At 36.2% G+C, this 72,089-nt stretch overlaps 2 protein-coding genes across 4 annotated transcripts in view; one reads left to right on the top strand and one right to left on the bottom strand.

The window, feature by feature from the left end:
• Positions 1-27,597: 27,597 nt before the first annotated feature.
• On the bottom strand, positions 27,598-51,660 carry LOC117329039 (ubiquitin carboxyl-terminal hydrolase 16-like). Of its 3 annotated transcripts, XM_033886727.1 has the most exons (15): positions 51,228-51,660; positions 50,159-50,200; positions 48,380-48,424; positions 46,777-46,824; positions 46,397-46,522; positions 40,700-40,809; positions 39,574-39,658; positions 38,940-38,973; positions 34,675-34,764; positions 33,620-33,717; positions 33,260-33,337; positions 32,832-33,027; positions 30,314-30,396; positions 29,683-29,778; positions 27,598-28,819 (listed from the first exon to the last, which is right to left on the bottom strand). In XM_033886727.1, the coding sequence occupies exons 1-15, from the start codon at positions 51,576-51,578 to the stop codon at positions 28,418-28,420; spliced, it is 1,884 nt and encodes a 627-aa protein (XP_033742618.1). In that variant the 5' UTR covers positions 51,579-51,660; the 3' UTR covers positions 27,598-28,417. The 3 variants fall into 3 exon arrangements, 2 of the variants coding, with proteins under 2 accessions (XP_033742618.1, XP_033742620.1); XM_033886729.1 differs by lacking the exon at positions 34,675-34,764; XR_004533094.1 differs by lacking the exon at positions 27,598-28,819 and having other exon boundaries at positions 30,314-30,443.
• A 5,691-nt stretch (positions 51,661-57,351) lies between these two features.
• Positions 57,352-72,089, top strand: part of LOC117329040 (low-density lipoprotein receptor-related protein 5-like) — an 18,558-nt gene continuing 3,820 nt past the window's right edge. The window contains exons 1-8 of the mRNA XM_033886730.1: positions 57,352-57,514; positions 57,645-57,786; positions 68,284-68,450; positions 68,957-69,187; positions 69,365-69,533; positions 69,788-69,909; positions 70,715-70,871; positions 71,377-71,471. Of these exons, the coding sequence (XP_033742621.1) occupies positions 57,460-57,514; positions 57,645-57,786; positions 68,284-68,450; positions 68,957-69,187; positions 69,365-69,533; positions 69,788-69,909; positions 70,715-70,871; positions 71,377-71,471 (1,138 nt within the window). The 5' untranslated portion in view covers positions 57,352-57,459. The remainder of the gene's footprint in view (positions 57,515-57,644; positions 57,787-68,283; positions 68,451-68,956; positions 69,188-69,364; positions 69,534-69,787; positions 69,910-70,714; positions 70,872-71,376; positions 71,472-72,089) is intronic.

The raw sequence follows: 72,089 nt of genomic DNA on the forward strand, positions 1-72,089 counted from the left end.
AGCAGATTGCAGAATTGTTTATTAGGGCCCCGCATCAAAGATGAGGTGCCCTATAGTAATCAGGTTGTCCGTCTGTCTGTCCGTCTGTCCGTTTTTTTCTTTTGCGCCAAATTATTGACAAGAGTTGGAGGATTTCGGTGAAAATTGGTACATAGTGGTATTTAGGGAAGCCAAACACAATGGTACCACTTACAAAATCGTCTGTTGCCATGGTAACAAATGGAGGTTTCTGATTGGTTGAAATTTCGATATTGTTCGATTTCGGTGAAAATTTGTACATAGTGGTATTTAGGGAAGGCAAACACAATGGTACCACTTATGAAACCGTCTGTTACCATGGTAACAAATGGAGGTTTCTGATTGGTTGAAATTTCGATATTGTTCGATTTCGGTGAAAATTGGTACATAGTGGTATTTAGGGAAGCCAAACACAATGGTACCACTTACAAAACCGTCTGTTGCCATGGTAACAAATGGAGGTTTCTGATTGGTCAAAATTTAGTTATTGTTCGATTTTGGTGAGAGAATTGGTATATAGGGGTTTTGAGGAAACAATGGTTCACCTTTCCAAAACCTGTGTTGTCATGGGAATGAAACAGAGGCTTCTGATTGGTAGAAATTTTGATATTATTTGATTGCGGCGAAAATTGGTACATACAGGTATTGAGGGAAGCCGATTTTCGATGATGTAACATTTTACATATTGACATAAAACCACAATACACACATACATATACAATACTATTACACAGTCTTCCATTAGCATAATTTATGACTTATGCAAAGTTGGTCACAATCAAACAAGATATCAACTGACCAAAGTTCAAAGTCAATGGGTCATATGTTAAGGTCGGATTGACATTTTTTAAATGGTAAATCTTAAGTTGGTCACAATCAAACAAGGTATCAACTGACCAAAGTTCAAAGTCAATGGGTCATATGTTAAGGTCGGATTGACATATTTTAAATGGTATTAAAGATTTTGTTATGACATTATGAAGGTAAGTTGGTGTCAAGCGGCCAAATTTTGAAGTTGATTGGGTCTAAATATAAAAAGTTTTAAAACAAAAAAAGGTGAAAAAAGTACTGGTTTGGATTTCTTATACCTCAAATGACAAAAAAAGGACATTATTAAAATATTTTAAAAAATCCTTTTTTTCTCCCCTTTTCTTCACATTTGGTATGTTTTGTTTTTCAGAAAACCCTCTCAAGTTTACCTTATTAGAATAACTGCATTGAGTTTATATCAGTTTGTGTGCTCCTTGATATTAGATTTGAAACAAATTTGAAAAGTGTAATGCTTGTAGAATTCTTTTAGCTAGCTTTTCCATACAATAATAATAAGCGGGCTGAAGTTAGCAGCGGATTCGTTATTCGTTATTGGGGATTCGAATAACGAATCCGCTGCCAGCAGCGGATTGGGGATTCAGTTTTTTATGTTGAAATGATCTTTCTTTATGTTGACATTTTAATGTTTGGATTCAAATAACGAATCCGCTGCAGCAGTGGATTGGGGATTCAGTTACATATACGTATTTTTCTTATTATAGGTGATTGGGGATTCGAATAATGAATCCGCTGCCAGCAGTGGATTGGGTATTCAGTTTTTTAGGTTTAAATTATGTTTCTTTTTATTGACATTTTGACGATTGGATTAAAATAACAAATCCGTTTCAGCCGTGGATTAGAGATTCACTTACATATAAGTATTTTTCTTATTATATGTGATTGGGGATATCGAATAACGAATCCGCTGCAGCGGATTGGGGATTCAGTTTTTTATGTTGAAATGATCTTTCTTTATGTTGACATTTTAATGTTTGGATTCAAATAACGAATCCGCTGCAGCAGTGGATTGGGGATTCAGTTACATATACGTATTTTTCTTATTATAGGTGATTGGGGATTCGAATAATGAATCCGCTGCCAGCAGCGGATTTGGGATTCAGTTTCTTAAGCCTAATTGCTATTTTTATACCCCCGCCATGAAATGGTGGGGGATGGTGGTATAGAGGAGTGTCTTCAGTAATACCAACTATATTTTATGAATGTGGCTAATTATTTGATATTTTTAAAAAAAATATTAGCAACACGAATGAAATATATTTGGTATTACTGAAGATACTGTTAAATATTCTGTTCATTACATTCCATAGTAAAATATACCGAGGCAGCTCAATCTCTCCCAGAATCCATTGTAGTCCCTTGTCAGTGGCTTACAAATGTACGCAAAATTGTGACGTTATATATATATATATATGGCCTATATTCTATCTTACATTATACATCCTATAATTTCAAATCTTTACTTTCCGCATTGTCGTTTTTAAGCAGTGTTCTGATTGGTCAAATCAGAAAAAGTGATATTTTTCAAAATATCATTTTGATAGAATGAATAATTCTCAATATTTCACAGGTAAAAATCTAATCCCGTCCCGCTTCAATATTAAACTTTATTAAAACATATCCTGTAATAGCGTTTGTTCTATCTGATTATGGATATTGATGGGAGAAATGATACCATGACAGCACTCATTATAAACAATTAAAAAAAAACCAAAAAAACAGAATAACGATTCAAGATGGCCACCAAATAGAGATTTCTGATTGGTCGTTACTTAAATATCGTTCGACTTTTATGAAATTTGGTATAATATGCAGTCTGGCTATACAAAGACAATGGCATTATTTATTTTTGTAAAAAAAAAAAAAAAAAAAAAAGAAGAAAAAAAATTCTGGCCCCTTATTGGTTAAAATACAAACATTATCCAAGTATCGATAACTAATTTCATGTGAAGACGGGACCATTTATGTCTTAAAGACATTTCTAGTTCTTATAAAATATGATTTGGGGTTTCAGTTACATACATGTTCAATTGATATTTTTCCTTTTAATATGTGATTGGAGATTCGAACAACAGCAGAATAGTTTAACAATATTATCCTATTTGTAGCATAAATATAATAACCAAGATTATTTTACTGATATAATTTTAGATTCCGTATACATGTTTGCATTCCAATCAAACCTTCAGCTATATCGAAATGATACTCTGGTCTTTATATATTACAATATATAACATAGAGTGCTGGCGAAGAAACATTGAACTTAATTTGTCTACTTGTAAAGAGACGATAAACCTCCCACAAGAAAGAAACTCTTGGCAGCAGATTTGAACTAGAATTCCATTATTGTTGATTGAATTACCAAGTAATTATATCATTGTAATACCCGCAAATTACCATTTTCGTAATTTATGATAAATTACGTCAATTAAACATCATCAACTGAATCCACAATACGCTATTGGCAACAAATTTGCTATTCGAATCACAAAATAAAAATGTAAAATCGAATCTCCAATCATAGTTTATCAAGCGGGTTCATTATTCGATATCCCCAATCACATATAATAAGAAAAATACTTATATGTAACTGAATCTCTAATCCACTGCTGAACCGGATTTGTTATTTGAATCCAATCGTCAAAACGTCAATAAAAAGAAACATCATTTAAACATAAAAAACTGAATCCCCAATCCGCTGCTGGCAGCGGGTTCGTTATTCGATATCCCCAATCACATATAATAAGAAAAATACTTATATGTAACTGAATCTCTAATCCACGGCTGAAACAGATTTGTTATTTGAATCCAATCGTCAAAACGTCAATAAAAAGAAACATCGTTTAAACATAAAAAACCGAATCCCCAATCCGCTGCTGGCAGCGGGTTCATTATTCGATATCCCCAATCACATATAATAAGAAAAATACTTATATGTAACTGAATCTCTAATCGACGGCTGAAACGGATTTGTTATTTGAATCCAATCGTCAAAACGTCAATAAAAAGAAACATCATTTAAACATAAAAAACCGAATCCCCAATCCGCTGCTGGCAGCGGATTCGTTATTCGAATCCCCAATCCGCTGCTGGCAGCGGGTTCGTTATTCGATATCCCCAATCACATATAATAAGAAAAATACTTATATGTAACTGAATCTCTAATCCACTGCTGAACCGGATTTGTTATTTGAATCCAATCGTCAAAACGTCAATAAAAAGAAACATCATTTAAACATAAAAAACCGAATCCCCAATCCGCTGCTGGCAGCGGATTCGTTATTCGAATCCCCAATCCGCTGCTGGCAGCGGGTTCGTTATTCGATATCCCCAATCACATATAATAAGAAAAATACTTATATGTAACTGAATCTCTTATCCACCGCTGAACCGGATTTGTTATTTGAATCCAATCGTCTTTATTTGAATCCAATCGTCAAAACGTCAATAAAAAGAAACATCATTTAAACATAAAAAACCGAATCCCCAATCCGCTGCTGGCAGCGGATTCGTTATTCGAATCCCCAATCCGCTGCTGGCAGCGGGTTCGTTATTCGATATCCCCAATCACATATAATAAGAAAAATACTTATATGTAACTGAATCTCTTATCCACGGCTGAACCGGATTTGTTATTTGAATCCAATCGTCTTTATTTGAATCCAATCGTCAAAACGTCAATAAAAAGAAACATCATTTAAACATAAAAAACTGAATCCCCAATCCGCTGCTGGCAGCGGATTCGTTATTCGAATCCCCAATAACGAATAACGAATCCGCTGCTAACTTCAGCCGGCTATAATAATAAGCAGTATTGTCAGTGGCCCTATTAATGCTAACATTAATGAAACAATAGCAAAGGTTAATCAAAAACATATATCTAATAGTTTCATGTCAATATATTACAATCAGTGTTTTTCCTGGGTATTTTGGGAAAACTTCAATATGCCAAATTGGGAAAATTTGAGCGCAAACTGTAAATTACACCCGAACACACACATTGAATTTTCTATGCTAACCAATTTTACAGTGCACAGTGTATTCCTAAAAACGAAACTGGGAATTTTTTCATTGATTGTGAAAAGTCGTCATACAAATGTTATTTGGAATTTTCCCAGTTATATAGGCAGGAAAAACACTGACAATAATTATTACATTTACCTTGAAGGGTCAGACACATAGCGGGGCCCTTTCTGACGTGTCAGTGTTCTAGTTTTTAGTGAGAAAAATGTAACATGAAATGTGTGTATACAACCATGTACGAAGTGTACATATGCTGTGCGAGCATACATGGTGTGGCACATTGGAAATACGACCCCACATATATATAATACGAAACCTGTATAGTACGAAAACATTTGAGGGGTCCCCAGAAATTCGTCATAACCGGGTTGGACTGTATATTGATATTAACGACTTCTCTGATTTGCCTGGTAACATCACTATATGGTGGGGATTCAAAATTGTACAAATGATGGGGCTGACCCCCCTAGGGGCCTGAAGGTGGGGCCAAATGTGGTTAATTGGGCTATATTGGTAAGCGACTTCTTCTCTGAAACCGAGCAATGAATATCGCTCATATTTGTCTGGTATCATCACTATTAGGTGGTGATTCAAAATTGTACAAATGATGGGGCTGACCGCCCAGGGGCCTGGGGGGGGGGGCCAAATGTGGTCAATTTGGCTTAATTGATATGAACAACTTCTCCTCTGAAACCAAGCAATATATATTGCTCATATTTGACTGTGAGCATCCCTTTGGGGTCGGAATTCAAAATTGTACAAACGATTGAGCAAACCTCCCTGGGGGCTGAGGGGCGGGGCCAAAAGGGGTCAATTTGGCTAATTTGATTTTTGGATATCGCTCATATTTGCCTGGTAGCAGCCTCCTGGGGTAGGGATTCAAAATTGTAAAAATGACATGGCTGACCCTCGGGGAGCTAAGAGGCGGGGCCAAAAGGGGCAATTTTGGCAGAATTGAAATAAACTACTTTTTCTCTTAAACTAAGCAATGGATATCACTAATATTTGACTGGTAGCATTCCCTTGGGTAAGGATTCAAAATTGTGCAAATGACGGGGACCACACCCTGGGGACTGAGGGGTGGGGCCAAAAGGGGTCAATTTGGTTAGATTGATATAAACACTTTCTTCTCTGAAAGTAAGCAATGGATATCACTCACATTTGTATGGTAGCATGGTCATGGGGTGGGGATTCAAAATAGTACAAATTTTTGGGTTGATCCCCAAGGGGGTTGAGGGGTGGGGCCAAAAGGGGTCAATTTGGCTAAATTAATATGAACAACTTTTTCTCTGAAACAGCTCATATTTGAATGGTAGCATCGTTTTTGGTAGGGATTTAAAATTTTATAAAGGAAGGAACTGACCCCCGAGGTGCAGAGGGTGGGGTCAAAAGGGGTTAATTGGTTTAAACAACTTCCTTTCTGAAACTAAGCACTGGATATCACTCACATTTGTGTGGTAGCATCCCTATGGGGTTGCACCAAGTCAATTTCATTTCATGGATTAATGCATTATAATGCATATAAAATTCCTATGATATATTGACATAGCAATACCAGTGACAAATATACTTAATCATAATTCTTCTTTCATATCTCATGAAATCCAGGTGAGCGATACAGGCCCTGTGGACCTCTTGTTTTTCAATATAATCCCGGGATTCAGTATAATCTATATACTTTTGCCAGTGGTGTTTAAGGGCCTCAATGCCACTTATATAGAAACCCTTTCCTTGGCTGTTCAGAAAGTCATCCACTGCATGTCAGGATTAGGGTCAGGGTGCCTGAAATAATTTTTTAGCTCACCGGTTACGAGTAACCGAGAGCTAATGCTGTCATCCCAGCGTCGGTGTCGGCGTCCCACCCCAAAACTTTAAAGTTTTTGGGGTCAGTTTTTGGAAAGTTTGTAAGTCCAAAAGTATACACCTCATGCCCTTCTAAATTGGTTTATTCATGGAGAAAAAAATTGTGATTTTTTCGCATTTATCATTTTGTGGACTTTACTTTTTTTGCACCAAAACTCACTTTAAAGTTTTTGGGGTAAGTCCAAAAGTATACACCTATCACCCTTCTAATTTGGTTTATACATTCATTAGAGATCCAGGACAGTGATGCTGTGGCAAATTATGCAGAAAAAAAATGGCATTTTGGCATTTTACTATTTAGTGGACTTACTTTTTTTGACACAAAAACCCACTTTAAAGATTTTGGGGGTTAGTTTTGAAAAGCTTGTAAGTCCACACCCTTTCTTATTTGGTTTATACCATCCATTAGAGGTCTAGGAGGGATATTATGTGACATACAATTTCAAAATGACATGCTTGTACATACATAAAAATGAATGCATAGTGTGATTGCTGCCGCCGGTGAGCTTTCGCAATCATTGATTGCACTTGTTTCAGTTTTGGAAATAGATGAAAGTCTGATTGAGCGAGATCAGGTGAATAAGGTGGATGCTCAATCAAGTTAAAGCCACAATTATGAATGGCAGCCATTCACCCTAAATCCTGACCCTAACCAATTCAAATTTGACCATTTTGCAAAAGCTGCTTGAATTGTTTTGTTAGCTCACCTGGTCCAAAGGACCAAGCTTAAGGGTGAGCTTATGCCATACCGTGGCGTCCGTTGTCTGTTGTCCGTCCGTCCGTCCCTCCGTCCGTCAACAATTGACTTCTTCTTCATAACCACTGATCGGAGTTTGACCAAATTTGGTCAAAAGCATCCCTATAGGGTGGAGACTCAAAATTGTACAAATGACAGGACAGACTCACTGGGGAGCTGAGGGGCGGGGAGAAACAGGGTCAATTTGGCTGAATTGATATAAACAACATCTCCTCTGAAACTAAGCAATGGATATCACTCTTATGTGAGCATCCCTTTTGGGTCGGGATTCAAAATTGTACAAATGATGGGGCTGACCCCCGGGGGTCTGAGGGGTAGGGTCAAAAGAGGTAAATTTGGCTAAATTGATATAAACAACTTTTTCTTTTTCATATTTGACTGGTAGCATCCCCTTTGGGTAGGGATTCAAAATTGTTCAAATGGTGGGGTTGACCCTGGGGTCCTGAGGGGCGGGGCCAAAAGTGGTCAATTTGTTTTAACAACTTCTTCTCTGAAACTAAGCAATGGATTATAGCTCATATTTGACTGGTAGCATACATTTGTGGTAGGGATTCAAAATTATATATAGGGAGGAGCTGACCCCCGGGGGGGCAGAGGGCAGGGTCAAAAGGGGTCAATTGGTTTCTCTGAAACTAAGCAATGGATATCACTCACATTTGTGTGGTAGCAATCTCTATGGGGTTGGGCTAATTATAAAAGTCAATTTCATTTCATGGATTACTTGTACATTTTTACATAAAAAACACATTTGTATGGTAGCGTGGTTATGGGGTGGGTATTCAACATTTTACAAATGTTTGGGTTATAACCCCCCGGGGGACTGAGGGGTGGGGTCAAAAGGGGTCAATTTGGCTAAATTGACATTTTTAGAATTACAATAAAACCAATGTACATGTACCCATATAAAATGTTGATGATATATTGACATAGCTATACCAGCGACAAATATACTTAAGCATCATTCTTGTTTCATATCTCATGAAACCAGGTGAGCGATACAGGCCCTCTGGGCCTCTTGTTTACTTTAGAGTGCTACCTCATAAATATAAACTAACCAAATGAGACCAGTCCTTCAGTACACAGACTCATATAGTCAAGAAAATAGTATGTAGGACTTTAAAAATAGCAATCCTTAAGTACGGGCCTCCTTAAATAAGGGGGGATGTGTACTATATATATCCCCAGTTAAGAACCTACTCGTACGTATTTCTATATTTTTCACTTGTGCTTTGCACCCGTGAAAATATCATTTTTCTGTCATACATGTGAAATATATGTTATATTATATTCTGTCATCCATGTGAAATATGTGTTATATTATATTCTGTCATATATGTGTGTTAACATATCCTCTAATTATCAACGATCATTCTAAAAAGATTGTTTTCATCAATAAAGAAAATTATTTTTCATATATTACTGTAGGGTCTATAGGTAAAAAGATCGTGGTTTTTTTTTTAACAGATATTAATCATTTTGACAACATATTTTTAGATTTATTTTATTTTTTTTCGATTATGGATAAGACATTCAAAAATTGGGATATGGACTTAATTATTCCCAAACATGGGCCTTTGCAGAGAAAATGTGAAAAATAGGGGGATGGGCTAATCCCAAAGCATGTACTAATTATACACTGTAAAATATGGTATTGAATGTTGTCCGGTCAGATCTCCTTCTACAGTTTTTAGCTCACCTGCCCGAAGGGCAAGTGAGCTTATGCCGTGGTGCGGCGTCCGTCGTCCGGCCGTCCGGCGTCAACTTTTTCATTTAAACAACTTCTTCTCAATAACCAAGAGGCCCAGGGACTTGATATTGGGCCTGTCGCATGCTGGGGTGAAGGGCTACAAAGTTTGTTCAAATAAATGACCTTGACCTTCATTCAAGGTCACAGGGGTCAAATAGGCTAAAATCTTCAAACGACTTCTTCTCAATAACCAAGAGGCCCAGGGACTTGATATTGGGCCTGTAGCATGCTGGGGTGAAAGGCTACAAAGTTTGTTCAAATAAATGACCTTGACCTTCATTCAAGGTCACATGGATCAAATAGGCTATAATCTTCAAACGACTTCTTCTCAATAACCAAGAGGCCCAGCGACTTGATATTGGGCCTATAGCATTCTGGGATGAAGGGCTACAAAGTTTGTTCAAATAAATGACCTTGACCGTCATTCAAGGTCACAGGGGTCAAATAGGCTATAATCTTCAAACGACTTCTTCTCAATAACCAAGAGGCCCAGGTACTTGATATTGGGCATGTAGCATGCTGGAGTGAAGGGCTACAAAGTTTGTTCAAATAAATGACCTTGACCTTCATTCAAGGTCACATGGGTCAAATAGGCTATAATCTTCAAACGACTTCTTCTCAATAACCAAGAGGCCCAGCAACTTGATATTGGGCCTATAGCTTGCTGGGGTGAAAGGCTACAAAGTTTGTTCAAATAAATGACCTTGACCTTCATTCAAGGTCACATGGATCAAATAGGCTATAATCTTCAAATGACTTCTTCTCAATAACCAAGAGGCCCAGCGACTTGATATTGGGCCTATAGCATGCTGGGATGAAGGGCTACAAAATTTGTTCAAATAAATGACCTTGACCTTCATTCAAGGTCACAGGGGTCAAATAGGCTATAATCTTCACACAACTTCTTCTCAATAACCAAGAGGCCGAGGGACTTGGTATTGGGTCTGTAGCTTGCTGGGGTGAAGGGCTACAAAGTTTGTTCAAATAAATGACCCTGACCTTCATTCAAGGTCACATGGGTCAAATAGGCTATAATCTTCAAACGACTTCTTCTCAATAACCAAGAGGCCCAGGGACTTGATATTGTGCCTGTAGCATGCTGATGTGAAGGGCTACCAATTTTGTTCAAATAAATGACCTTGACCTACATTCAAGGTCACAGGGGTGAAATTTGCAATAGCCAAGAGCCTCCAAGACCTGATATTAGGCCAATAGAATGCTGGAATGAAGGACTAGAAAATTTTTAATATGAATAAAACTAGCTTACAATGATATTTGAATAAAGAGGTAATCAACATAGTATCTTTAGAAATGACCTCATCAACTTCAAAGTTGCTGAAGAGCCAGGTGAGCGATACAGGCCCATTGGGCCTCTTGTCTATCATTTTCTTTGAAACTTGGTAGGCTTTAATACAATAGAATATCAAGTTGTATTTAATGATTTGGAGACTTAAATTTGGATTACATGTTTTCCTTACACTGTTACATTGACGTGGTTGTAAAAAGTTTGATTTATTAGCATGCGCCAGCTATATATATATATAGCCACTCTTTAGGTGATGCAAATCTAATTTTCATGTAAGGCAATATCATAACACTATATGGTATTTGACAGGCATATATTTTTCCCTCTCGCAGTACTTTTGTTTGTCTTGCATCTTGCAAAATTGAGGATGTGGTTTTATTTTTCTGGCAGCGACAGCATCAACATTTCACTTGAATGTTTTGCATTTAGAATCTGTTGGTTAAATAGGTAAGTCCAAATTTAACCAAATTTTAACATGTTGTTAGTTGACATAGTGGAAATCCCACACCCATCACTTATATAGAAGCCTATAGAATTAATGTTACAGAGATGGGAGGAATTTCATCCTCAATACGTACTCCAGGGGTTATGAACACATACTTTTCTCTAAAGTATTGAGGATGGAGAAAGTTAGGGATGCTGGGAAAACTGAGACTTTGAAATTTGGAATGTTACAGCTCAGTAGAATTTCACGGAAAGTGCCATAATATAATTGAAACCAACCCTTGAATATTGTTATATTGTGATATGCATATACTTCTATTGATAATGTGAATTTTTTTAATTTTATTTGATAATTAAATTTCATTATTTGTTATTCTATTTTATTTATAATAATTTAAGCATATATTCATTTGATGTGTTTGACCATCTTTTACAACATTGCAATGTTACTTACTTGAAATAAAAATCCACTAGTGCCCATCAGCCCTATTCTCACCCATGAAAGAATGTAGACTGCAGTATTTTGCTATAATTTGAACCCAATTGAACCGGAAGCTATTACTTGAATGTAAATATAATCACTTGTAGGAAGCTACACAGCCCCAGTACTAGTACCATCAGCTTAATCATTAAGTCCTCAAAACATTTTAAAGCATTTTACGGCTGTTTCTTAAGTCATGCTTGGTATATACAGTATCATATCATTTAACAATTTTCTAGGAGTGTCAAGATCAACACAATTGATACAAATCTGTTATAAGTCCGAACAATTAGTGTTCTTCGCTGTCCTGACATTGTATACACAAACTAAATGTGAGTTCTAAATATAGGCATTATCAAATGACAGCCTAAAAGTTTTCTGGGAAAGATATTTACCTCCCCTGTAAGATTTCATGTAACACTTAAATTTGCTAAAAATAATTGTGTCCCAGCTGCAGGCACTTTTTAGATGACATTGAATATTACTAATAATCTGCCTTGTCTGGGCATTCTCACAAACACAATAATTTCAAAGGATTTAGTCATGGTCATCAACAGGTGGTTACTTAATTAGGGTAATTAAAATTATACTATTCATCATTGGTCCGGCATCCCTTTGGTCCCAAGTTGTGTTTCAATATTCAGTTTACTAATAGTCTTCTCAGAAACCCCTGAACCTTAATTCATTTAAATTTTGCTGAAACCTGCCATGATCAAAGATCAAATAAATTTGTGAATTATGTATGGTCCCTGCCCCCACTTGGTTGGGCCAAAAAGGATCAGATTGACTGAAGTTTCAAATATTTTCTCAGTTAAGGTGAGTGATATACTGGCCCCATGTGCCTCTTGTTACTTATAAGTGTAAAAATGATGTTCTCAATTCATGAAGTTTGAGTAGATATTGTAATAACTTTTTTAAATACATTTTTGTTTTAAAATCAATTTTTCAGCTATATGTTACAAATAATAGGTTAGAAAATGTAGTTGAAAAGAATATAAATGAAATCCTGATGATGATTCTTGACTGACCCCTATCAAGGGGCTGACAGGTTGGGACCGATACCTAGGGGCTGATGGATGGAGCCTGCACCAGGCTCTCTTGACTGATGACCAGGCTCTCTGCATGAGTGACCCATATGGGCTGATGGGCGCACCCACCAGACTGTCCACATGAGCGACCCATAAGACTGAAGGGTGTGGCCTGCACCACATTGTCCACATGAGTGACCAATATGGGCTGATGGGCGGGGCCTCCACCAGACTGTACACATGAGTGACCAATATGGGCTGATGGGCGGGCCCTGCACAGACTGTACCAGGCTCACTGAGTGACTCTAGGGACTGATGGGCAGTGCAAGGCTTTCTGAATTATCCTAGGGTCTAATAGGCAGGGCCAGGCTCTCTGACTGACCCCTGGGGCTTATATATGGGGCCAGACTACCTGACTTGATCCCTAAGGGCTGATGGATGGGGCCAGACAGTTTATTGAGTCTCTGACTGAACCTAGGGAGCTGATGGGCAGGCCTATGACTGCCTGACTGAACCTTATGTTGGGGCTGATATGCAGGGCCAGAGTGAGATTTTGTCTCTCAGCAGACCCGCAGGGCCAGACTCTGACTGAGCCCAAAGGCTGCTTGATGGGCCCAGGCTATCTGATTGACCCCTAGGGGCTGATAAATGGGGCTACTACTAGGTCTCTGACTTAAACCCAGTGTGATCACAGATAAACTCTTTTCACAGGCATGTTTTCATAACATGTCAAATTTAATCTGTGTCAGGTAGAAATACATCAGCTATTTAAAGGGGCATTCTTTCGTCGGAAAATAGAAACGTACAAAATTTGTATGGACAAAATCTATACTCAAATGAGGATTGTATGAGTTTTTGTGCCTACCAGTAATGAAAGTATAACTCTGAAATGTACAGAAAAATGATGTTTCGTACACAAATGCCGTTGTGGTAATTAGTGATACCTATAGGGCCGAATTGAGAATTTTTATGATATGATGCTTGAAGCACTTTTGTTTCCCATGAGAGTTAAATCTGCCGTATTAATTTAATGATGATGACTTTTACGACTTGGGAAGAATACACATTTCCTATTAAGTTCCATATGGCAACATAAGTACACTTTATTCAAATGAATTGTATTGATTGTGTCATTTCAAACGAAAGAATGGCCGTTTAATTACAAACGGGTATGTATACAGAGTGGGCACACAACAACTGGAGAACGTTGCAGTTACGTCAGCTATATGATGCAACGTTGCGATAAGGTTGTAGTAATGTTGCAAATGAAAGTTTGGGGAACGTTTTCATACAACATTCCCGCACAACGTTACTGTGTTACGCTGTGGCAACGTTTTATTTACGTTGTTTAGACGTTGTCACAATGTCGTATTATTTTGTTTTCTACTGTAATTGTCTATTATATATATACAACAAAAACTTATGTTTCAGTATTTTAATGTGAATTATTTCCATGTGTCCGTGTGCTTTCAATGCACTCCTCCCATCACTCCTATCTGATGTCTCTTGATTACCTTGATGCATCCAGTTATCACCATTTAATCTGTAAATAGAAAAACAATCAAATCAATAATTATTGATATACCGTATAACTTTCCGGCAATATATCATAACGTGTTCGGTTAACGAATATGCGTAAAACTAAACTTATGCTGGTGATACCAGAAACGTACATCTGCTGTATATTATGTATATGTACATGTAGATAAATCATAACATGCCCGATCTATTTGTAAATAAACACAAGTCAAAAGCAAACGCAGTGTAATAAAGAAAATACGAATCATATAGAACTTACCTTGAATTAGTGATCTGTATTCGGGAAGAATGCTGATTCCATATGTTATTTGAAAGCAAATACATAATCCAGTACAGCAAGCCAACAGTCCGATTGAAATGTGTGTGTTGGGCCCGCGTGTTTGCAGAACAAAGAACCGGAAGTTGAAATTACCTTGCAAATATTAATGTTTTTTTTAATTCTCTTGTCTTTTTCTTTTCCCGAAAAAAAGTCGTAACAGTTTCAACCAAAACATGATATTTTCATGCATTTAGAAGAAAAATTAAGTCATTTAAAAAGATGTTTTTGAAATGAATGTGAATGTTTTAATGTATTGCCCCCTGGCGGATATATATTGCAACATAAAGGGAGGTAACACTGATTTGTTATCATAGCCTCGTAAGTTTGAATTTTATCACATTTATTGGTATAAATGGAGGTCTAACTGCAAAATTGGATCAGGAAAGGATCAATGATTGATATTATTAGCTCACCTGGTCCGAAGGACCAAGGTGAGCTTATGCCATACCCTGGAGTCTGTCGTCTGTCCGTCCGTCAACAATTAACTTCTTCTTCATAACCACTGATTGGAATTTGACCAAATTTGGTCAAAAGCATCCCTATAGGGTGGGGACTCAAAATTGTACAAATGGTGGGGCTGACCCCCCAGGGGTCTTATAGGGGCGGGGCCAAAAGGGGTCAATTTGGCTAAATTGATATAAAGGACTTCTCCTCTGAAACTAAGCAAAGGATATTGCTCATATTTGCCTTGTAGAATCACTATGGGATGAGGATTCAAAATTGTACAAATTATAGGGCTGACCCCCCAGGGGCCTGACGGGCGAGGCCAAATGTGGTCAATTGGGCTCTATTGATATAAGCGACTTCTTCTCCGAAACCGGCAATGGATAATTTGCTCATATTTGCCTAGTTGCATCACTATGGGGTGGGGATTCAAAATTGTACAAATGGTGAGGCTGACCCCTCAGGGGCCTGAGGGGCGGGGCCAAGAGGGGTCAATTTGGCTAAATTGATATGAACAACTTCTCCTCTGAAAACAAGCAATGGATATCACTCATTTGCCTGGTAGCAACCCCCTGGGGTAGGGATCCAAAATTGTACAAATGACAGGGCTGACCCCCGGGGAGCTAAGAGGCGGGGCCAAAAGGGGTCATTTTGGCAGAATTTATATATACTTTTTCTCTGAAACTTAGCAATGGATATCTCTAATATTTGACTAGTAGCATTCCCTTGGGTTAAGGATTCAAAATTGTACAAATGACAGGGTTGACATATCTCATGAAATCCAGGTGAGCGATACAGGCCCTCTGGGCCTCTTGTATTATTAGGGCACATTATATAGGCGACGTAGGTTGCTTTTAAACTAACCTAAACAGATTCATTATTGATAGATAAAATTTCGAGCCAATTAGATAATTCAACTTTATCATGAAATTTTATGTTTTCGTTTGTTATGTCTTTGGTATTTGTGTAAACTTGCAATCCATTTAAAATTAACAACAAATACACAAAGTTTGCATTAAAACCTTGTTATAACGTTAATTGTTACAATGTCAAAAACAAGCATCGCACAAACGTTTGGCATAAAACGTTCTCACAACGTTGTAGGAAAGTCCCGGACGTTGTGACCTGAATATGATGTTTTCAGGACATTCTCCAAATGTTTTGTGCCCACTGGGTCATGACTCGGAACCACTGGGTCATGACTCGGAACCACTGGGTCATGACTCGGAACCACTGGGTCATGACTCGGAACCACTGGGTCATGACTCGGAACTTGTCATTTGAAGGGGGATCTATTAAATGGCCTCTTGTATATTTTAAACATCTATACATTGTAGATAGAAGACAGTTTATACCACACTTTCGTGTGTATATTTTTGTGACATTTGCCCACTGATAAAATCAGTCAAGACAGTGATGGTAACGTCTGGAAATGTTTATAATAAGCAGGTGGATGACCTTTAGTGCCCCTCTTACAAATCAGTCTGGAGAGACACATCCCGAAATATTTACATATGTGGGTGACCTTTATATTCCCTGACCCCAGACAAAACTTGAGTCTAGACTTTAATGACTCAGACATACCCTGGGTAATAGTTTCTGTATAATGATTATCATATGGTATTGTAGGGTGTTCGTAATCATCTTTAATACTACTAATTCTGTTCATTGTCTTTTATCATAAGTTCTGTATATATCATAGAGTAATAGATTGATTTGTCCTTCTTCCCCAGACACACCAATTCTAGACTTCAATAACATGTTAGTCTGTATGGGTGACCTACTTTCCCTCCCCACACAAAACAAGATATACTTCAATAACACAGACATATATACCCTGAGTAAATGTTTGTCTATATGGGTGACTTACATTACGTACTTCCCCTCCCCAGACAAAACAAGTCTAGACTTCAATAACACAGGCATACCTTGTGTAAATTGATATGTGTTTATACAATTATCAAATGGTATTGTAGGGTCTTATTATCATCGATCCTTAATTTAAGCCCTGTTCATGGTCTGAATTTGTTGAACTTGAATATGTCCTTTATATATGAATTTAAAGCCTCTATATATGCTTTTGTTTACAGATATAAAACTACACCAAACTGAACCTCATAATTCTTATGGGTATATATGTGATCAACATCTAAAAGTAGAACATAAACAACCATGCTGAGTTGCATACGTTCCGGATGATAAACAGAAAAGCATGGGTTTGTGTTTATCATAATGCCTATAAGCTTTAAGTTTCACTGCCAATTTAATGTGGCTCTTCACGTTTAACCTATCTTTTAATTTGTCTTACTGACTCGCATTGACTCTGTAATTCAAAGATAATGTCAAGTGTGACTTTGTCCGCTCAGAATATATGCCTTCGCAGCAGCAACAATGTGCATCTGATCGACTCTGCATGGTCTTCTGATGGTTTTAAATGCTATTATGAAAAATTACTGTATTGATTCTTAAATTATTTCATCAATATGGCTATTTATTCTATCATACAACATAATTGTCATAGTGATATTTTACAAGAAACATAGAGAGCCTGTAATGAAGCACAGGATGGATATTTTTATTTGCAGGTTCCCTTAGTTATTATTCAGTCATATTGAGAAAAAAATTGAACCTGGTTTTATAAATATATGTTGATACAGTTTCACTAGATCATTGATTTAAAAGAGTGCCTGGCCACGCAAATTTAACTCAGGAGAATTAAGATTCTTGGTTCGATGCTCCCTACATATGTCGTTTTGTGTTTTGTGTTTGTGAAAAGGAACAGTCTGTGCTGTCATAGTTGTGTCCATGGTCAAGACATTTTACCCAATTTGGTCTGGATGGCATGCGACGGGCCTGAGCCCATACTTAGATCAGTGAGGTAGTCACTAACTACTACAAGGAGATGAGGATGCCTCAAAATGACTGGCTGATCATGGGACAATAAACCCAGCAAACAAACATAATTCTTTAAGGTTCTGAAGTTGTGTCCTATCTGTCCATCTGACATACTTTTCTGGGCTACAGCTGCAAAACAGTTCACCAAAACTTTATGTATGCATTAGATTAATGCCCTAGTTGTGCCTCTTTGGGTTTTCATACCAACTGCGGGGCGCAGGGGATAATGCCAAGCTATGCGGCTCCTTGTTTTATTTATCTTTAATTCTTTCTTTTTGCTATTTCAACATGTTTGTTAAATCTAAAACCAATGTAGTGTTACAGTAAAGTGAAGCCTATTGGTATTATCATTATATGGTGAAGTGAACTCCATCCCCAATAGTAAAGTGAAGCAATTTCACTATTTCTTACTATTTGACTCTTTTTCACCAAATCCTTTTTTTAGATTACTTTCATTATGTTGTTACACTTGTGTATTAGGGTATAGTACCTGCTGTTACACTTGTGTATTAGGGTATAGTACATGTTGTTACACTTGTGTATTAGGGTATAGTACCTGCTGTTACACTTGTGTATTAGGGTATAGTACCTGCTGTTACACTTGTGTATTAGGGTATAGTACCTGTCATGACACTTGTGTATTAGGGTATAATACCTGCTGTTACACTTGTCTATTAGGGTAAAGTACCGGCTGTTACACTTGTCTATTAGGGTATAGTACCTGCTGTTACACTTGTGTATTAGGGTATAGTACATGTTGTTACTCTTGTGTATTAGGGTATAGTACCTGCTGTTACACTTGTCTATTAGGGTATAATACCTGCTGTTACACTTGTCTATTAGGGTAAAGTACCGGCTGTTACACTTGTGTATTAGGGTATAGTACCTGCTGTTACACTTGTCTATTAGGGTAAAGTACCGGTTGTTACACTTGTCTATTAGGGTATAGTACCTGCTGTTACACTTGTGTATTAGGGTATAGTAGTGGTGCGCCGATCATCGATTATAATCGGTTGACGAATCGAATGCACCTTCGATTTCGACCATCGATTTCCGTTTTTCAAGAATCGATCATCGAACGCGCCCTAATCAAGGGAAGTCACTCTAATGTTATAACCTTAGAATAAAGATGGCGGACGGCTGCCTTGTCGTCGACGACTCCGTTGCAATTGCCACTACAACGGATACTGATTCAGAGCTTATAATTCGACCACCCGGGGTTGGAAAGGCAAAGTCAAAAGTATGGATTATATATGCATTCCGCAAAATAAAAAAAAGAATGGGGTCCTTCTAGAAAAAACCTTGACATGACGGTCGCTGTTTGCCGCCTTTGTAAGAAATGTTACAAAAATACAAGTAGCTACATTTCGGTATTTGATAGTATTAGATAGTGAAAGACTTATAAAATGACTCCATCTGTTTATTATTTTCGATAATAAGTAGCCCTGGAGGAAACATTTGGTTTCTTAACGATAAGTTTTAGCACATTTTATATATATATTACAATTGTAGCTGAGTAATGCGGTATGTTTCTGCTAGGTATAAGGGAAACAGTCCAGCCACATTGCTCAATCCCTGCATACTTATATAATCTCGCAATAGGCAATACACAATCTACATTCTACAAAGAAGCACATTTTTATTTATATTTTGTAATTGCATACTGTAATATTAATAGATGAATTTATGGTTTACCACAATATTTGAAATTAACTTCCAATTTATATTTTTGTTAAATCAAAGAAAGTGGATTTGTTAATTAGTTGTTACTTAATCTGTTGAATAAAACTTTGCTAGTTATATAATATTTTTTCTCATAAATAGGTTTCTGAAACTTTCTTTGTCAGTTTTGGAAGTCCCAACTATTTGGCCATTGGTAGACAAATTAAAAGCGCTAATAATTGCATTTTCATGCATGATTAATAAAAAAAAAAAACAAAAAAAACAACACTGGTAGTCTGGTACAATTACAATGTAAATATCCAATGCAAATAATGGCAATATCCATCAATGCATATTCAATGGGATATAAGCTCTATGGCATCGCATCATTGCTCTTGTAATTCTTGATTTTATATGTGTACCTGCTCATATTGTATTCTACTACTTTTGCATCTAGAATTCAACGAACAAAAGTTACAAAGACCATGTAGAAAATGAAAATGTCACTTTATTAACAAAAGTATATAATCATGGACAATTTCATGTTTTATAAACAAATCTGTGAAATCCAGATACTTTTACTGGACTTCATTCTTCTTGGATCATTAATATCTATTTTTTAAGTCATAGCTGTTGACCAAAAGAACAGTTGCTGTAACTGTCTTAATCATTCAATCATACATTCATGTGCACCATCAACTAAGAAATAGGAATAATTACACTTACAAAAGATAATTATTGATACACATTACATAACAAAATGATGATTAATAACTGAAACAAAACACTTGTGATTTAACCGATTATTAATCGGTTGACTACATCGGTTGTCCTATCCGATGTGATCCGATAATCGAAACAGATTTTCAACCGATGTCCCATCACTAGGGTATAGTACCTGCTGTTACACTTGTGTATTAGGGTATAGTACCTGTCATGACACTTGTGTATTAGGGTATAGTACCTGCTGTTACACTTGTCTATTAGGGTAAAGTACTGGCTGTTACACTTGTGTATTAGGGTAAGTACCGGCTGTTACACTTGTGTATTAGGGTATAGTACCTGCTGTTACACTTGTGTATTAGGGTATAGTACATGTTGTTACACTTGTGTATTAGGGTATAGTACATGTTGTTACTCTTGTGTATTAGGGTATAGTACCTGTCATGACACTTGTGTATTAGGGTATAGTACCTGCTGTTACACTTGTGTATTAGGGTATATTACAGTATAGTACGTCAGCTGTGAGACCTGTTATATTATGGTATAGTACGTCAGCTGTTAGACCTGTTATATTACGGTATAGTATGTCAGCTATGAGACCCGTTATATTACGGTATAGTACGTCAGCTGTGAGACCCATTATATGACGGTATAGTATGTCAGCTGTGAGATCTGTTATATTACGGTATAGTACGTCAGCTGTGAGACCTGTTATATTACAGTATAGTACGTCAGCTGTGAGATCTGTGATATTACAGTATAGTACGTCAGCTGTGAGACCTGTTATATTACGGTATAGACCTGTTATATTACGGTATAGTACGTCAGCTGTGAGACCTGTTATATTACAGTATAGTACGTCAGCTGTGAGACCCGTCAGCTATGAGACCCGTTATATTACAGTATAGACCTGTTATATTACGGTATAGTACGTCAGCTGTGAGACCTGTGAGCTTATGGTATAGTACCTCAGCTGTGACAGGGTGCGAAAAAAGCAAAAACTTATTATATTATGGTATAGTACCTGTGTATACATCTATTTAATTGCTTTGTTCCACATTTTAAAGGATCACCAAGTAAACATTGTAATCCTGTTGTATTAAATTAATTTTCACATTTATATGTTATTTATATTGTTAATCTTTCAAAAGTTAAGATTGAAATTTTTCTTTGTCTTTCTCTAAGGTGCTGTGTATATCCAACAAAGAGTAATTAATTATAATGATTGAAAACAAGAATTGTATAGTCTATAGTATGCATGGTTCATACAGATGATGAAAACTTGCATTTTTGGGTCAGAGTGCTCGGAAAATGCTGGAATTTAGGGTAAGTGCTGAAATTTTCTCACAACTGCATGAAAAGTACTTTAGTTCATAATTACTTACTGAAAATGCAGTTGTTTTCAGATTCCTTAAAAATGAAATAATCTCAAGAATTATAAAAAGAAATATAAGTGTCTATAATTTGATGGAAGCTTAGGTACAAACATGAATTCTTGGGCACAAATCAACGTTAAAGATAATGAATAATAAAATGGTATGATGTTTGTTATCTTAATCACATTAAAGATAAAAAGGCTCCAAATTATCCCTACAAAACTGGAAAATTAGAATAGGTGCTGAAAAAGTGCTTGAATTTTGGTTTGAGAATTGTGCATTTGCATGAAGCATGGTATTGTTATATTTTGCAATATATCAGAAATTGCATACTAATTATGCTAATATATATATGACCCTCCTTCAAAGTTTGAGGTTCTAATTTTTTAAGTGAATAATCGGTAACTGGCATTCTAATGAGATTCTATTGAGTGCTCTACCTCTGTCATTCTGACCTACATTTTAACCTTTTGACCTACATCCGAGTTCTGAATCGTATTCACACTTACCTCTTTTGACCTTTGACTATATCAACATCACAGTTTATCAAGCCTGTATCTCATGGTACTAGCTTGGCTGTATAATCTTGTTAGGTATATATTTTTACACTATGAATGCATTGCGTGCCAATAAAGGTTGGTAAGCAAGCTTTTCCGGCACCTGTTTCATCAACATTTCTCTTGAAAAACGTTTTGCATTTAGGTCAGTTCCTCATAAAGTAATGTCCAACTTTAACCAAACTTAATTTTAATTGCTACATATATAGTAAGATCACATAGTGGGCATCTCAACCCAGCCTTTATTTAAACTAGAATATCATCCAGAATTTATGGTCCAGCAACTCTGTGATTAAGCGATGCAGGGAATGTTGACTTTAAACTCACAGGATCTTAGATAAATCTTCACAAAAGCATTGTTCGTTTTACTTGATATCTACAATGTGTATTTGGCATTTTCGTTTTGACAAAGCTCCCTCTCTGTGATATGTTGTCTGAAACTATTGTCAAACTTTTGTAAATTACACTAAATGCAATGAAAATATATTACTGTAAGGTATTTTTTATTCATTCATTAACATGAAAGAATTTCCACTGAAAACTGAGCATCACTTTTAACTCACCTGCCGAAAGGGCAGACGAACATATGTCTTGGTGCAGCATCCGTTGTCTGTCTAGCGTCAACTTTTTTCTGTAAGCAACTAATTTGTCAAATACTGTGAGTCACAGAGACCTAACATTGAGTCTATACCATGCTAGGGTGAAGGGCTACCAAGTTTGTTCAAATGAATGAGCTGGGGTGAAGGGCTACCAAGTTTGTTCAAATGAATGACCTTGACCTGCATACAATGATTTCTTGATAGCCAAGAGACCTGGTATTGGGCCAATAGCATGCTGGAATGTAGGCTTACAAAATTTACTTGCATAGATAATCCTAGCCTATTCTCATAATGTGATAAAGTGGTGATCAGCATTAGTTTGTATACCTGCATAAATGACTTAAATCAACTTCAAAATTGCCCTGCAAGCAGATGACAGCAGTACAGGCCCATTGGGCCTCTTGTTACATATAAATGTCATAGACCCTATTACTTTATAAAGTGTTGTGTTAAACTCAGTTTCTCAAAAAGTATCAATGTTTAAACTATTTCAACCACACCTGTAGCTGCGTTGTAGTATATAGACATCTCAACCAACTCCACAGATTACATGAATTTCAATTATTTTGTTATGCAGTATTTTGGGTTAAAAACCTTACATTTTCAGAAATCGATATTGCTTTTACGATAATATCTTAAAGCCAAATTAGAGAATTTAGGTGAATTTTGAGAATTACAATATTGGTTTTTGGATTAAACATTTTGAAAGACATATATTCATTATTTGTCAACATACTCCAGATAGCTCAAGGAAGAGCATTCCACCAAAACCTGGAAAGATCCAGGTTCAAGTCCTGGTCTGGGTATAGACAAAGATGGATTTATATAATGCTTACATAGTTTTAATTGTCTTGTGTCATGTGGTCTGTATTTGATATCTCGTGAATCCCATGACACATTGAGTTCATGTTCACACCATCAAATTCTATAATTGATTTTGTTATTTCCGTATATTATGTTTTGGTGCATGGTATTGTTGTTATATGACTGTGCAATATTTTACAATCATTGACTTTGTTATAGGTTATTATGCTATACAATTATTTACTTTTGAAGGTTATTAACACCTTGTATTGATTAAGCTAAACAAAGTCAATAACTGTTTTGTAATTTGAAGCAATGCCTTATACTGTTTTTGAAACCATTTTTTTTCCAATAGAAATTCTTAATATTAACACGTAAATAATGCTTAACAATAACCATATTGATTGCGAAATATACACATCTTATAAAACAACAAGAGTGTGAGAATGGTGTAGAGTTATTGGCATTAAATTGAAGTTTTCCATTTATTGTTACAGAATTGATATCACTGACAGACCTGGGAACTTCTACGGATTGTCCGTAATTGTACCATATTTACTTTTAAAATAGGACTACGGATTGACAATGAGATGCTATAGAAATATAAATAAACTGAAAAAAATGTGTTATTTTTTAACTTGTTATGTTTAAATTTAGTTCCCTCTTATAAAAGAAACTGCATTTGTTGCTTAATTTTTGTTAAATTTTGTAATCAAATTTCTGCCTGTTTCCTGATTCGTCAATCCATTTCCGAATCTGCCAGCCATTTGACAAGTCAAAGTCAAATAAACTCTTTAATAGGCAAAAGGCGGAAACAAACATTTTAAAGAATTCACATACGCTTAGACATGTGCTGAAAATAGGCTGTTGAAAATACTGAAACATATCAATAAAGCAGCAAGATGACCTGTTTAGTCACAATTCAAACAGAACAAAGACAATCAGCATTTTAAAGACTGTTACCAAACGGAATGGCCATGTCTTCTCTCAAGTTTGTAATCCGCTTGGTGCGTAGTTAAGACTTCTCCTGCATGCACTCATGCAGGTCAAAATAATTGTCCGCGGCATGTAAACTCGAAACCACAGAGATTATGTGTCACGCATAGTGCCAGAAATTTCCCCCAACAAAATTGCAATGTTTAATCACTTAAGTCACTATTTTCGAACTTATAGTGTCAATAGGATCATAATTAAGACAAAACATCCTGCAAAGTAGATAGAATATTTCAACATCTCTGACACTACATCAGACACTGCTTGCACACATCACATTGGTTATTAGTCTGATGAAGGTGACAGTGTAGTCATGGAAAAGTCACAGTCTTAAATATCATATTGGTTGTGTCATTACTACAATGTACACTCGATCACAAGGACACAACTACAATGTAACACCTCAGTCACAAGGACATCAACTACAATGTAACGCCTCAGTCACAAGGACCTACACTACAATGTAACACCTCAGTCACAAGGACCTACACTACAATGTAACGCCTCAGTCACAAGGACCTACACTACAATGTAACACCTCAGTCACAAGGACCTACACTACAATGTAACGCCTCAGTCACAAGGACCTACACTACAATGTAACACCTCGGTCACAAGGACATAACTACAATGTAACACCTCGGTCACAAGAACATAAACTACAATGTAACACCTCAGTCACAAGGACATAAACTACAATGTAACGCCTCAGTCACAAGGATGTAACTACAATGTAACACCTCAGTCACAAGGACGTAACTACAATGTAACACCTCAGTCACAAGGATGTAACTACAATGTAACACCTCAGTCACAAGGATGTAACTACAATGTAACACCTCGGTCACAAGGACATAAACTACAATGTAACACCTCAGTCACAAGGACGTAACTACAATGTAACACCTCAGTCACAAGGACTTAACTACAATGTAACACCTCGGTCACAAGGACATAAACTACAATGTAACACCTCAGTCACAAGGACGTAAACTACAATGTAACACCTCGGTCACAAGGACATCAACTACAATGTAACACCTCAGTCACAAGGACATAAACTACAATGTAACACCTCAGTCACAAGGACGTAAACTACAATGTAACACCTCAGTCACAAGGATGTAACTACAATGTAACACCTCAGTCACAAGGACGTAACTACAATGTAACACCTCAGTCACAAGGACGTAACTACAATGTAACACTTCAGTCACAAGGATGTAACTACAATGTAACACCTCAGTCACAAGGACGTAAACTACAATGTAACACCTCAGTCACAAGGACCTACACTACAATGTAACACCTCAGTCACAAGGACGTAAACTACAATGTAACACCTCAGTCACAAGGACCTACACTACAATGTAACACCTCAGTCACAAGGACGTAACTACAATGTAACACCTCGGTCACAAGGACGTAAACTACAATGTAACACCTCAGTCACAAGGACCTACACTACAATGTAACACCTCAGTCACAAGGATGTAACTACAATGTAACACCTCGGTCACAAGGACGTAAACTACAATGTAACACCTCAGTCACAAGGACCTACACTACAATGTAACACCTCAGTCACAAGGACGTAACTACAATGTAACACCTCGGTCACAAGGACGTAAACTACAATGTAACACCTCAGTCACAAGGACGTAACTACAATGTAACACCTCAGTCACAAGGACGTAACTACAATGTAACACCTCAGTCACAAGGACGTAACTACAATGTAACGCCTCATTCAAAAGGATGTAACTACAATGTAACACCTCAGTCACAAGGATGTAACTACAATGTAACACCTCAATCACAAGGACATAAACTACAATGTAACACCTCGGTCACAAGGATGTAACTACAATGTAACACCTCAGTCACAAGGACGTACCTACAATGTAACACCTTAGTCACAAGGATGTAACTACAATGTAACACCTCAGTCACAAGTACGCAACTACAATGTAACGCCTCTGTCACAAGGACGTAAACTACAATGTAACACCTCTGTCACAAGGACGTAAACTACAATGTAACACCTCAGTCACAAGGACGTAACTACAATGTAACACCTCAGTCACAAGAACATCCACTACAATGTAACACCTCGGTCACAAGGACATAAACTACAATGTAACACCTCGGTCACAAGGACATAAACTACAATGTAACACCTCGGTCACAAGGACATAACTACAATGTAACACCTCAGTCACAAGGATGTAACTACAATGTAACACCTCGGTCACAAGGACATAAACTACAATGTAACACCTCAGTCACAAGGACCTACACTACAATGTAACACCTCAGTCACAAGGACATATAACTACAATGTAACACCTCAGTCACAAGGACATAACTACAATGTAACACCTCAGTCACAAGGACCTACACTACAATGTAACACCTCAGTCACAAGGACGTAAACTACAATGTAACACCTCAGTCACAAGGATGTAACTACAATGTAACACCTCAGTCACAAGGACATAAACTACAATGTAACACCTCAGTCACAAGGACGTAACTACAATGTAACACCTCGGTCACAAGGATGTAACTACAATGTAACACCTCAGTCACAAGGACATAAACTACAATGTAACACCTCGGTCACAAGGACATAACTACAATGTAACACCTCAGTCACAAGGACATAACTACAATGTAACACCTCAGTCACAAGGACCTACACTACAATGTAACACCTCAGTCACAAGGACATATAACTACAATGTAACACCTCAGTCATAAGGATGTAACTACAATGTAACACCTCTGTCACAAGGATGTAACTACAATGTAACACCTCGGTCACAAGGACATAAACTACAATGTAACACCTCAGTCACAAGGACATAAACTACAATGTAATACCTCAGTCACAAGGACATAACTACAATGTAACACCTCAGTCACAAGGACATATAACTACAATGTAACACCTCAGTCACAAGGACATATAACTACAATGTAACACCTCAGTCACAAGGACGTAAACTACAATGTAACACCTCAGTCACAAGGACATAACTACAATGTAACACCTCAGTCACAAGGATGTAACTACAATGTAACACCTCAGTCACAAGGATGTAACTACAATGTAACACATGGTACCAAATCATGTACATTTATAAGGGTACTATTGTCCGAACACACAAACAAATACCAGTTGGTTTACTTCTTTATTGCAGGACACAGAAAAAGGCTTACAAACATATATTATGTATTTTTTCTCAAATATGTAAATATGATCAATATCAATAATAAATTACAGCTACATGTACCACATAAGATATCTGAAAGGTTGGAATCAAAACAAACCTATCTAATATGATAGTTTGTGTAAATTTACCCCAATATTTAAGTTATCATCCATTTATCCATTTTCATACAGCAATAGCATTAAAAAAAAGTACCATAAAAACATACTTTTTAAATGTCTATTTCAATTCCATCCATATTTGATCAAATCATTCAATATATACATCTTTTATTGACAGTTTTCTTTTCAATATCATATTTTAATGCCAAAACTCATTCAAACCATCCAGACTCAGCCTTTGTTTTTTCCTCCCTATATACAGAGTATTTGTAGAGTTTCACAAATAGGACTGAAATTTAATTAAAAGGTTAAATGAATTAAAGCTAGTTGTCTCTCTAAAAAGTGCCATTTCTTATCTAAAATCAGTTACTTTACTATAGTTTTATAGAAAATTCTGGTTATTAATTTTTCCACAGTTGGTAGGTTTGATAAAAGACGTTCGATTGTTTCAGTTTCTGTATTGCATGCAGCTAGATATTACAAATATTATTGTCTGAGACAATGATCATTTTCAAGTAATCATTTGGTGGGAGAATCAATTATCAGTTACTTCAGAGTTTGTTCTATATTGTACAAGTTCTTATTGTGTTCTCATTGTGTCCTCCAAAATTGTCCTTGACGTCGTTAGATGTGGGAACATGGCTAGGTGTTATTGGGGTTTCAGCAAAACGGGTTCACAAGCGTTCATACATCAAAATATATGCACTAGATTCATAAAGAGCATCCTGTTTTGTGCATCGTTGAGCTCTTGTATCACTAACAGTGTACCAAGTGTCCTCTTTAGGAGTGCTATTGTTATTTTTGCTGTGTGATTCCCTGTTTTCCTGTTCTTTCTTAATGCTGTCAGTGTCACCATCATTATCTGTATCATTGTCTTGTGTTTTTGTCCAGAAAGTCAACATTTCTTGGGCACACCTCTCTGGATCATTCCAGTCTTGAGTAAGGAACCTTGTCTTCAGATCTTCTTTGTGATGGCCAGTTGTCCGAACACGAGATGTGTAATGACCTCCTTTTATTGACCCATGGTGACATACAATACCATAGAGACGGTACCAGATGGCCTTATGGTCTTTGTCCTAATTAAACAAGCATGTTCAAAGTATATATACAGTTTTATGTTACCTTAATGAACTGCTTTGACATATATATTTACATGTATATATCTATAAAGGATGGTGGAAAGCATAATATGAAAGATTCTAATCACTTAGTTTCAAGAAATCATTTATTACATGTTCCCCATAACAATTAATTGATTACCTCAGGTATATATATAATTTTTGTGTAAATGATATACAGATACATATACACAATATTTTATCGCTACAAAAATTCTTACCCCTACCGCATATTTCTATACATAATTGTTTTCTACTTAATGATTTGAAAAGGTTCACAACCACAATTTTACAGTATTTATGAAGATTTTTTTTATATAATTTACTATAAATTATGAACTTTAAAAATTACATGGAATAAATTCTGTTGCAATTAGTTTAAGCTATCCCAATCAACTATAAAAATAGTATAATATATGGCCTTTTCAACATTCTAGAGCTCTTCAGTGATATTAGGCTCTAAAATGACAATGTCAATGGGTCTAAACAAATCTAAAGATATACATACAATAGGAGGTGCTCGTCGAAAAATATAAATTATTTTATGATTTTGGTTATAGGATTATTTAGAAAAACCTTTAAAACATGTGTATATTGTGAGCCGGTGCAGTAATTCAAAAGGAGTTTGAAGGAATAAATGCATAAAATCTGACTAACTGCGAAACCCACCAGTACATATTAATAAGGTATGAATAATGTGTCTTTATTTGATTTAGTAATACAAGTATGAAATTGCATCTTACAGCAAAATAGAGACAAAAGAAGTAAACTTCTGGAGAAAATTGACTATCAAATTATCGGACAATGTTTTGATAACTTACACCCAAAATTTCAAATGCCGAAGAACAAAATGGTGCGACGTCAAGATATTCCGGGTAACTCAAATATTCCTCAAATTTCTTTAGTTTTCCATTGTCCTAAAATTAATTGATACAAAATGACATGCATTGTACATGAAATCATTCATACATACAAGTAGTGTAATGATCAAATCATACATGTGTAAATATTACAGAAAGCTGATTTAAGCATATAAAAATGATCTCAGCGATAACAATGGTTTAAACAGAACAATGAAAACATCTTCAAATCAATTATGAACATCCAGAACTAGTTCATGATGATATATAAGGCTAAATGTGTGAACATCCATAACTCGTCAGTGATAATTGGGCTAAAAGTGTGGACATCCACAACTCGTCAACGATAATTGGACTAAAAGTGTGAACATCCACAACTCGTCAACGATAATTGGACTAAAAGTGTGGACATCCAGGCCTAGGGCTCGTCTGTGATAAGAGGACTGAGAGTGAGGACATCCAGGACTCATCAGTGATAAGAGGGCTGGGAGTGTAGACCGCAGGCCTCGTCAGTGATAATAGGGTGTAATAGGATCCCCTTGACACACCGAACATTACCTGTAAGCTGAACATACTGTATTTTGATATTTACCTTTGTATATCTGTTGAATTGAAACACCAATACAGGAGGTAATGAGAGAAGCATTAGCCTGGTTCTGGTCAACGTGTTGGTATCTGTGGTAAACATTCTGGTGTATTGTTTCCAAACAATAGGTTCACAGCTATATACATAGTGCAATACCAAAACTAAGAAAACTGCATGAACAAACATATAGACCATGTAGTACCAAACCATTTTGTTTGCTCACATGACCAAATTTATGCAAGTATCAATTACATGCTCAGAAACGGCTTGTTACTCTGTTATAGAATTGAAACACGATAAAACATTATACAAACTGCTGCTCTAGTGGATATGTACCATTCTAGTGGATATGTACCTTTCTAGTGGATATGTACCATTCTAGTGGATATGTACCTTTCTAGTGGATATGTACCATTCTATTGAATTGGATATGTACCGTTCTAGGGGATATATACTGTTCTAGGGGATATGTACCGTTCTAGTGGATATGTACTGTTCCAGTGGATATGTACTGTTCTAGTGGATATGTACCTTTCCAGTGGATATGTACCGTTCTATTTGATATGTACCGTTCCACTGGATATGAACCGTTCCAGTGGATATGTACTGTTGTAGTGGATATGTACCCTTCATGGATATGTACCGTTCCAGTGGATATGTACTGTTGTAGTGGATATGTACTGTTGTAGTGGATATGTACTGTTGTAGTGGATATGTACTGTTGTAGTGGATATGTACTGTTGTAGTGGATATGTACTGTTGTAGTGGATATGTACTGTTCTAGTGGATATGTACTGTTCTAGTGGATATGTACCGTTTTAGTCGATATGTAATGTTGTAGTGGATATGTACTTAGTGGATATGTACTGTTCTAGTGGATATGTACTGTTGTAGTGGATATGTACTGTTCCAGTGGATATGTACTGTTCTAGTGGATATGTACTGTTGTAGTGGATATGTACTGTTGTAATGGATATGTACTGTTGTAGTGGATATGTACTGTTGTAGTGGATATGTACTGTTGTAGTGGATATGTACTGTTGTAATGGATATGTACTGTTGTAGTGGATATGTACTGTTCCAGTGGATATGTACCCTTCATGGATATGTACCGTTCCAGTGGATATGTACTGTTGTAGTGGATATGTACCGTTCCAGTGTATATGTACCGTTCCAGTGTATATGTACCGTTCCAGTGGATATGTACTGTTGTAGTGGATATGTACTGTTGTAGTGGATATGTACTGTTCTAGTGGATATGTACTGTTGTAGTGGATATGTACTGTTGTAGGGGATATGTACTGTTGTAGTGGATATGTACCGTTCCAGTGGATATGTACCGTTCTAGTGGATATGTACTGTTGTAGTGGATATGTACTGTTGTAATAGTGGATATGTACTGTTCCAGTGGATATGTACCGTTCTAGTGGATATGTACTGTTGTAGGGGATATGTACTGTTGTAGGGGATATGTACTGTTGTAGTGTATATAGTGGATATGTACCGTTCCAGTGGATATGTACCGTTCTAGTGGATATGTACTGTTGTAGTGGATATGTACTGTTCTACTTGATATGTATCGTTCTAGTCGATATGTAATGTTGTAGTGGATATGTACTGTTGTAGTGGATATTACCTTTCTAGTGGATATGTACTGTTCTAGTGGATATGTACCGTTCCAGTGAATATGTACTGTTCCAGATGATATTCACTGTTCAAGAAGTTATTCACTGTAGATGATATTTACTGTTCCAAAGGATATTTATTGTTCCTGATGATATTCACTGACAAGAATATATTCACTTTGTTTAGATGATATTCAATGGTTTAGATGATATTCAATGGTTTAGATGATATTCACTGTTCCAGATGGTATTCATTGTTCTTGATAATATACAATGTCAAGAATATATTCACTGTTTAAGATGATATTTACTGTTCCAGAGGATATTCAATGTTCTAGATGATATTTACTGTTCCAGAGGATTTTTGCTGCTCTAGATGATATTCACCATTCCAGAGGATATTCCTTGTTCTTGATAATATTCACTGTTCCAGACGATATGGAAATTTTGTGAATTCTCAAATTAAAGCTTAATACCTATATCAACTATTTAAAGGATAAGTATAATGACACCCAGATCTGTATAGTTCCCATTGGGAAATCTTGAAATCGGACACAGACACCAAAATCAACGATATTCACTGTGATTAACTTGTGGAAAGCCAACTGTATATCACAGTGAATAGTGGTGTTTATGTTTATTAATCATTTACAGGTAAAACATGTGTATCACCTTTTTGTAGAATTCACACATTTGTCATATTCTTAATTCTTAAATGTTGCTGTTGTATGAAGTCTAGATGAAATGACTCTCGATGTAAAATGCGTTGGTGTAAATTCAGATGTCCTTTATAACACATGACAATATTAGAAAAATATGAAGAAGCAACTCATGTTGATCTATTCACTATATGTTTTTATATTATACTATTATAAGATATATTGATGTAATAAAGTTACCTGGTTCGCTTTTGCTCGGACAAAGTCTACATCTCAGATTGCCCAAATTTTCGTTTATGTCTGTCCATTGCGCAAGACCAGTCTCCAAGTCTGTCTGTCCCCGTCCTTTGGAATTCAAAGTGCGGAGACAAGGCAGGGTTTGCCAAGGTTGCTGCTGACCTTTTGAGTTCTCTACATGATTACCATGTGGCTTCAGCTGAAAATTTGTTAACAAACATTTGGAGAATAAAATCACATGTTTATACGTACATGTACATGCTAGTAATGAAACCATTGATCTAACTGATAACAGGAAAACATTTACTTGTTTACTTAAGAGTAGTTACTCCCTTAATAATCTTATGGCATGTAACCACAATACAGTATGATATACAAGATATTTTACCTATCTAGAACTTATAATAGGCGGTGCATCAGGTAATAAATACCTTTTGGAAAGAAGATCCTTTATAATTTTTTTCTGTTTGAACAGGGATACTGGTGAATCTCTGGAATGATGTCTCAACCTGTTAGAGAAAGGTGTTAACAAACTGCATGTACAAAGACAGTTCCACAAAATTGTGTTTATTATTATTGCACTCAAAAGCAACTGACTTATCACTTTTTGGCTGGAAACGTATAGTGTGTTTTGATTGATTAGGAACTGTTTTTGGTTTCCACCTCAAATACAATGAAATATTTGTGTTTTATCTATTCTTCATTAACATCACTTTATATACTTGTTGAGGACCTTTAGATTTTTGAATGCCAGTTTTACAAATTCTTTGTTTACAGTTCAGAATACATACATGCTGGCATGAACTGTATGTGAAGACGGTGACGAAAACGCCTCCAAATAGACGAGATACTGGAGATGCATTCATACACTGTTCTCGATCCTTAAGAGCTGGAAAAGGGAAAGTTTTCTGAATGATGAATACTGTATGGAATGTCATAAGCCACTGCCTGCTAACTGCCTTCTGCATTCATAAACTACTGCCTGTTACATACTACAACTCTATACCAACTGTATGGCAAGCCAAGTTGTCATTTATTCGCGGAACAATTTTGAACCAGTATTTTACCAAATTGAAAATGTTTATGAGATATCTTATAAGTTTATATCTTATTAAAAGACAGACACTTAATTGCTTTTTAAGATACTATACTATAATACATAAGATATCTAATAAAATATATAAGATATCTTATATCTTTTATAAAATGTCTTATCAACATTTTTTTATGAGATATCATATAAAGTATTGAAGATATCTCATAAAAGATATAAAATATTGAACTATTGAACGAGACTCTTGTGAGATTGGAAAAACCTGAAAGTTCGAGAATGACTTCTCCCTCTGTAAAGTAACGTTTTTTTAAGGCTCCCAGAACATTCATAACCAACCCTTTATCGCTAGGCACGGAGCAGATGTCGTGTTCGAGCAAACATCGAGTGGAGGAGAGTTCACTCAAAATCAAAACTCGTTCTTTATCAGATATCTTATATAATTTGATAAAATCCTGGATCAACATTGCTCCGTGAATAAATGAAAACATGGCTTGCCATGCAAATGCCTCATGCTTGCCATATTTCATTCGGGTGCTATTTCACTGATTGCTGCATTGGTAGCAGTATGCAAAATAAAGCACACAGCAAAATTTTAAAGGCCCACGGGTCACCTGAATTCTGCAATACAAAACGAATTTAACACATTTGGCCAGTGGGGCCTTACAGGGTCGATATCAAGTTATTTCAATTAAACTTTTTGTCAGTCTGCTATCAATGAATGCACTGTCCCAGTATCATAACCCTGGTCCTCTTGGTTATTGAAAAGACCTGAACACATTTGACCCCTCTTACCTCGAAAGTTGGTAAAGGTCATCCAATTGCAACAACGGCGTTGCTCTTCTTCCAAAGATTCTACTGGCCTAGTACCATGGCTCTGTGCACCTTGGTAACCAAGAAAAGTTGTTTAAAAATTAAGACATTTAACCCCTTTGACATTGAAAGTAGGTCAAGGTTACTAATCTAATGAAAATAAGTTAAACTCATATGTTGTAGAAGGCAGTCTTATTAAGTGGTTTACTACTTATCTGAAAGATATATTCCAGCGTGTTACTGTCAATGGGGCAGCATCCGGTTGGTGTAATGTAGCTTATGGTGAGCTCGAACCAAAACTTTTTCTTGTTATCTCACCTGCCCGAAGGGCAAGTGAGCTTATGCCGTGGTGCGGCGTCCGTCGTCCTTCCGTCCGTCCGTCCGTACGTCCGTCTGTCCGGCGTCAACTTTTTCATTCAAACAACTTCTTCTCAATAACCAAGAGGCACAGCGACTTGATATTGGGCCTGTAGCATGCTGGGGAGAAGGGCTACAAAGTTTGTTCAAATAAATGACCCTGACCTTCCTTCAAGGTCATATGGGTCAAATAGGCTATAATCTTCAAACGACTTCTTCTCAATAACCAAGAGGCCCAGGGACTTGATATTGGGCCTGTAGCATGCTGGGGTGAAGGGCTACAATTTTTTTTAAATAAATGACCTTGACCTTCATTCAAGGTCACATGGGTCGAATAGGCTATAACCTTCAAATGACTTCTTCTCAATAACCATGAGACCCAGGGACTTGATATTGGGCCTGTAGCATGCTGGGGTGAAGGGAAACCAAGTTTGTTCAAATAAATGACCTTGACCTTCATTCAAGGTTACATGGGTCAAATAGGCTATAATCTTCAAACAACTTCTTCTCAATAACCAAGAAGCACAGGGACTTGATATTGGGTCTGTAGCATGCTGAGGTGAAGGGCTGTATAGTTTGTTTAAATAAATGACCTTGACCTTCATTCAAGGTCACATGGGTCAAATAGGCTATAATCTTCAAACGACTTATTCTCAATAACCAAGATGCCCAGGGACTTGATATTGGGTCTGTAGCATGCTGGGGTGAAGGGCTACATAGGTTGTTCAAATAAATGACCTTGATCTTCATTCAAGGTCATATGTGTCAAATAGGCTATAATCTTTCAACGACTTCTTCTCAATAACCAAGAGGCCCAGGAACTTGATATTGGGTCTGTAGCATGCTGAGGTGAAGGGCTACATAGTTTGTTCAAATAAATGACCTTGATCTTCATTCAAGGTCATATGTGTCAAATAGGCTATAATCTTTCAACGACTTCTTCTCAATAACCAAGAGGCACAGGGACTTGATATTGGGTCTGTAGCATACTGAGGTGAAGGGCTGTATAGTTTGTTTAAATAAATGACCTTGACTTTCATTCAAGGTCACATGGGTCAAATAGGCTATAATCTTCAAACGACTTATTCTCAATAACCATGAGGCCCAGGGACTTGATATTAGGCTTTTAGCATGCTGGGGTGAAGGGATACCAAGTTTGTTCAAATGAATGACCTTGACCTTCATTCAGGTTACATGGGTCAAATAGGCTATAATCTTCAAACGACTTCTACTCAATAACCAAGAAGCACAGGGACTTGATATTGGGTCTGTAGCATGCTGAGGGAAAGGGCTGTATAGTTTGTTTAAATAAATGACCTTGACCTTCATTCAAGGTCACATGGGTCAAATAGGCTATAATCTTTAAACGACTTATTCTCAATAACCAAGAGGCCCAGGGACTTGATATTGGGTCTGTAGCATGCTGAAGTGAAGGGCTAGATAGTTTGTTCAAATAAATGACCTTGATCTTCATTCAAGGTCATATGTGTCAAATAGGCTATAATCTATCAACGACTTCTTCTCAATAACCAAGAGGCACAGGGACTTGATATTGGGTCTGTAGCATACTGAGGTGAAGGGCTGTATAGTTTGTTTAAATAAATGACCTTGACCTTCATTCAAGGTCACATGGGTCAAATAGGCTATAATCTTCAAACGACTTATTCTCAATAACCATGAGGCCCAGGGACTTGATATTAGGCTTTTAGCATGCTGGGGTGAAGGGATACGAAGTTTGTTCAAATGAATGACCTTGACCTTCACTAAAGGTCACATTGGTCAAATAGGCTATAATCTTCAAATGACTTCTTCTTAATAACCAAGAGGCCCAGGGACTTGATATTAGGCTTTTAGCATGCTGGGGTGAAGGGCTACCAAGTTTGTTCAAGTGAATGACCTTGACCTACATTCAAGGTCACAGGGGTGAAATCGGCTTAAATCTGTAAACAATAATTTTGCGAAAGCCAAGAGCCTCCGAGACCTGATATTAGGCCAATAGAATGCTGGAATGAAGGACTAGAAAACTGATCAATATGAATAAACCTAGCTTACTATGATATTTGAATAAAGAAGTAATCATCATAGTATTTGTAGAAATGACCTCAATCAACTTCAAAGTTGCTGTAGAGCCAGGTGAGCGATACAGGCCCTTTGGGCCTCTTGTTTTTATTAATGAGTTGCCAAGTCTAGCAAAATTTTCTAATTCTCTTATGTATGCTGACGTCAGTAAGTTTTCTACTGTATAAGAACGTTGTCAGGAGCGTTCAGGAGCTACATAGTGACATAGATAGAGTTATGAATGGTGTAATTTGTGGAAAATGGAAAGACAATGTGAGGAAGTGCTGCCAGGTCATTTTTACAACCAAAAAGAAATGTATCAATTTTAATTACAGCATGAATGGAGAGAGCATGAAGATTGAAAAGTGCATGAAAGATCTTGGTGTATGGTGTATGAGACGAAGTCTCAGTTGACCTATTGTGATTGCCTTTTGTCCGGCGTCATGCGGCGTGCGTCGTAAACAATTTACATTTTCAACTTAATCTCAATTACCAACAGGTAAAGAGCCCTGATATTTGGCCTGTATCATGCTAGAATAAAGTCCTTCATTCAAGGTCATATTGGAGTCAAATATGCTAAAATCTTTAAATGACTTCTTCTTAATAATCAACAGGCCCAGAGACCCAATATTAGGTCTGTAGCATGCTTGGATGAAGCTCTACCAAGTTTGTTCAAATGGACGACCTTGACCTTCATTCAGGTCACGGGTGTCAAATATGCTAAAATCTTTAAACGACTTCTTCTTCTTGATAACCAAAAGCCCAGAGACTGAACATTAGGTCTTTAGAACGATGGAACAAAGGGCTAACAAGTTTGTTCAAATGGATGACCTTGACTTTCATTCAAGGTCACAGGGGTCAATAAAAAACTTTAAAATTTTAAAGGTCTTCTTTTTGATAACCGAAAGGCCCAGAGACCCAGAGAAAGGTCTTTAGCATGCTGGGATGAAAGGCTACCAAGTTTGCATAAATGAATGACCTTGATCTTTATTCAAGGTCACAGAAGCCAAATATGCTGAAATGTGTCAAAACTGTTAAGGCCCACGTGCCTCTTGTTATGTTTTAAGGGATATATTGAGTTTGATTCCATGTCTTATGCTGAAACTTGTATGTATTTTAATCTTCCAAGCTTGGAATATAGGCGAGCATTTTAAGACTGTATTTTTTCTATTCAGGTGTGTGAATAGTGTATTTGACTGCACTTATATTTAGTTGCGCAAATGTGGTTTTTAGTACCTGGTCATTATCTACGATCATCTTGTTCCATTCAGTTTCTACTGTCAGAGAAATCGCATAAATATTAGAAAGTATAGTGTTTTAAATATGATTCAATGTAATTTTAACTAGTTCAATATTTTGTACATAGAAGTCTGTGTCATAACGGACTGTGATGTTTTATACTTGTATTTGTTATCCTATCTGTATCAAAGTGGACCCTCGGGTCTGTAGAGTTGGAAATAAACAGATAAAACAAGTTTTGTAGCCCTTCATACCAGCATTCTACTCACCAAATCTCATCACCCTAGTTATTGACTGGAGGTTGTTTGAAAATTTGAAGTATAAAAAACTTCATCTTTAGGCAAAACAACTTCGTCTTTAGGCAAACTATACTTTATTTCATAGATCAAGATGCTTTTATGATCCCTTGTACTTCATTTCAGTGTCATGTTAGATAAACGGTTAGGTCACATACTGAGTTAAACATCATTTACACAATCAGCGGTATTCAACTTGAGAGTTTTTAATTGTACTCATGACTTTTCAATGACTTTTCGTGAATTTATCGGATAGCCATTAAGCAATATGTAAAATATAAATGACCACATGTATACCTTTTTCGTGTGCATGATCACCGGATACCATTTTCTGAAATATTATGTACAATACATTAGAATACATATATTAATTTCATTTCTCTAAATCTTTTATATCTGAGCTAATACAAATGAGAAACAATGTTTCTTTTATTTGTTCGGGTGGTTTACTCCTTAATCCTTGGATTAAGAAAATAGATAAAACAAATAAAACAGGAAACCTAGAACAATGACTCCAAATTAAAACATCTTTAATTAAGTGTCTCATTTCTCTATGAAGCATTCCGGACAATTTCGGACCACTTTCTTCCTTTTCATGCTTCATTTTAGTTTCTGCAATTGCAATTTGGAATTTGATATGTGGCATTGTCAAAATGGAGTTGCAGATCGGTAGCAAACCGTGTGTCAATATTTCATTTGTGCTGAATTCATGGTCCTGTACAGAATTCCCATCATAAACTGTTTTCTAGATTATTTTTTTCGCTACACCTTTGCATAACAATTTGTAATTTTGCATGCGACTTTACCATAATGTATTACAGGAGTTTTATACCTTTACACATTAAAAAATCTCAAAATTATAACAGCCAATTACATTGTCTAAATATGATTATCTTTAGTGTATAAGTATTTGCTTTGTCTGTCCACCTACCAGTGATAAATCTTCCAGTCCATTTATAACAGTATTGAATAATTCATAGCTATCGCGCTGGTTGTGGCCCTGGAATATGTCATTGCTGTTAAACAGAAAAAAGGTGGAATCCATGTATGTGCATCATTTGTTTCAATATCATATAGCAACATGGACATTCATGGACAACAGTGACGAGAAAACAAAGGAAGCACCAAATAGAAAACCACACGGACAACAGTGTCAATGGGGAAACAGAGGAAACATGAACAGTAAACTGTTACTGAACAACATTGACAAACATGACAACATCAAAACTGAGGAGACACCAAATAGAAAACCACAAGGACAGCATTGACAACGGAGAAACTGAGGCGACACCAAATAGAAAACCACGTAGACAACATTGACAACGGAGAAACAGATGAGACACAAAATAGAAAACCACGTAGACAACATTGACAACGGAGAAACAGATGAGACACAAAATAGAAAACCACGTAGACAACATTGACAACGGAGAAACAGATGAGACACCAAATAGAAAACCACGTGGACAACATTGACAACGAGAAACAGATGAGACACCAAATAGAAAACCACGTGGACATCAGTGACAACGGAGAAACAGATGAGACACCAAATAGAAAACCACGTAGACAACATTGACAACGGAGAAACAGATGAGACACCAAATAGAAAACCACATGGACAACATTAACAACGGAGAAACAGAGGAGACACCAAATAGAAAACCACAAGGACAACATTGACAACGGAGAAACTGAGGAGACACCAAATAGAAATAATAACTAACAATTTTAAAACATTAACAACGACCGAATAGAAAGGGTAAACACTTGTTTAAAACAATTACGAAAAAGGTTATACAAAAGTATAACCTGATATTTTTGGCTTTTTGTCCTGTTTTGAAGCGTGCGAAGGGTCTTATTGTCGGAGAAAACCTACCTATCTATAAAATAATGCAAATATATACAACAATGTAATATCGGCAGTTGATCACGAACTGGATTAGTTTCAAAACAGGCAAATTGATAAAACAGTATGTTACAGTGTATTATATTGATTTGTCGATACCTTCGTTTTGTTATTACTAGGACATATCTAATTGATGTAGCTTACGTACAGTTGTCGAATATCACAGAGTATGGCTTTTGGTAATGTTTCTGGCACACGCTTTCCATCCTGGACATTCTTAACCAGTGCTAGTAAGGACCGATCTATCCTTGGGCTTGGCTGTGCAAAAACCAATTGTAAGCATCAACGTAGAAAAAGAAGAAATACAATCTTTATTCTATTCTGTTTTATTTGTCAATTCACAATAAACAATATATTTTTTCTCCCTTTTTATTTTATATCATTTGATCGAATTCCAACTGATGTTTTCACAATAGACTCTATTGTCATTGTGATACGATGTTATGTTTTATCATGTCTATGCTGTTATATAACGTCAACCCCTATATATAGACGTCAGATTTATATAAGTGTCTTGACACTTGTCTCTGATTCCTTTTTGTATCATTTATATGTCGTAAGAAGAAGAAATACAATCTTAAGGTAGACCGACCCTTCTGTGACGTCACAGACATGAGTCCGGCGATCCGGCGTCCGGCGATCCGGGCCCTTGATTATATTCACGAATAGTTACATCTGGTTTAATTTTCAAGTCAGCTGGGAGATAAATGTTTAGGCCTACAGCACGATGCGGTCAAGAGGTAAAAGGGTCAGTTTTGTAAAACTAAAAGACTAGGTAAGGCTTATGCTTTCAATGAAGTGAGAACATAAATTAAAGAGGCTTACCCGCAGACGGACCGGTAAACGGCACATCTCCGATCACTAAATAAACTTCAGTACACGTTTCTATGTGACAAAATTAGAGGCTTTCCGACTTTATTTCTTGAAAACAATTACAGAATATGTATTTAAAAGACGTTTTAAAACTCAACCTGAGAGGGAAATGTATGGAATATAACGGCAAATCTTCTTTGTAAATCGCCGCTGCCTATGAAGTTATCACTGTGCGGCACTGTGCACGTGGTTGTTTCTTTGATGTGTCAATCAAATTAGACTCCACTTTATAGCGGGGACTTATTGCGGGTTGCGATTAAATAAATAATATTAAAAAATGAGGTTTTAATATCACTTTTCAGCGTTTTATAAGGAAAATAAAACGAAAAACTCAACAATTCCAACAATTTGTCATGTGTAAAAAATCTTTTTCTATTAGCCAATTTTTCTGATCTCTCTGCGGGCAAGCCTCTTTAAAGATGGTCCATTGAAAACAAGGACAGCGCCGATGTATCACATAATGTGCCAATGTGTGACGACCATATAACGTTAGTTACAGTCTCGGCGGAGACAATTTATATCAAGTCAGGAAGAAGTTAGCACATCTCCAATTTATGGCAATGTAGAACAAGAGGACACTTCATGGCGCACGGGCCGACGCATAGTGGAGTTGGGGACTTTGGCCGATGCTCTAAAAGCATGTGCACTTTGCGGCAACCAACAATTACTTCAGTATGTACTCCATCTGTGAGATTGTATATTGTTAGGGGAACGTAAGTTCGGCCTTGCGCACTTTACATGTGATATATTGTTATTCAGAATGCGAGGTAGTCAACCATATTCCAACCGCGGGTAGACACAGAACAGAAAAAGGAGGAAACGCACGGGACTTATGGGCGAATTAGCAAAAAATGAGAGGTATTTTTCCTGTCAGTTATCCTTGCAAGTTATAGCCAATTTATCATTTTGTTCCGTGGTCGGGTTATTTTCCTTGAAGGACATCATTATCACATCAAAAAAAAAAGAGAAAAAAATATCCCAACCGATCTTCCGATCCCGTCTTCGGCGTTCATTTTCTATAGAAATTATCGTTGCCCGGGTGTAAAATTCATCGATGCCCAGGTGTAAGCACCGGCGCCCGGTCAGTACGATTGAACCCGGTGAGTAAAGGCTGATTCCCTGAACGCCTACATTTTGAAATAACACCCTACTGACTATGTTTGTACAGTAATGCTAGTGTCTTGGTTTTCTTTAGTTTTTTTTTCTCAAGTGATTTCTACAGGTAAAATACAGGTAAAATATCTCAGGTTAATACAGAACATGTATGAAACAGACTATAATTACCCTTCCTTTGATGTCTCTGCCTATTGTTCTAAATATGTAGGCGTTCGGGGAACACACCGTAAAATTTCTTAGTGTTGGCCCCAATGGTTATGAAAAGTTTGAGTCCTGACATATATTACATTACAATTCCTGTAAACAACATTCCAATATTTTCTGACAAATGATGATGTGAAATCAGAGCTTAAAATAGAGGTTTTTAGCTCACCTGCCCGAAGGGCAAGTGAGCTTATGCCGTGGCGCGGCGTCCGTCGTCCGTCCGTCCGGCCGTCCGTCCGGCGTCAACTTTCCATTCAAGCAACTTCTTCTCAATAACCAAAAGGCCTAGAGACCTAATATTGGGCCTGTAGCATGCTGGGGTGAAGGGCTACCAAGTTTGTTCAAATGAATGACCTTGACCTTCATTCAAGGTCACAGGAGTCAAAAAGGCTAAAATCTTCAAACGACTTCTTCTCAACAACCAACAGTCCCAGGGAGTTGATATTGGGTCTGTAGCATGCTGGGGTAAAGGGCTACCAAGTTTGTTCAAATGAATGACCTTGACTTTCATTCAAGGTCACAGGAGTCAAAAAGGCTAAAAAAAAATTAGACGACTTCTTCTAAATAGCCAAAAGACCCAGGGACTTGATATTGGGTCTGTAGCATGCTGGGGTGAAGGGCTACCAAGTTTGTTCAAATGAATGACCTTGACCTTCATTCAAGGTCACAGGAGTCAAAAAGGCTAAAATCTTTAAACGACTTCTTCTCAATAACCAAGAGTCCCAGGGACTTGATATTGGGTCTGTAGCATGCTGGGGTGAAGGGCTACCAAGTTTGTTCAAATGAATGACCTTGACTTTCATTCAAGGTCACAGGAGTCAAAAAGGCTAAAATCTTTAAACGACTTCTTCTCAATAACCAAGAGTCCCAGGGAGTTGATATTGGGTCTGTAGCATGCTCGGGTGAAGGGCTACCAAGTTTGTTCAAATGAATGACCTTGACTTTCATTCAAGGTCACAGGGGTCAAAAAGGCTAAAATCTTTAAACGACTTCTTCTCAATAACCAAGAGTCCCAGGGACTTGATATTGGGTCTGTAGCATGCTGGGGTGAAGGGCTACCAAGTTTGTTCAAATGAATGACCTTGACCGTCATTCAAGGTCACAGGAGTCAAAAAGGCTAAAATCTTTAAACGACTTCTTCTCAATAACCAAGAGTCCCAGAGGCCTAATATTTGGCCTGTAGCATGCTGGGGTGAAGGGCTCCCAAGTTTGTTCAAATGAATGACCTTGACTTTCATTCAAGGTCACAGGAGTCAAAAAGACTAAAATCTTTAAACGACTTCTTCTCAATAACCAAGAGTCCCAGAGACCTAATATTTGGCCTGTAGCATGCTGGGCTCCCAAGTTTGTTCAAATGAATGACCTTGACTTTCATTCAAGGTCACAGGAGTCAAAAAGGCTAAAATCTTTTAAACGACTTCTTCTCAATAACCAAGAGTCTCAGGGAGTTGATATTGGGTCTGTAGCATGTTGGGGTAAAGGGCTACCAAGTTTGTTCAAATGAATGACCTTGACCTTCATTCAAGGTCATAGGGGTCAAAAAGGCTAAAATATTTAAACAACTTCTTCTCAATAACCAAGAGTCCTAGGGAGTTGATATTGGGTCTGTAGCATGCTGGGATGAAGGGCTACCTAGTTTGTTCAAATGAATGGCCTTGACCTTCATTCAAGGTCACAGGGGCCAAAAAGGCTAAAATCTTTAAACAACTTCTTCTCGATAACCAACAGTCCCAGAGACCTAATATTTGGCCTGTAGCATGCTGGGGTAAAGGGCTACCAAGTTTGTTCAAATGAATGACCTTGACTTTCATTCAAGGTCACAGGAGTCAAAAAGGCTAAAATCTTTAAACGACTTCTTCTCAATAACCAAGAGTCCCAGAGACCTAATATTTGGCCTGTAGCATGCTGGGGTGAAGGGCTACCAAGTTTGTTCAAATGAATGACCTTGACTTTCATTCAAGGTCACAGGAGTCAAAAAGGCTAAAATCTTTAAACGACTTCTTCTCAATAACCAAGAGTCCCAGAGAGTTGATATTGGGTCTGTAGCATGCTGGGGTAAAGGGCTACCAAGTTTGTTCAAATGAATGACCTTGACCTTCATTCAAGGTCACGTCGATCAAGTATGCTTAAATCTTTAAATGACTTTTAGTGAAAAGCCAAAGTGCAGAGAGACATTATATTGGTCCCGTAGCATGCTTTCAAATAACTGCAGGATCCATATATGAAAAGATCACTGCATTGCAGGTGAGCGATTTGGGCCCATTGGGCCCTTGTTTTAACCCATAATAGCGTGTTATTACTGGATTATGCAAGCGTTTGCGTGACAGTAATGCTACTTTTCAACAATATGTTTACAAAATGGGTCTATAGAAAAATGACTTGGGCTATGGGATTTCAATTTTCTGTAGACGAATTACATTTGTACATGTATAGATGTTTAGATGTAATACATAGTTTATGTTACAATGTGTTTACATGTTTAGATTTAAATTTTTTAAAAAGGGGGGTATAATCACCCTATTATATTTTGGCCTAGTTTGTAGCATTTTTTGTGTGTCATTCTTTAAATTACCGCCCCCCTCCCCCCCCCCCCCCCCCCCCCCCCCCCCCCCCCCCCCCCCCCCCCCTAAAAAAAGTCTAAAATCTGAAAATGTGGTAGTATCACATAGCTGCGCTCTTCTAAGGCTTTGCCTTCATTCAAATTACATTATCGCACATAGGTTGGAACGCTCGACACTAGAGACTCGAGCAACATTGTTTAGCGCTGCAAATGAAGCTCATATTGGAGTTCATATTGTGCATGTTCTGGCATTCTGTATCACCGATACGCTTCGGTTGACATGGCGTATTAGAAGGAAGCGTCTGAAGGACCGTTAGTGTAATGTTCTAATTTTCATCCGGAAAAGAGGAAAATATCCGGAAAATGTTAATTGCGTTTGTGAAATCAAACAAATAAAATTCTTTTAAAAAAAAGAAAGCACCAGTAACATAGATTACAACATAATTTATGAAAGAAAATGGTAAAGATTTAACAAAAAAAATCATCAATCTCAGATTCCAAAATAACTGCTCTAATTTGGTAATTTGAGCCATACTTGAAGCAAAAGTTTTGGGGTACCAGCAAAGTAAACGGCCATATCAATTTTTCACTAAAAATAACAGGTTTTTCGTATAAAAATAGCCATATTTTGTTAACCACCCAAAGAATCTTCTCTTTTTTCGATAATTATGAATGATATTGCTCATACTGATGATATAAATAGGATATAAACTTCTTTTTATGCTTGAAGTGAATGTTATCGGGGAAAGATAAAATCTACCAAAATCCTTAAAAATATGGTTCAGCTATTAATTAATACGTATCTTTATGTGGCCCTGGTAGTAAAACGAACGTGGTGACATATGTTTTTTATGTGCTTTTTGTGATAAGAGCATAATTAACATTGAAATAAAAATAAAATTAAGGAGATCTATCAGAGGAAACCCGAAGGGTCGGTCTACCTTAAGTTAGTATCAAATATCAACATTATCATGCAATGTATTACATGTACAATTTATTGTTTTTATACATCAACAGATTTCATGAATTGAATGAGTGTTTTTTGTTTTTTTCCCCAAATAATTTTTATGCTAAAACTTTTATCAATATTACCGTGTTCCCTCCGTTTGTTTTTCGATCTTCATAGTTTCGTTGATCTGTACAAGTTAGATCATCCGGACCTAATGATTCTGTGGATGTTTGTAATTGTTCTCTGAAGTTTGGTGTCCAGCAAAGAGCCTGTGAATATGAGACAGAGATGAATTCCTATTTCGAAGTTTCATAAGGAATGATATGTATCACATTTAATCCTTGGTCACATCAAATGGTCAACATATATCAGAGCGTAGTCATACATGCAGTCCATAGTACACTCTGTTGCGTTTTAACCTCGCAACTTTTTTTCATCAAAATTAGCAATTGTACGAAGCGAATCATTAGGTCTAAGGTTGAAATAAAATAACAAAATGTTGACAAGAGAGTGAGAGGTTTACCTGCAGAACCGCATTCATATAGCATGTGTTTCCAACATTAGGTATGCACTGTAAATATATCGATATAAGATTAGACAACGCACTGCCTGGTGAGACAATACAAGTATATAAATACTTATGATTACTTAATGTTGTTATTTATCATGATATGACTGTCATAAATTACATTTTTACTTAAAAATAAAACAATAACTATGATATAACTATGAAACCATAATTCGAACCAAACATCGATTAAACGAGGGCAAAATATAAACACAAATAAAGATAAGCCAAAGAACTCGTCCATCCGTTTGTCAGGATTTGCTTTCAACATGATATTTTTTTAAGGAATGATACTATTTTGATGAAACATGATTGGTAGACTTATAACCCCACGCTCAAGTTTGATTATTGTCATATTCCGCGCATATTTAATGGGGCTTCTTTGATTTGATTGACTGATTGCTTTAAGCACACTGTCTTTTGAAGGAATGGTCAGACTTTGATAAACCATGCTTGGTAGTCTTATTACCTAAACCCCTCGCTCAAGTTTGATTATGGTCATACTCTGTGCATATTTAAACCATATTTAGTTAAAACTATCTAGTATATAAAAAAAGGGAGAAAACAAGTGTGATCCGCTTATTTTGATAGTTAACTGTACAGTATAATATGTTTTTAAATAGTTACTTATTTTGTTTATTACTTTTACAGGAACTTGATGGCTGAACACAAATACACGTTACAATGTACGATTCTAAATGCTTTGAGTGAAGTGTTTCATGTTTTTATGCATGCACAGTTGCCCACTTTAATTCTATGTGCCGGAGTAACCACTAATAGTCCTAAATGCCTGAATGTTTTGGGGTTTTTTGATGAAATTTAGTCTAACGTTGTATAAACGGTGGGTGTTGCCCCGGTGTGGCCGAGGGGAGGAGACGAATAGGGGAAATTGATGAAGATCCTTTAAATCCCTACATATCCTGAATGCCCTAATGTATTTTCATGACATTTGGTCTAGAGCATAATTGGAAGAAGGAGATCTAATGTGGTATGAACGAAGGTTGTTGTTCCTCTGGGACCGAGGGGAGGAGCCAAATAAGAGAAATTGAGGTAAATCCTTTAAATCCCTACATATCCTGAATGCCTTAATATATTTTGATGAAATTAGGCCTGGAGATTTATTTGGCACAGGAGATGTAATATTGTATAAACGGAGGGCGTGGTTCCCCTAGGGCTGAAGGGGCGGGGTCATATAGGGGGAATTCAGGTAAATCATTTTAATCCATACTAGTCCTGAACGCCTGAATGTATTTTGATGAAATTTTTACGCTCTTGGAATGGGAGAAGGGGGCCAAATAGGGAATTATAGCAAAAAAAACACAACAGATTGATAGGGTTTGGTCAACCTGTACTAACAATTGGTGGAAGAGGCAGTTCAAAAGCAGGAAAACATTTTATATATTGCTCAAGTTAGAGTATTTTGCCATTATTCCTAAAAGGTGATCGATACATGCCCTCTGGACCTCTTTTTAATAGAAATGATGGCGGAATTCAAAATTAATGATTAAATCTGATTATTGTCAAAGGTTGATAATTAAATAGTAAAATGAATAATTACCGGTATCGTTTCTCTCTGTTGTAATGTCCCACAAAACCAAACCTGCTATAAAGAATATAGATAGTTCCTTAGTATACCACGAAAGTTAAGAACCAAGATATAGTACCTGGCACTACCACAATATGAAATTATCTAGTTACAGAAACAACGAAAATACATAGTAAAGGCAGACAACATCATGACACAAAGGAGACCAAAAGACAATACAAGGTCACAATTAAAACAGAAACGACTTATACCGGGAGTTGTAACAGACGTTCTGGTGTCACATTTAGCATATGTGAGACATACAAAATTGTAGATAAAAACAAATAAGAGAGATGACAGACACTTTACGCTATTACCACTTTTAAAAATGATTTTCGAACTCGTGACCTAGAGGTCGATGGGAACTGATTACTGATCATTGAACTCCTCGTAATTATAAGCCCAACTTTATCCCATCTACAATATGCACTGTATATGATTCTAAACTCTCAAATACAACCAAACATATTGCAAATAGCAATGCACTTTGTCAGAAATATTTGGTCATTAACCATAAACTACATCTCAAGCTTGATTCACATGCTTTCTTGGAGACATTAACTATAAAGAATACAATTATCAGCTTTCATACGTTTTTATGTAAATAAAAAAAATGAATGCTTTTACAGGCAAGACTAAATTACATTCCTTAAACAGTGAAATGTATTTTGAATATGGTAATTTAATACCATATTGAAGATCACTCTACAAATATATCGGATTGATGAAAATTGATCATGCAGTAATAACGACAATACAGTCAAGTAATTTGTCGAATTTTCGAGGCAATCTGTCCCTTTTTATATCAAGACACAAGTAAACAACAAACAATCACACATAGACACAGAACATGGAATAGCCACACAAGTTAAGTGGACATACAACGAACAATATCGCCATGAATCTGATAATGATCCCTTCGGGCGACAATTGATTTGCCGAAGACCGATTATAATTAGACGGAAACATCTTAGTTAGTGTACAGCTGGTTACAATGAATACATAAATAAAAAAATAAGTTTCTATTGTTTGTACACAGAATACGGCTTTCTGGTTGGTTGAGATTTTTGTTCATACCTCTATGGAAAAAAAAAGATCCGAAAATGACGCGAAAAATGTGACGTCACAATACAGCCATTGGCGTTGCGTAATGCTTTGTGAAAAGAATCCCTTATCAGTTAGATTGTACATGAAACATGTTTTAAGTTTGAAAATCAATTTCAAAAATTAATTATAAGCGTTGATGTTAATACAAATTTTTTGAAGTTAAATAAAAAAGATCAGATACGGTTGTTATAAGCATATCAGATGCGGTTGTTAATAAACAGATCCGATTCGATTGTTAATCATAGAAGGAAATAAAAATAAGGTAAAGAGGCAAAATGCAAACATAAGGTGTCAATAAACACTTAACAAATGGGTAAATATAGTGTACAGCAAGCAGTGACTCCAATCACTACCAGTAATGTACACAGAACATAATATATATCATAAATGGTAAGTAATTGCCAGCAAGCCACATGATACAAAATCATATCAACCACGCTACATAAATAAGCACCGTGACATAAACAACATTTAGCATGAACTATAACAAAATAATACAAATAAAAACCGAGCAGTACTAAAAACATCTAGCGTGAACACAAGAAGCAATTGCAGAAAGCTGAAAATGAAGGAGCTGTCCTTAGCTCATTTGGCAGCCTGTTCCACAACCTGGCTGCCTCAAAGCGGAACGATTTCAATTCAAACCTGGTGGTGTTCACTCTTGAAATCTTGTCTGTATTTTCTTTCCTGCGATTATAAGAAACATTTTAAAGTATGATAGGATTTGAATATGTGTACAAGATTTACACTCTAAAACTCTTGCGCCATCAACTTAATGCTAAAGTCTTGTTAGGCTCGTTTCAGGGGACAGTAATTCGACAGATTAAACAAATAAAATTATACGCCTTTGATAGAGCGACACATTCCGTGTATTTGTCATCATAAATTGATATAATGACATATTGATATATCATTATATGAATATTTATCGTTCGATCTAACAAATCGCACAAAGCAACATTTTGAACACGATATTTGCAAAATGTGCTTTTTTTCTTTTTTTGTTTTTTTGTTTTTTTTTGTGCATTGTGCGATACCCCAACTGTATTTTTAGTTGGTAACTTCCATATTATGAAATAAATTCAGAAAGATTTAAAAACTTTTTGCACCTTTCTGTTAAATCAAAATGATGTTGGATAGTTTGTATAATTATGAAAACACCTTAATTAATGAGTTATAAGAAAAGTTTACATATACATAGTGCAGCGACTTCTCTGAATTCTGATACATTGATTTAAAGTCATGGCGACTGTTGAAATTATTACATAAATATGATATAAAGGGAGGCATTTGAATCAAAGAAATGCTCAGGACATCTGATCGTAGTAAGAAGGGTGCTTTCAATACAAATGATTTATTTGGGGCCTTTTTCAGAGATTTTCACCTTTCACTTCAAACAAGGTTGACCTTGTGAGCAAACGCAATGATTATCAATATATGTGATTCAAATTGTGTCCCCCTGAAGCATGCCTTTTTTGCATGTTTTATTGAAGATTACAAAGAGCTTTATACATTATGTATCAACAACTAAGGGCCAAGGTACATAGTGACATAATGTATCCTAACAGATGATAAAGTTGCTTTGTTAAATTGCACCATAGTAGTGAGTTATATCACTGATATCAATGAATTTGCTAAATAGATGACCCTAAGCTTGAATGATGCATCCTCCAGGAAATCTTAAACATAAATTATTTACTAGGAGTCTCCATACCTTGAAGCACATACACATGCTAAAAAAAATAAGAATGGTCACCGGGATCGACCAGATCCTGCCCCATATCTTTTCCATGAGGTCCCAGTTTTTGAGGGGCGGATCCCCAGCAGTGCCTTGTACGTGGTGGGGAGAGACAGAAACACTGTCCACGTCGTCATGGAAATGATTGGCACAATAGGGAATGGTAATTGGCCAATCCCTTTTGTATAGTGAAGAATTGAGTTCCGGCATTGTCTGTTTATACCTTTCCACGGAAGTGTCTACATGACCTATCGGAAATCCGGTACAAAACAAACATCCATATATAACGGTGAAAAATCCGAGTGTAGCAATATAAGGTACAGCCATGGTCACATTCAAATGCCTTTATATCTTTGTATACCTATCTGTTGGGCGCATCACAAGCTTCCTGTGATACTTTGAACCAGTAATACCCACTATCACGTGTCAAGGTAAACCGAAAGTAGGATTACCATATAAGAGAAGTTGCTATATTAATGGATTTTAGATTTCGAATTCTTTTCTTATGTTATTTTTAGCACTTTATTGTCTATTACCAGATACAGAACGTGGAGCCGATGAGTTGAAGTACTACATGCACAGTGTTTAACCAGTAAAACGGTAAGATTTCTGTATTCGTATTATGCACAAGGATGTGACGAAAATGTTTATTTTTCATGTCACTTGACCCGGGTAGCTTATCTGATGCAGTGTATACATGCTCGATATTGATATGAAAATATACATATTTGCAACATCATTGTACAGGTAGACGATATAATTCGCTCACTGATTCATAGCTCGATGAATGAGCCAGTCGGTCTTGAAACGTTGCGACACATTTAACACTTTTGTTTGCTGTGTAGACTATTTCCAAACTGATGAATCTTTTGAAACTTTTCTTTGAAGACGTGTTCAATGCTCGTTGATATGCCCAGTGGTACCTTGTAGATATGCCCAGTGGTACCTTGTTGATAATCCCAGTGGTACCTTGTTGATATGTCCAGTGGTACTTTGTTGATATGCCCAGTGGTACCTAAGTCGTATTTATGATTATGACCTTATAATGATTTGACCTAGATTTGCATGGCGGATGTCATCGATGAAGCGAAAGACGCTTACTCTTCTGGAGTACCTGGCCATTTTTTTCTTTCCATGAGTGTTTATGTTAATCTATATTTTTGTTAATATTTTTATTCTATGGTTTTTAATTATTGTTTCTTTATTATGTCGACAATACGGAGTTATCCGTTATTATGTCGGTATTCTTTGCTGTAAACAACTCAAAAATATTTTAAACTGATAAATGTAAATTTGTCGCGATAAAATGACGATTAAATATTTATGAATGTTTCATACATGAGTCTCGATTAAAACCACAATTACTAGAATGTCTTGATTCTGAAAAATCAATACGTCAATTCCATAATAAATATACTAAATTAATTTGATTGAAATACCTGTTGGTTTGGCCGCCATCACTGTAGTTCTCCTTTTGAGATTGTAAGACTCCGGATTTGTATGGCGAGTGTCGTCGATGTATCAGAAGGAACTCTACCGGAAAGATGGTCTATCGGAACACCTTGGTCTGCATTAACGAAACCGTACTTAAGCTCAAATGTACATGTTGGGCTTAGACTCAAAAACAGTTGGTGGTAAATTTGATGTATGGAATGATATTGCTTCCAATATTAAGGTTTTGCTATTTCATGTTTAAAGGAAGTTGACTGGATAACACATTTCATGCTTTAGCATAAGAATGGTTCCGTGTGTACGGGCAGGTCTTATTTTCCTTATGATTTTCCTATGGTTGTCATGCATATCTAGATTTTGTGTTTATATTCTTCTCTTGTCTCCCCGATTTCGAGTTAGAATTAATATTTTGCTATTTTTGCGAGTTTTACCAACTTCGATTCCTAATCGAATAAATAGATTAATGCTGTTGCGGTTATGGCCCATGAAAACTGTAATTCTTTACATGAATAGATAACTCTTTGCACATCATTCTGATGACAATCCAAACACATTGGATGAGAAAACAATATATAACATACAACTCATAGTATTGAAATATAGGACTTCACTAAGAAATGACGAAAAGTGGTCAAATGTGCTTCCCCTTTTCATGTCGACCAGAGATGTTTCTGGTTCATTTTTTTTTCGGAGAATTAATTATTTTTTTATTTACAATATCGATGATATAATATAAATACAGTGACAAAGTCACATTCACGCATGACTCCATCTTTCGCATCTTTCGCAGGCAATTGTGGTGTTGTTAAATTAAGTTACAAATCAGATACTGTAGTGGAAACTGCCTATGTTCTTATATTACAAAGCAAATTTTAAAGCTGAACGCTGTTTATCAAGATGCAGGATATACAAGCTGACTCTAATATTTTCAAAATAATTGAAGACAAATGACTTGTTTCTTCGAGTTTTCATTGCGTAAATATGACTAGTGTGGTGAACCATTGTTGTATTACCAATCGTTCCGGACTCTCCGTCTTCCACTTTGTTTATTAGTCTCGACACCAAGTAGACGTTTGTAAGTAATATACTTCTAGGAGGTTTAGAAGCTTTCTAAAGTTCATGATTTTACAATAGGTGGCGCTAGTTTCCACTTTCGCGAGAGTATAAAAGACGGCAGTCGAATCTAGTTAGGGTTCACTTCTTTGTCAGACACAGACGCGATAAGGCCGGACAAAAAGGTAATAATATAGATATAGACGTGCCTGAATCAGGCTTCCCTATATCAAAGTACTGTATTGTATATTTGATAACTTACGGTAGAGTACGGAGGCAGATGTGCCTGAGTAAGGCTTCCCTTCTCCGTGGGGACTCTAGTAAGTCTATGTGATCGGTACATCACATAAGTTGTAAGTCGATTAATATCAGTAGCCTTGGGTCTGCTCGTGGTTCATAATAAAGTGTCTCAGGGCACAGAGTTGTCAATACAGGCATAAAGTTATATATATATATATGTGTGTGCTAGGGAGTGCTCAGTAAGAAGCGAGTACTCAGTGAGTACTCATTGAGTGCTCGGTGAAGTGAGCGCTCGGTGAAAGTGAGCACTCAGTAGAAGTGAGTGCTCACTCGGTCAATGAGTGTTGAAACTCTTTTACCCTTATACATGTAGTAATTATAGTTTTATAATGTGATATTACCCTGAATAAACCCCGGATAGGGAAGGTTTATTTTGGTCAGGGAACACTCAGTATTTCATGTAGGATATTATTCTGTTCTGGTAAATAGCTCTCTGTTTGGGTATATTTGTAGTTATACTGTAGGATTACTCGGAGGAACTGAACAATCATTGTGTTATATTTCAACTGTATAGCTAGTTGGTACTGAATGTATATTACATAAACACAGCCAGGTCAGCTGTATATTTCTGTATATTTTTGCACTGAGGACTCTAGTAAAACTAATTATATGTTAGACAATATGGATCATCAGTAGTGACTGATACGTACGGACCCTGTAAGTTCACACTAGTGTTAACAATACTGGAATATTGCTACCAGTACTTTTTCTACCACCACCACCTATTTAATAGTATAGGCAACTTATTCACAATGTGGTGTTGTTGAATTGAGTTACAAAACAAGTACTCGAAACTGGCTTTATTCTTATATTACTACAAGCGAATTGTAAGACTGCTTGTAACTACGCAGTTTCACGCTAGAAATTATTTATGTTTACATATCCATATCGAGAACAGACAGGGTCTACAACACCTCTGTCATAGGCTCTCTTACATAGTGACACGCCAGTTTAACGCGGAAGAATAATTCGTACATTCAGGATATACACGCTGACTCTAATATTTGTAATATAATTATAGGCATAGGGCATGTACCAGTATCGACAACTAACGTAAACAGAACAACACAAGATCTAAAGCGATGCAAGTTGATGAAGGCAATTAGACATTTTTAAGTACGACTTCATGATTTCATTATTCGAAACCTTTGTGCGACATGACGTATCCGATGCTTGTTGATATGCCTAGTGGCTCAGTTGTCACCATCCTATAACTGTCATTTAAGGTTAGATCCGGATTTCTATATGGGGTGTTGTCGATTAAGTAAAACTACATACGCTTCTGCTACACATGGTCTTATCATACTCGTTATTTTTCTCATGTGAACCTATATTTTTTGTTCAAATACATATTTAATAGTATAGGCAACTTATTCACAATGTGGTGTTGTTGAATTGAGTTAAAAAACAAGTACTCGGAACTGGCTATATTCTTATATTACTACAAGCAAATTGTAAGGCTGCTTGTAACTACGCAGTTTCAAGCTAGAAATTGTATATGTATACATATTCATATCGAGATCAGACAGGGTCAGCAACACCTCTGTCACAGGCTCTCTTACATAGTGACACGCCAGTTTAACGCGGAAGAATTCGGATGAGCAAGCAGCATCTACAATGCACTTATCAAGATAAAGGATATACAAGCCGACTGTAATATTTTTAATATAATTGAAGGCAAAGGACATGTTTCTACGAGGTTTTTTTATTGGTTAAATGTGACTAGTACACGTGTTAACAATACTGGTACTATTGTTTCCAGAATTTCTATTATCACCACCACCTGGTTAATTGTTGGTATTAAACAGTTCGGATCATTCGTAGTAATGGCATTATTGGTCCCCATCGACTGTCACGCTAATATCGCTATTCTGACAGAGTGAAACGAAGGGAAGAAAGTCTGATCGGAATGCAAGCGAAAAATGAAATACACTAATCACACATATGGGCTGATAGCAACATAGCATTTATAGCCATCATGAATGATCGATACATAACTATTTATATATGTATGACGTTTTATCTCGGGCGACGAGCAAATCTTCGACGTAAGGTAGGTAAATATGGCGTCAAAAGGACGGCATATTTATTTTTATTCGAATATCAATCGGAGACTAGAACGAAAGATGTACGTAATTATTGAGACGTAAAATCATATGTAATTAGGTTGATCTTCTCCTTTTAAGATACATTCAGTATCAAATGATCTTTTGGGTCAGACTTGTATTTGAATTTATTTAGACTACTACCTTCTTGATAGTCAACACTTTACCGTAATACCTTAACCCACCTTACAAAGCGAACATGATCTGTACCCAGCACAGAAAAATAGGTCAATACTGTTTATGTGCTTTTATGTTGTGTAATATTTCATGTTTTTGTGTTTTTAATAGGTGTGAATTGACTCGAACATTCTATCAAGTAATGTTCATGATGAGTCAATATTTTCAGCAATTATGACTTTATGTTATGCACTATTGGGTAAGACAGAGTAGAGGTTTAGGTTTAAGAGCTGACACAATTGTGAGACAGACCATGTAACCCATTAAATATGTATTCACATATCCTATGGGTTGTAAATCCTTGTCCCCTCCCAGTGATACTAATTATTGTTACAGACAGGGTTTTACTATTTAATTCGCGCAACGAAATTCACTACTTCTAATCAGTTAAATTTAATTATTGTAGTCCTTTACTGAGAAATAACGGAAAACGGTCAAATGTGCTTCTTCTTTTCATGTCAACAAGAGATCTTCCATGTTCATTTTCTTTATGGATAAGTAATGGGTGTTTTATAAAATACGGATACAATGTAGATACAAGTACAATGAAGCAGTCACATTGACACATAACTCCTCATTATTTTACATATTGTGCTTCTTTTGAAGGCAATTCTTTACGATGTGGTGTTGTTGATTCTATTTACATTAAGTTGAAAAACAGGTTCTAGAAACTACATATTCTTGTATATTACAAAGCAAACTTTAAAGCTATGTATAGCCACGCAGTATTACTCCACCTTACAAAACGAACATGATCTATCCTTAGCACGAAAAAATAGGTCAGTTCCAGGCTTTTAGTCGCGAAAGCGTCCGCACTGACTTTAAAATTTTGCTTTTTTTAAGTGATGTTTATAATGAGCTAAATTTCTATCTATTTTTTTCAACATTATGGCTGTATGTTATGCACTATTGTGTAAGACTTTGGGGTTTCTTTTTTGAGAGCTGAAAATTGTGATATATACGACGCGGAAGGATAATTCAAATGAGTAAACAAAATCGCCATAAGTAGTTTAGTGCTTCGTATAACAAGTCATTCGGGGTAGGCTGTCGACAAGGTATATTATTTTAGAATAGTATTTTACTTCCCTGTGATCAATAGAGGAGCGCGGTCATACAGGAAAATGTTCTTGATGGTGATGATAGTTCTCTCCAAATTGTATCTGAATTCTGCAACAGGTAAATAATTTTCAGATGGAATTGATAATTCAATTCTAACATCAAATAAAACCCATTTGGAATATATACAATACTTATGTAGGAGCTACGTCAAAGCTCTGACATACTATCTTATTTGTGTATTATTCAGATCCTGAATATCATGTGGTGGTGAATGAGAATAACCAAGGACTTGTTCAACTGATCAATGGTTCGGAATCATTTACACTCTGTGGAGATGGCTGGAATGACGCGAATGCCGTCGTGGTGTGTAGAATGCTTGGATATACAGGGTAATTTTTACATTTCAGTTTCTATTTCTTATGTATTTTGCTATCAACTGAATAGTATCACAGATTAGTTTTTACAAAACTTCGAGCAAGCAGAAGCAAATTTATTTTATTGTCTTTCTATTTTGTTATTCTGAAGTCAGAATGATATACAGTTTAGTTTGATGTAAATGTATAAATGAATAAAATTGTGTTGAGGAGGATTAATCGGTACATTACAGATATGTACAATTTGTATATACAAAATGGCACTTAATTATGCGGAAAAGGGACGGTACCCACCAAATACCCAACCTTATGTACGTTACAGTTTGTATGCAATGAACCGTGGCAATTATGTGTACTACTATAAGTGTACACCGTATTATTGACAATGTTGTGTCTTATACAAGTGAAACCCTCAGTAATCGGAAGTCTGAGGACTCTCGAGTTAATACATTTGGTCGTCGCCTTCTGCAATTATGCAAAACAACGAGCCTTCGTATTCTGAATGGTCGTACTAAAGGCGATATGGATGGTAAGCTAACTTTTTACAATGCTTTGGGTACAAGTGTGATCGACTACACACTCTGTAACAGTGAATCTATGGATCTGGTCGATAGTTTTGAGGTTGGTCCTTTTAATGAATACTCTGACCACGCGCCATTATCGCTAACATTGCAAGTAAAAACTAAGGGTTGCTTGTGTTGTAACGATAGTAAAACCTCTTCGATAAAGTTTGTATCTTGGCCTGGTGTTGACATGGACAAATCATGATGGTCCTTGCTTTCTATCAACATTTATCGAAACGCAAGTCTGGTAGTACTAGTGATCTGTCACTTGACGATTTTTTTGAACATTTCATGAATTTATCTGATAATCCGTCTGAGTCAGAGAGTGATGATGTATATATTGATAACAATGAGTGTGTCTATCCTGAGCTCGATGTTGTATTTAATCCCAAGGAATTATTAACTGTTATCAATAGTCTCCCTAAAAGTAAGGCTGCTGGTATTGATTTGTTGCTCAACGAGTATTTTACCGAATACAGCGATCTATTCGCACCAGTTTTACTAAAACTTTTTAATACTATCCTGAATGTAGGATATTTTCCCAAAGTTTGGACGCAGGGTATTATTGTACCTGTACATAAAAAAGGAGATAAAAATAACGTCAGTAACTATAGAGGTATCACAATTATTAGTCATTTAGCTAAGCTTTTTACTTCTCTTATGAATAAGCGTTTATTGGTGTGGAGTGAAAGTGAAAATGTCATTTCTGACGCACGGTTTGGGTTTCGGCCTAAATGTGGGACCAGAGACGCAATTTTTGTTTTGAATACCTTAATTACCAAGACTTTACAAAATAATAAAAGACTGTATTGCGTGTTTGTTGATTACAGGAAGGCATTTGATAGTATATCTCATAAAATGTTGTGGCTTAAATTATGGAAAGCAGGGGTCAGAGGTCGTTTGTTAGATATTATTAGATCGATATACGATAACGTTAAATCTTGTGTTAAGCTAAATGGTAAGTTATCGGCATTTTTTGACTTACATGTCGGATTATTACAAGGGGAATCGTTGTCCCCGATTTTGTTTTCTTTATTCATTAATGATATGGAATCTGAATTAATTAATTCTAATTGTCAAAGTTATCAGTTGCAGTTGATTAACCTGTTCATTTTAATGTACGCTGACGATACTGTCCTGTTTTCAGAAAACATACAAGACCTTCAAAACATGCTAGACTTTTTGCATTCGTATTCTTCACGATGGGATTTAGAGGTAAACCTGGATAAAACTAAAATTGTTGTGTTCAGGAAAAGTAAAAGAATTTATCCTATTGAACGTTGGACATACAATGGTATGCCAATTGAGTTGGTAGATCAATTTTGTTACCTTGGTCTGATTTTTAATTATAATGGTAAATTTACTGTTACTTTGAATAACTTTGCTATGCAAGGCAGAAAAGCTTACTTCTTGTTAAACAGGAAAATGAAAAGATTCATGTTAAATTGTGAAACTAAATTGTCATTATTTGATACATATATCTCATGTTTACTGAACTATGGATGTGAAGTTTGGGGATGTTGTCCGGCACCACAGTTAGAGAAAGTACACTTACTGTTCTTAAAAAATGTACTTGGTATAAAAAAGACCGCCAATTCTTCCATGGTCTACTCTGAGCTTGGGCGTTTCCCTTTACAAATTAGTCGCAAGAACTTCTGAATACGGATAATTGTGTTTTAAAATCGTGTTATAATGAACTTGTAGAGCTTAACGTAACAAAGCCAAGATGTAAAATGAATCTCATGTATCATGTAAAGCATGAGCTTAGTAGTTTCGGATTCTATGACGTCTGGTTGTCCAAGTGTGTTCCTAATGAAAAGCATTTTTTGCTGTTATACACACAACAGGTGCATGATATTTTATCCAAGAGTTGAGAAACAATTTCGAAAATTCTTCTAAATGTATTTTGTATCAGCATATTGTAGATCGATTTGAATTGCAGTTGTATCTCACGAAGTCTTTTAAATTTAGAAATGTACTTACTAAGTATAGGATACAAGCACACGATTTAAGTGTTGAAACTGGTAGATACCAAGGTATTCCCAGAGCCCAAAGACTGTGTGTATTATGTAATAGAAGGGAAGTTGAAGATGAAACTCATTTTATATTATTATGTCCAGTTTATTCAGAGTTGAGAAGTGTGTACATCAAGCCGTATTTTTATCGCTACCCTTCTGTATTCAAGTTAACTGAATTATATGCAAGTAGAAATGTTAAAACTTTAAGAAATTTCAGTAAATATCTAATGCATGCTTCGTCCAAAAGAATATCTCTACTCAATAACTGAATTTTGCGTTAGATAGTATTTGTCAAGTTTCGTTGTTTTGCTTGCTTTAGAGAGTGTGTTATATACATGTGTATAATGGTATGAATTATAATTATATCGGTTGTGCTCTCCGCCATCTTGTTCAAATGAATTGTAATGTACGTTTATGTATTATGTAATTCCTATATGTTGTGCTACATTCGGAAATAAACTAAACTAAACTAACTATATAAACAAGAACGGATCTTAACTGCTGTCTGATATCTTGATAAAGATAGCGTTGTCATCAACAGAACTTAATAATAAGCCAAGTATAAAAGTTATCTATTTCTTTTGTATCCAAATTTATTAAGGAGTACCGTCGTCATAATATGCAGTATAAACATCATTAATTTAAATGCTATGACCATACCTTAAGAGAGTGTTTATAGAAATGTCATCACACATGTATGAACAGATACCACATGCCAACTAATATTCATCGTATAGATGCACGGTTCATAGGTAGCTTAGTGTGTGAAAACATTTCCAAAGCCGTCTGATCTGTTTTATTAGTAAAAAAACGACATGAATTAAATTAAATGAATTTACAAAGACACATATTTCGATGAAATAATTTAGCAATTTGACATAATACAATGTATTCATCATGCGATCAAAATGAACATTTATCGTGTGATCTAAAAAAATGCACATCATGCGATCAAAACAAATATACACCGTGGGATCAAAGCAAACATACATCATGTGATCAAAGCAAACATACCTCGTGGGATCAAAACAAACATACATCGTTGGATCAAAGCAAACATACATCGTGGGATCAAAGCAAACATACATCGTTGGATCAAAGCAAACATACATCGTGTGATCAAAGCAAACATACCTCGTTGGATCAAAGCAAACATACATCGTGGGATCAAAGCAAACATACATCGTTGGATCAAAGCAAACATACCTCGTGGGATCAAAACAAACATACATCGTTGGATCAAAGCAAACATACATCGTGGGATCAAAGCAAACATACATCGTTGGATCAAAGCAAACATACATCGTGTGATCAAAGCAAACATACCTCGTTGGATCAAAGCAAACATACATCGTGGGATCAAAGCAAACATACATCGTTGGATCAAAGCAAACATACATCGTGGGATCAAAGCAAACATACATCGTTGGATCAAAGCAAACATACATCGTTGGATCAAAGCAAACATACATCGTGGGATCAAAGCAAACATACATCGTTGGATCAAAGCAAACATACAATCGTGGATCAAAGCAAACATACATCGTTGGATCAAAGCAAACATACATCGTTGGATCAAAGCAAACATACATCGTGGGATCAAAGCAAACATACATCGTGGGATCAAAGCAAACATACATCGTTGGATCAAAGCAAACATACATCGTGGGATCAAAGCAAACATACATCGTGGGATCAAAGCAAACATACATCGTTTGATCAAAACAAATATATATCGTGTTATCAAAACAAACATCATCGGGGGATAAAAAGAAAACTTTCATTTTCTGAATAAATCCTTTAATTGATGAAATATCCATCAGCTTGTTGGGTAGTCCTTTTCACATCACTAAACTTTAGACGTATATGTTTTAATTTTCACGAATGAATTATCACAATGATGAAATATATCCCTAATGTATCCCAATTATTTCAAGACCTGATATCCATCAATTAGGTAATTATATAAAACAGCTTCATGGATGAGCGCTCCAGGCCAAGGCCAGCCACTGAGCTTGGTGATCTGGGATTATTACTATAAAGATGGCGTCACCCAGGTAGATGGGCATAGACAGCTGGCTCCGAAAGTTTTGTATTTAGACGGTTTTGGAGAAAAGTGAGTATGATTTACCTGAGTACACGAGTTTCGGAACATTCCACACTTTGAATTTATGTTACCGTTTTAGAAAAATAATTGCTGTAAAGTCTTACTTGAGATGTACATTGGATTCATGAATGAACTTTTAGTGGCTGTACTATAAATAGACATATTACATAACCAGTTTACCTGTACGGAACAATATAGGAGAGTACACGTCAGTCGATCCGTCACCTCTATTGGACACCATTGAACTAACCTGTTTTCAAACCTGTTTACGTGAACGGATAACAACAAAGATATACGTGAACGGATAACAACAAAAGATATGGCTAGCTCTGATTTGACAACGTCTGATATATTGTCTCAGTGTAGAGATACACTGTTCAACGAGGAGAGTGGTGATACTACAGACCAGAAAAACATTTTTAAAATGATGTTTGATATGATGAGCGAAGTTAACTCTAGGCTTTCAGCCATAGAGAAGAACACCAGCAAACTAGATCAAATTAACGAAAAACTCAGTAATATTACACAGAGAGTGGATAGTACAGAGCAAGAAATGGAAATCGTCAAAAGAAAAGTACGAGAAATGGAAGGAGATTTAAAAGGGAGCAGTAACATTGTGGATAGAGTAAAAGCATTGAATGACACGATTGGTAGAAAGGTAACAAAACTGAAAGAGTCGGTGGAGAAGATAGAGAAGAGTGAGAACGATACGAACGAGGAAATAGATGAAATCCGAGAATTGTGTGATGCTATACAGGAGCAATCGATTGATGTTAAATGCCGCAGTATGAAGTATAATCTCATATTCACCGGTTTAAAAGAAAAAGTGTGGGACGGAAACGGAAAAGGAGAAAACACGGAACAGATTGTTAGGTCTTTCTTACACGAAAAGGTAGGTATTCAGGATGCTGACGAAATGATGATAGCGAACGTCCACAGGATAGGAAAGAAAGATAGAGGAACAGCTGCAAGACCGCGACCAGTAATTGTGAGATTTGTTAAATACAAAGATTTGAACAGAGTAAAGTTGTCGGCAACCAAACTTAAAGGGACAGATTTTTGGATAAATGAACAGTTCCCGCCAGAGATAGAACAGAAGAGAATAAGGCTTTACCTAATCGCGAAAGACGCGAGGAGAAACGGAAAGAAGGTAGTTCTGGTCAGAGATGAACTTTATATAAACGACGTGCTGCACAATCACTGATAGATAAAACACTAAAACGACGTAAGCGATTATACTGCTGCTTTATTAATTACAAAAAAGCATTTGATTTTATAAGTAGGCAAAAATTATGGTTTAAGTTGGTCATAGAAGGTATAGATGGAAAGATGTTGAAAATAATTAGATCTTTGTATAGCAATGTTAGATGTTGTGTAAAATATTATGGTTTGACAGATTTTTTCAAATGTGAATGCGGATTATTCCAGGGGGAAATTCTCTCGCCGATTTTGTATACATTATATGTTTATGATTTAGAAATAGACTTTATAAAAAATAACTCTCTGTCAGTTGAAATACAAACAGTTAATTTGTTTTTATTAATGTATGCAGACGATATGGTTATCATGTCTGAAAGCATAGATGGTTTACAACAGATGCTCGACTCCTTACAGGAGTACACAAAGAAATGGAGTCTTACAGTTAATGTTGACAAAACAAAAATTGTTGTATTTAGATATGGGGGTAGAACTAAAGAAAATGAAAAGTGGTTTTATGATGATAAGGAAATTGAAGTAGTATACAGTTTCAATTATCTAGGATTAATGTTAAATTATAACGGTAAGTTTCTACAAACTCAAAAGGAAATAGCAGAGCAGGGTCACAAAGCATTGTTTGCGATGATAAATGTATGTAAAAAGAATAATTTCAATTTTGAAACATGTATAGCAGTATTTGACACTTATATTAATAGCGTGTTATCATATGGAAGTGAAATCTGGGGGTTCCACAAGGCAAACGATATTGAGAAAGTACACATTAGGTTTTTAGAAAAGTTGTTGGGAGTAAGACAGTCTACTCCAAATGTTTTCTTGTATTTTGAGTTAGGTAGGTTACCGTTATACATTGATAGAAAAATAAAAATATTCAAATATTGGTCAAAATTACGTAATACAAATAATTGTATATTAAAATCCTGCTATGATGATATGGTGGAACGAAATGATCCATGGGTCACAAATTTGCGACAAGATTTAAATCAAGCTGGTTTAGGATATATATTCAATTTAACTATAGAAAATGATTCACACTTTAAATCTAGGCTTATTGATATTTTCCAGCAAGAATGTTTAGATACTTTTAAAACGTCTTCGAAAGGTCACCTGTACCAGCATCTTGTAGAAACACTATCATTACAGACATATCTGAAAAAACCTATAGATGTTAAATATTTAAAGGCAATCGCTAAACTAAGATTATCAGCACGTGATTTGGAAATTGAAAGGGGTAGATATAGAAATGTAAATAAGAACCAAAGAGTATGTATGATATGTGATAGTAATGACATAGAAGATGAGTTTCATTTTGTAGTTAAGTGTCCATTATATGCGGACATTCGTTCAAAATACCTTAAGCCAATTGTTATCAATAATCCCAGTATGTTCAAGTTTATTAAGTTTCTAAATGTTGAAAAAATCAAAGATCTAAATAATCTAGGTAAATATTTAGTGTCAGCATCTAAAAGGAGAAAAGAACGGATAGGAATTTAGAAAAATATAAAAAAAAAAAAAAAATGTATATATATATATCTAGTATAAATTCATTGGTCATTCGCCACTCTCCTGTATACTTTATATATGGAAAATTATATGTTAATTTCCAGTGTGTATATAAATCAATTACGATTAATATTAGGTTGTATTTTAATACATGGAATGTATGTACACATAAAATGCTTAAAATAATGCTGTCTATGTATTTTTTTTTTATGTGTTGTGGGTAGGTGGTTGAGAGAGAGAGAGAGAGAGAGAGAGAGAGAGAGAGAGAGAGAGAGAGAGAGAGAGAGAGAGAGACAGCGTGTCGGTGTGAGTGGGTGAGGGTGGTGCTAGCCGCTAGGGTGCTTATTATATATGGTTGTTACATTTTAGTGATAAGTTGTAAAACTTAAGCTAATAAAAGAAACTGAAACTGGGGTAAGGTAGTATACAGCTAACAGTGCTGTTGTTACTGTGCGATAAAATAGCCTGAGGCAAATCTCTCAAAATTAGTCCCTGTTCCAAGAAAAATAGTCATTTTATCCAATCTTTGACACTGTCCAATATTTTTGGTATCGGCCAACTAAAATAGTGAAAATTGCATAATTGGACACATCACCGAGTTTTAGACAACAAAGAGAGAATAAGTGCGTATTCATATTGTTTTAGACATTAGACATTGTGCATGTTACAACATTTTAGACATTGAAAACAATATTAGTGCATATCACAAATTTTTTAGGTACGTTTTACAAAATTCGCCTTGAAGGCAAAAAACCAGTGCTTGAATTTCATAATTAGGTATGTTTCTGAAAAAAGAGCCTGTGCTTTGGTAAAATTGGTGAACAATTTTAAATTAGTAGAAAATATTTAAAAAAAAAAAAAAAAAATAGGGCATTCGTGTCTCCCAGTGAAACATACATCATGGGATCAAAACAAACATACATCTTGGGAATCAAAACAAATAGACATCGTAGGATCAAAACAAATATTGATTGTTTGATCACACTAGGTCAGTGCGATCTGATTTTCTAAGAATTGCTCAAGAACAATGAAAATTGTTATCTGGGATGAGTAATCAATGATGAACCTGCATTTGCAAAATTAGGTCAAAGTGACGTATGGTTACAAAAGTCGGCATCTTGGCTGAGCAATAAATGCTGAACCTAAATTTTGCAAACAAAAAAAAAAACAAAAAAAGTCTCAATGACTGAATTTTAAATAGATCCTTAGTTTAATTTTCAAAATAAGGTCATTGTGACCTGCTTTTCTCAACATTGTCATAGGACAAGGAAAATTGACATCTGGAAAGAGCAATATATGCTGAATCTCAATTATGAAAAAATAGATCACTGTAACCTACTTTTCAACAAATTGCCACACATTAATGAAAATGTACATCTGGACCGGGAATTGTGGTTCCTTCCTTTATCACCTGGCTACTAATCCAAGCTACTTAGTCAGGGTTTCCTACATGCTGGTCACATAGCTATTCTATTCAGCAAGGGGTCATACCTCTATCTCCTAGCCACGAATCCATGCTACTAAGCCAGGGTTTCCTACCAACTCGCCACTAATCCAAGCTACTTATTCAGGGTTTCCTACATGCTTGTCACATACAATGTAGCTATTCTATTCAGCCAGGGGTTCCTATCTGTATCTCCTAGCCACTAATACAAGCTATTTAGCCAGGGTTTCCTACCGCTATCTCCTGGCTACTTACCACAGCTACTTCGCCAGGGTTTCCTACCTCATTGTCACTAAGCCACTATATTTATTCTTTGGGCCTTGTGATACTGTGAAACTGTCATGCAATAAGTAATATTTTTCACTTTGATTTAATATTTGCCAAGAATAAACGTAACGCTATTTTGGTATTTGTGACATTGCTTCAATGAAACGTTATTCATCAACATAAGATTTTCACTGCAGCCAATTTAAACTGTCACTGTATTCGACGAGTTAAAGTATCATATTATGTTGTTGTTTCGGTTTATACACTGGTGCTGGACACCACATAATGTAAAGAATGTTTGCTCCCATCAGCAGTTAGCAAAAAGTTGTTTCGGAATGTGATAGAGTTTTAAGAACAACACGAAGTCGATGCTTCCCTATATCGTTTATTTTTGCCGGAACGTACGTCGTGAATCAGAACGTATACTGGAAAATAAATTAATAAAATAAAATTATAGTCGCGTATTAGTATTTAATAATAAATTGTATGCGTGTCAAATACGTTAAACTCAGTACATACCTATGACCAACGTGGTGTCAGATAGATTTGGGCTTTCTTCTTCCTAACGTCTCTCTTGACAATGCCTCACTTTTGGCCTTTAGTTGAACGTTTGCCCCTGTGAGGAAGGCTTTGGGTTCTGTCCCCTGGTCGAGACATACCAGAGTCTCTAAATATGGTAGTAGCTACTCCTGCTTAGCGCTCAGCATATTTGGAGTGGGTCGACTGGTTCGCCCGTTGTCAGTATAATGTGACCGGGTGGGGTGTGCTGCTGGGTGTCTTCAGCAGTATGCTTCAGTGAGGTAGCACTATAAATCGGCAAAAGTTCCGGCCTATCACAAGAAGACTCAACACGAACATACCGCAGCATCCCAAAACACATATACGCATTCACCACATGCATGCATGTCGCACGCACGGGAGCCGTCCTTCAATGACCTTAGCTGTTTATAGGACGTTAAACAAAATAAACCAAACCAATCAGTTGTCATCTAATCTCTGACGTCGAGTCCCGTAGGTCCTCTTGTACGTCTCTGGCTAATGCCCCCCCCCCCCCCCCCCCCCCCCCCCCAAACTACTCTCACATGCACGCCCATAATCACGTTCAACCTCATGTGCATGCACTTCACAATCTGACATACCCCAACACAACTGGACAAACAGGTTAACGATAAATATAGACGCAACAGTACATGACTACAGTTAAACATAACACTCTCTGTAAACGGTAACACACATAAATAGACATGACTGAAAACACAATATAACAGCTATATTTGACCCTATGACAGGAATAAACAAGTGTCTTTAGCTGACCAACTAGGCAAATCTATGTCAAATCCGTAAAACGTTTGTCTCGTCGATACTCCTGTACACGTGTTTTCTGTTCTTTTACAGCAGCGGAGCCGTTGCTCTTCAAAATGTCACAACTGCCGATGACATATGGTCTCACCAATTTGACTGTAATGGAAGTGAGCCGTCCCTTCACGAATGTCCAAAAATGACGGTCGATAATGTCACTGAGTGTTTAAATCGTGGAGCACCCGGGGTGTTCTGTTTAAAGGGTAGGTGAATTGTACCACGAATTATAATGATTTCGAGGGTTGTAATTTTTGAAGAAAATAATTAATCTATTTTACAATTCATGCGAATGTAAACATCTTTTTTGCATGCAGCCTAGCAGAGAATGCCGATATAATAACGAAACCGCAATTCTAACCAATATAATCAAAATATCATGTCAGCTGGGGTATGAATTAAGAATGCTAATCAGGAACATCTATATCTAGAAATGAACAGTTTGGAAATTGAAATCTTAAGCTAGCACCGATGTCGGTGAAGATCGATGAAAGCGGCTGATGTTGAAGAGTCTGTAATGTTTTTGATATCAAAATCTACATAGATGTCCGATTGACATGGTCAATATAGGTTTTGTTATTTTATGATGACACTTCGACAATATATAGATATATGTGAAATTCAGGGAAAATCAACCAGTATCTCACAGGCCAACAGTTTCAATGGTTTATACAGTAATGTTGTTTTAGTGACCCCTGCCGTTTTGTTTTAGATCAAGTTCCAGACGATTTCTTCATCCTGTCCTTTCGTTCATCTATTGCCCGAATGGATCGTTCGCATGAGAGTGTAACAGTAATACAGTCTGGCGAGTTAGGACGAGTAATCGCCGTCGACTATGATCCCATTCAGCATGACATTTTTTGGACGGACATAGTACTTAATCAGATTGCTAAATGTAATATCAACGGCGGGGAGAAAACCATTGTGTTTCAAGCAGGAGACGGTAATTAAGCTAATATTCGCTCCATTCACGCTCCGCATGTGATATGCATCACATTATAAATTCACCATATGGTATATTTTTGTTTCGCAAACACATTTTCAGGAAATAACAATTCAATTGATTTTCATTTTCATCATCGTAATTTTTTCGCCATGATACCTGTCCTTTACTTTACAGCTTCTGTGATGGACGGTCTTGCAGTCGACAGCGATTCCCAACTTATTTTCTATACAGATACCGGATATGACGAAATAGGTGTGGTACACATGGGCTCGTGGGAAAGAACTGTAGTATTTAATTCCTCGTTAGTAGAACCGCGGAAAATCGTCTTCGACTCCAATACCAGGTAGTCATTGTCCTATTTTATTCAACAGATACCCGATGTTTTGATAATAGTGCAATGTATTTACATCCTGGGAAGATCTGCAGTTTTATATACATGATATACGTTTCAAAAATGTACTGCAAAATGGGAAAATAAATCTCGTTTCTAATTTGCTATTTTGTATTTGACAAATATTCTTTTAATAATGCTAAAATTCTCGATATTGTGAAGTGTAGCAGAATATGTTCGTGATTGGTGTTTATATTAATGAATAGAGAGATCTACTGGACAGATTGGGGAACAAACGCAAAAATCGAACGAGCAAACTATGATGGTTCTGACCGAGCGGTTGTCGTCGATTCCGGACTTGTCTGGCCAAACAGTCTCGTATTAGATGGTAACATTTCAATCATTTAGATCTGAAGGAACGACTTGTTTTCTGTATTGTTTCTGAGGTTTCATTGGACATGGGGCTGGCTAATTTTCGAGGAATATCTTTCTGGATCAAGTTGTTGGTCAATCGGTCGGTCTTTTAAAATTAAACACCTTGTATGCATATACTTGGTTCTTCGCGGCCGTTAGGCGAATAGCATAATTTGTCTATATTCTTGTACCTTTTCAATTGTCTTTGTACCAGCAAAACTGCAGAAATGCCAAATAAGGGGACAACAATCAAAATAAGATAAAACAAAACATTTATAAATTAAAATTTTGGTCGCTTTTGGTAAAAAAAATATCAAATCATTTTCAGAACTACTATATGCTTGGAGGCTTTTAACATATATCTGAAATATGGTTGTCAAATTTTGACAAATGGTCAATATCAATGCCTAATAATTTTACACTCTCTTCGCAGACAATGTCAGTATTTAAAATGTTAAAATGAAACTCGACATCTTGGTCTGGGATGGGCTTTTAAAATCAAATAACCTTGTATGTATATACCTGGTTCTTCACAGCTGTTAGGTGAACAGCACAATTTATCTATCTTCACCAGACTATGACACCAAATCATCATCCCTCCTTTTGTTTTTAGAATAGGAAATCGGCATATGTTGTATTAATTTTCCTCATTTGAAAATCTGAAAATGTAAAATAGTACTTTATAGAATAAATTCAATCTTCGTTTAAAGAATGCTATCAACAGTTTTGCGTGTTAATATAATATAACCTTTTGTAAACCATTTTTTTTTTATTTGAAGAGGACTTGTTGTACTGGTGTGACGCTTCCACTGATGTAGTAGAGAGAATAGCGAGGGATGGCACTGGACGAACTGTTATCTATTCTACAGGGCTAATACACTGTTTTGATTTTGTCCTTGTGGATGATTATTTCTATTGCCAAGATTGGAGATCACCGTAAGTCTTTGAAACTCCACAACGTTGATATTGTTTTCTTCATGTATGTCTGCAGGATACGATTTATTTATTGTACCAATTCCAATATGACATTGACGCTGTGTACTTACATTAATAATATTATTATTAATAGTGAAACATCTTTACTTACATAACCGATAACTTTGACATTACTGCAACGTGTAGTTCTCACGACAAACTATGAATCAGTGGTTACGGTCCTAATGGTCAGAAGACGCAGCTTAGGTCAGTGGTTCGCTTTATATAAGAACAGCACTTCTAACCAATAGTAAAATTGTTACCTCATTTACTTCGGTATAGATGACATTTCACATTTCATCTTGTTCTTGCTGTATGACGTAGGTTGTGAAAGCGGTTCAAAAAAACAACTTTATCGAAAAAAAAATATTATTAGAGGACTGACCAATGATCTTAATGCATCATCGTATTTATTTTTTTACATTCAACAAAAACATTCCAAAAGTTTTGTTGGTTATGTTTTCAGAACAATAGTCAAACTTGGGAAGAACGGAACCGACATTTCTACATATGGCCCAGATATCAATGTTTCCAGATATGGCATTGATCATTATCGTAAAGGTACGTTTGTTGTTTTACTTTAGATAAATGTTAACGGTATATGAAATAGTTGCAATAATATCTTTGTATACATAAGTAAGTGTCACAATAATATATATGTATACATCAGTAAGTGTCACAATAATATCTATGTATACATCAGAAAGTGTCACAATAATATATATGTATACATCAGTAAGTGTCACAATAATATTTATGCATACATCAGTAAGTGTCACAATAATATCTATGTATACATCAGAAAGTGTCACAATAATATATATGTATACATCAGTAAGTGTCACAATAATATTTATGCATACATCAGTAAGTGTCACAATAATATCTATGTATACATCAGTAAGTGTCAACAATATCTATGTATACATCAGTAAGTGTCACAATAATATATATGTATACATCAGTAAGTGTTACACCACCATTTGTGAAGTGTTTTACTTCGACCTCGTGCAACGAAAGTGAACTGCGAACAAAGTTTACTTACCTTCATCAGTCCATGCAAACAACAAAATAGACAATCAGTCCTTATATTTACGTTAACCTTATCGTACATGTGTGCACAGTAGTGGAACAGGTCAATCAGCTACTCTCGTCGCCAAGACAATACAAAATATAGTT

This window comes from Pecten maximus, chromosome 6 (assembly GCF_902652985.1).
Source record: "Pecten maximus chromosome 6, xPecMax1.1, whole genome shotgun sequence".
NCBI classification, from domain to species: Eukaryota; Metazoa; Mollusca; class Bivalvia; order Pectinida; family Pectinidae; genus Pecten; species Pecten maximus.

What these genes read in the sequence shown, in the direction of transcription:
- LOC117329039 (XM_033886727.1), bottom strand. Translation starts at nt 51,578, where the DNA reads ATGGCTGTACCTTATATTGCTACACTCGGATTTTTCACCGTTATATAT. An exon ending in GACTGGAAGATTTATCACTG is followed by an intron (nt 38,974 to 39,573) that starts GTAGGTGGACAG and finishes ATAATATTTCAG; the next exon opens with AAAATGGTATCCGGTGATCA. An exon ending in CGGCATTTGAAATTTTGGGT is followed by an intron (nt 28,820 to 29,682) that starts GTAAGTTATCAA and finishes TTGTTTAATTAG; the next exon opens with GACAAAGACCATAAGGCCAT.